We start from the raw sequence: 61,458 nt of genomic DNA on the forward strand, positions 1-61,458 counted from the left end.
TTCTTTCGTCTTCTCTTTGAAGTGTCTTTCCTTGCACCTTCACTCTTTCACTCAAAACTCCCTTTGGCCTTTCGTTCGTGGGTGCTTCACCTTGGCTACTGGAATTCTTCCCTTTGGTGACTTTACAAAGAAGGTTAGTTCTTCTTATCTTGCTTTCCTTCGTTGTTTTCACCGTATTTTCTTTTATTCCCATTTGTTGTACCGTATGTCAGGAGAGGAGTTTTGAGGCATATCTTTGATGCATGCTTGCTGTTGTAGTGAGAAACTTTGGGATTTCTATGTTCTTCTCTTAGAGGAGTTATTTTCTTTCACTGCTTGCTGGCTGTTTTCTTTATCTGCTAAAGAACTGTCTTATTGTTAGAACCCTATTTTTTTATGGTTTCTTTTTCTTTGTGTCATGTAGGTATATTTCCTTATATTTTATTTTTCTGAGAAAAATGTCTTCTTATATCCCTGAAACCCTTTTAAGATGGGTAGATTCCTCCGTGCTTTCTGAACACCCTCTAGTGGATACTGTTTTCTAAACCGAGCTCCGCAAACACCATAGGATCTGTATCATTGATGCTGACGAACCAAAATACGAACTAGTAGCCCCAGATCCTGACAATCGGGTTCGCTGTGGGAGGATCAATGATTCTGAGCCTCACTTCTTTTTCATGTATGACTGCCTTTTTACCCGCTTGGGGGTTTCCTTTCCTTTTTTCAACTTTGATATGGGGGTTTTATCTCATTGTTGAATTGCCCCTACCCAGCTTCATCCCAATTATTGGGATTTTATAAAGATTTACCAACTTGTCAGCCAAGAGCTTGATTTTCCGATTTCTTAAAAAATCTTTTTCTATCTGTTCCACCTGACCAAGACTTTTAGTGCTTCTAATAAATAAAACAAACAGTAGTGGGTGTCTTTTTGGGCTATTCAAGGTCAGAAAGTTTTTTCCATCTTTGATGAATCATTCCATGACATAAAAAAACTTTTTCTTTAAGATCCATGCTGTAGAAGGCCATCATCCTTTTTTCTTGAATGAGAGCAACAAACCCCAGTTTCCTCTATACTGGTTGGAGGCCTCCCCCGTTGATAAATATAGCCTAGATGACTTGGATGAGGTAGAGGAGGCCATTGTTGGATTTTTTCAAGAGGCCTGGGGGCGAGCTCCAAACTTGGATACTAAGAAATTTCTTCTTGGCCCTCCGAGTTTCGTCCAAACTGAGCTAGGTAGTTTTTGTTTCTTTGTGGCTGCTTTTGATGAATTCCAACTTGCAAACTGTTCATTTCCGGTTTGTAGGCTAATCAACTTTTGTTCTTTCTTTCAGAAATGGTAAAAGTCAGGTAAAAGGTAGCATACAATAAAGTTTAAGAGGTGAAGAGGAATGCTCGCACCCGTCTTGATGGTGCGAAGGTCGGAGCTTTTGGCACTCCTCCTCTCCGAGATTCTGGTTCGGGGACCTCCTCTTCCCGTCCCATTCTGGTAAACCCTATTCATACTTCTTCCCTTCCTCCTCCTGCCCCTGCCCCACCTATTCAGCCCTCCACCGAGCCTGAAAAGAAGAAGCGAAAGACCTTGGAGACTGGTTCCTCCACTGTTGGGGAGACCGGTTTTGATGGTCCGAAGTTCGCAAGGTAGCACATCCTTCCTTTTAGCCAAATTTCCATGGATGATGCTTCCTTACAAAACTGCTGGGGGGAATTCGGATTGCTGGGGTCTGTACTCCTCTTCTTGATATACTCAACAAAACTCCCTTGCGTTCTTCTAAAAAATCCATAGAGGATCTTCAGGGGAGGATTGCTCTATATTTGGAAGAGGAGAAGAGGCTGCAAGATGAGAATACCCGGCTGAGAGATAAGCTTGCTCAGTTCAAGGAGAGGGAGAAAAATTTAATGGGCCAATGTGCTTTGCCTGAGGGAATGAAGAGTAAGGCTGAGGAGAGTTATGTGAGGGCCTTTTTCAAAATTATTGATCTGAAGAAGCAGCTGAATCGAAATCGGGAGGCCTATCAGGACTTGGAGGATTCCATCATTGAAAGTTCTGAGGAGGCGTTTAGGGTGTTCAAGGAAAAAGTCGGAGTCATCACTCTCGACTAGGACCTTTTACCCCTCCATCCCGACAAAGTGGTCGTCAATGGGGAGATTGTCTCTCCTCCTCGTCCTGAGACTGATTCTGAATTGAAGACTTGTGGGTAGCGTATTATTGAATCCCCTCCTCGTGAGGTGGAGCAAAAGGAAGGATTCCTGCCGAGCTCTTCTTCTCAACCAGCCAAAACTCTGATATCTGCCGCCGAAGAGATCCCTCCGACCCTTCCGACTCCTGTAGTAGACCCGAGTTCCACTCCTATTGATGACTCCAATCCTCTTTTTCAATGATTTTTAACTACTAGGGCCCGGCTTGTGGGTCCTTTTTGAACAATTTTCTTATATATGTTTGTTTTATGTGGTGGCTTCTGACACTTGATCCTTAACAGGGTCATTAACAACAATTATTTGTTTTGCTGGTCCTTTTTAGATAAGGGCCTTTTAACAAAATATTTTTATTATGTACGTTTGCGGGCATTTTTGATGCTTTGAAAAAATTTTGTTGATTGATCTTTTAACTTTATAAGGCTTTTTGTGAAAAACCTTTTTTTGATCTTTTTGGTCTACAAAAAAAAGCTTTTCGTCATATGGACTGTTTTATCTACATTAGACAATTTTGCTATCGTCCAAAACTTTTCAATAACTTTTTGCCGAGTAATTTTGAGAAAAACCTTTGCTTCTATCCTTGAGGGATTTTCGTATCTCTTTTGTTTCTATTATTTCGACTTTATATATTCAATTTTTTTATTGAATTGTTCTCATAGTTTAGGTTATTTTTGCGATGCATTTTATTTTTTCTCGGGCTTTCCGACTTGTGTCGTTAGAGATATTATTTCCGAGTTATCATGATTGTCTTTTGTAACCTCTTTACACCGACTTGTACCTCGTCATTTTATCTCGCCAACCATTTAGGTCAGTCAAGAGATTTTCACGCTTTTTCGAGCTTAAATCGGTACGTTTCGTAGAATAATAATAACAATAACGGAATTATGAAGAGATAAAATAAATGCTTGTCCTTTGATGGAGATAATTTTTACAAAGTTGTTTTAGCTACTAAGGGATTTACAACTTTTAACCCTTAGTCCCCGCTTTGATGCCTCGTTAAAACTCCCTTCAGGGAAACCCTTTCCGGGAAAAAACCGTGAAGTCAAGAAAAAGAGTATATCAGGGAGCGGAGTTCGCTTATAGCTATAATATCACTTCATGTTGTAGGCATGCCACAACCTAGGGAGATCGGCGCCGTTCAAGTCGGATATTTTCTAATACCCTTTTCAGAGGACTTCACTTATCTTATATGGCCCTTTCCAGTTGGCGGTGAGCTTTCCTTCGCCTGACTTGTTTACGCCGATGTCATTCTTAATCAAGACCAAGTCATCTGAGGTGAAGCTTCTACGAATGACTGTTTTGTTGTACCTGTTCGTCATCATTTTCTTTAGTGCTGCTTCCCTTATCAGGGCCTGTTCCGAGACTTCAAGGAGTAGCTCGAATTCCTCTTTATGTGCCTGAATATTGCCAACCTCATCATAGAACCTCACTCTTGGACTTTGCTCGTTGACTTCAACTGTTATCATGGATTCTATGCCATAAGCGAGTCGGAGGGGTGTTTCTCCAGTAGCTGATTGAGGTGTGGTTCGTAGGCCCATAACACTTGAGGGAGCTCCTCGGCCCAAGCCCCCTTTGCATCTTGAAACATTTTCTTCAATCCGGCCAGTATGACTTTATTGGCTGCTTCTGCTTGTCCATTTGCTTGTGGGTGCTCAACCGAGGTGAACTGATGCTTGATTTTCATACTGGCTACCAAGTTTATGAATGTAGAGTCGGTGAACTGGCTACCATTATCCTTGGTGATGGAATGGGAAATTTTGTACCTAGTAATGATATTCTTGTAGAGGAACTTCCGACTTCTCTGAGCTGTGATGGTGGCTAAGGGCTCTGCTTCGAAACACTTCGTGAAGTAGTCTACCCCCACTATGAGGTATTTTACTTGTCCAGGCGCTTGGGGAAAAAGTCCGAGTAGGTCCAATCCCCATTTTGTGAAAGGCCATGGAGAAGTTATGCTGATAAGTTCTTCGGAGGGAGCAACATGAAAGTTAGCATACATTTGGCATGGCTGACATTTTTTCACGAAGTTGGTAGCATCCTTCTACAAGGTCAGCTAGTAAAATCTAGCTCGGATAACTTTTCTAGCTAAAGACCTTACTCCGAGATGATTTCCGCAAATGCCGTTGTGCACCTCTTTTAAAACTTCTGTTGTCTTTGAGGTCGGGAGGCACTTCAGCAGTAGTATGGATATTCCTCTTCTATAGAGGATATTTTTCACCAAGGTATAACTTTGTGCCTCCCTTCGGATTTTCTTGGCTTCTTTTTCCTTCTTGAGTAGGATGTCGAATTTTATGTATTCGATTAATGGGGTCATCCACCCAAGGTCTAAGCCGGATACCTTTAAGACATCTTGTTTAGCCCCCGTCTTCGTAACAAAGGGCTCTTGGAGGGTTTCTTGGATCAGACTTCTGTTATTTCTTTCTGGCTTGGTACTTGTTAACTTGGAGAGGGTGTCTGCTCTGCTGTTATGCTCCCGAGTTATGTGTCTGACCTCGGTCTTTAAGAATCGCCTAAGATACTCTAACATTTTGTCTAAGTACCTTTTCATGTTTGGGTCTTTAGTCTGATACTCTCCGTTGATTTGAGAAGTCACCACTTGAGAGTTACTAAAGACCACTATTTTGGTTACACCGACTTCTTCTGCTAACTTCAACCCGGCAATCAAGGCTTCATATTCGGCCTGATTGTTGGAGGCCAGGAATTCAAATTTGAGGTAGACTTCTATTTAGGTCTCCTCTTGGTTGACCAGTATCAAGCCTGCACCGCCTCTGACTTTATTGGAAGAGCCGTCCACGTACAACTCCCAAATTGTGGAAACCTCCTCCTGATCTCCCACGTATTCTGCCATGAAGTTGGTCAGGCATTGGGCTTTAATTGCTGTCCAAGTTTCATACTTCAGGTCGAACTCGGATAGTTCCATAGCCCATTGAACCATTCTACCCGCAATATTTGTTTTTAGAAGAATTTGCTTCATGGGCTAGTTCGTTCGAACTTTTATTGTATGAGCTTGAAAATAAGGTCGTAGCATTCGAGACGCCACTATTAAGGCATACGCAAACTTCTCGAGTTTTTGGTACCTTAACTCGGGGCCTTGCAGAACTTTACTGGTGAAGTATACAACATGCTGCCCGACCTCATCTTCCGTATCAGTGCTGACGCCACGACCTTTTCGACTACAGACAAATACAGGACGAGTTCTTTCCCGATTTTAGGTCGAGTCAGAACGGGAGGTTGGCTTAAAAACCTTTTGAACTCTTGGAAAGCTTCTTCACATCCGGGAGTCCATTCGAGCTGGCATCCTTTTCTTAGTAGAGAAAAAAATGGTAGGGATCTTAATGCTAATCCTGCTAAAAACCTGGAGAGAGCTGCAAATCGGCCATTCAACTGCTGGACTTCCCTTAAACAGGTCGGGCTCTTCATTTCCAGGACTGCTCTACACTTATCCAGGTTAACTTCAATCATGTTAGCATAAATCCTAGAAACTTTTCGGCCTCTACTGCAAATGTACACTTTGTGGGATTCAATCTCATCCCTTGCGCCCTTATGGTGCTGAAGACTTGTGAGAGGTTGGTCAGGAGGTTGGCCTCATCCTTGGTTTTTATTAACATGTCGTCCACCTATACTTCCATTAAACCCCCAAGGTGAGGTGCAAACACCTTGTTCATCAACCTTTGGTATGTAGCTGATGATCGGATTTTTGACGGTTTAGAATTTCACAATTGAAGTCTCGTTGCAAGTATAGTTTCTAAACCAACAAAGAATCCTTTCATACAAAAATTTATTTGTCACAAGTAACAAACCCCTAAAATCTATAAACTGAAATATTGGAACCTCGGGTCATCTCTCAAAGGAATTGCAGGGTAGTGTTCTTGTTATTGGTTATGGACATATATATTTTGGGGTTTTGGAGTAAGAAATAAGAAAAGTAAATGACAACGGAATTCAAATGATAAGACGGTCTTGGCAAGGATTGATGATTAAGGATCTCTATCCTTATTACTAACCACAACATGATAATTGCAAGGATCAATCCCACTAAGTCATCCTCTAACTAATGGTAGAGGAAGGTCAAGTGAGCTATATCAATCCAAGTCCATAAGTCCTAGCTTTCCACTAATTGACTTAGTGAGAACTAGCGTTAATGGCTATCAATCATCAATCACTTGGACATTAGTAACTCAAGAATTTCTAAGTTACCTTCCCAAGTCAAGAATATAAAATTCTACTCTAAAATTCTTCCAAGCATATCATAAAACACTTGGAATGCACAAAAAGAAAGCATAGTAAAATCACAACAAGAATAGAATCTATCGACAATCAAATGCAAAGAATTAACAACAACAATCAAGAAAATCATAATTATCATGAATTACCTCAAATTACATTAAAAGAGAAACAAAAGAACAAAAGTAGATCCACAACAAAGTATGAGAATTATAAGAATTGAAGCACAAAACTAGATAGATGAAGAGTAGAGGAGCAAGAATTGATAGAGGAAAAGTGAATCAAAGCAAGAATTAAATCTAGATCTAAGGAAGAATTAAACCTAATCCTAATCCTAATTCTAGAGAGAAGTGAGAGCTTCTCTCTCTAGAAAACTAAACTAAAACTAGATCTAAAGTATATGAATGAATAAAAGATGATGAATTATGCCTTTCCCTTCAATCCCTGGTTCCTTTTATCTTTTCCCGCCAAAAACTCAGCTCCAAATGGGGTTGGAAACCCTCCAAAATCGCCAGGCACGAGTTTGACTAAAAAGGTCACGTGCGGCTTTCGGTGTGGGCGCGCACAGTGCGCGTGCGGGCCCCTGGAGCATTACGCAATCCGCGCGTCCGCAGCTAGTGCGCGTGCGCGTCCATGGCTTTGTCTCAAATCTTTGGCTTTTCATGATTTCTCCACTATGCATGCTTTATCTTCACTCCTTTGATCCATTCCTAGCCTTTTCTAACCTAAAATCACTAACAAACACATCAAGGCATCTAATGGAATCAAAGGGAGATTAAAATCATCAAGTTAAAGGTCCAAAAAGCATGTTTTCACATCTAAGCACACATAAGGAAACAACCACAAAACTATGCTAATTTATGGAATAAATGTGAGGAAAGGTTAATAAAATGCTATAAATTCAACACAAGATAAACCTTAAAAATGAGGTTTATCAGTGGCTCCTGCATTTTTTAACCCGAAGGGCATGACCACATAGCAGTAATTTGCTCTAGGCGTGATGAAAGATGTATTCTCCTGATCCAGCCTATACATCGGGATTTGGTTATATCCCGAGTATGTATCCATGAAGGACAAGTATTGATATCTCGAGCTGGAATCTACTAGGGCATCAGTATTTGGAAGAGGATATGGGTCTTTTGGACCCACCTTGTTCAAGTCGGTCTAGTCAATACACATCCTCCACTTGCTATTCTGCTTCTTAACTAACACCATATTTGCCAGCCAAGCCGGATAATTGACTTCTCTGATAAAGCCGACCTCTAGGAGGGCTTGTATTTGTTCTTTGACCACTTGAGCCCGTTCAGGACCGAGCTTCTGTCTTCTCTGTTGAATAGGTCAGGATCCTGGGAATCCTGACAATTTATGCGTCATGAGCTCGGGATCTATCCCGGGCATGTCGGAAGCTTTCCAGGCGAAGAGGTCAGAGTTTTTTTGTAGGAGCCTTAACAGCTTCTGCTTCAAATCTCCTTTTAAATTGGCTCCTATATTGGTATTTTTTTCGTCCTTTTGTCCGATCTGTACCTCTTCAGTCTCTCCTCCGGGCTGTGGTAACAGTTCTTCTTTAACGCAGATGCCTCTGAGCTCAATGGTGTTCACTTCCTTGCCTTTACCCCTCAGGTTTAGGCTCTCGTTGTAACACTTTCTTACCATCTTCTGATCTCCCCTGATGGTTGCAATTTCCTCTAGTGTTGGGGATTTCATGCAAAGATGAGGGGTAGATACCACTGCTCCAAGCAGATTTAGGGTCGTTCTACCTATCAAGGCATTATAGGCCGAACCCACATCGACGACAATAAAGTTGATGCTCGGAGTCTTGGATTTCATCCCCTTTCCAAAAGTTGTATGTAGGGGTATGAATCCCAGTGGTTTTATTGGTGTGTCCCCCAATCCGTAGAGGGTGTCAAGGTATGCCCTTAACTCCTTTTTGTCCAATCCCAACTTATCAAACGCTGGCTCGAACAGGATATCAGTCGAGCTTCCTTGATCCGCCAGGGTTCTGTGTAGATGAGCATTGGCGAGGATCATGGTAATTACCACCGGATCGTCATATCCGGGAACAATACCCTGCTCGTCTTCTTTGGTGAAAGAGATGGTTGGGAGGTCGGGTAGTTCACTCCCGACTTGGTAAACTTCCTTCAGATGTCTTTTACGAGATGATTTGGTGAGTCCTCCCCCAGAAAAACCTCCCGAGATCATATATATGTCGTTCCGGAGTCCGTGGTAGCGGATCTCTCCGATCTTACTCATCTCGTTTCCTCTTTCCATGATTGTCCGACCTTTCCATGAGATATCTATCAAGCCGACCTTCCATGGCCAATTTTTCTATTACATTTTTTAACTCGTAATAATCATTGGTAGAGTGCCTGGTGCACGAAATTGTGATACATAATGGCGCCAACAACTTGTACGCACAATTGTAATCTCACTCGTAACCAGCAAGTGCACTGGGTCGTCCAAGTAATAATCCTTACGTGAGTAAGGGTCGATCCCACGGAGATTGTCGGCTTGAAGCAAGCTATGGTCACCTTGTAAATCTCAGTCAGGCGGATTCAAATGGGTGATAGAGTTTTCATAATTAAAAGATAAATAAACATAAAATAAAGATAGAGATACTTATGTAATTCATTGGTGGGAATTTCAGATAAGCATATGGAAATGCTTCATCCCTCTTGAATCTCTGCTTTCCTGCTGCCTTCATCAAATCCTTCATACTCCTTTCTATGGCAAGTTGTATGTTCGGGTTTCACCGGCGTCAATGGCTACCTCCCTTCCTCTCAGTAAAAATGGTCCAAATGCGCTGTCACCGCACGGCTAATTATCTATCGGTTCTCAATCATGTTGGAATAGGATTTACTATCCTTTTGCGTCTGTCACTACGCCCAACACTCGCGAGTTTGAATATCGTCACAGTCATCCCTTTCCAGATCCTACTCGGAATATCACATACAAGGTTTAGACCTTCCGGATCTTAGGAATGGCCGCCAATAATTCTAGCTTATATCACGAAGACTCTGATCTTTCAGAATGGAGGCTAAGAGATACACGCTCAATCTTAAGTAGAACGGAAGTGGTTGTCAGTCACGCGTTCATAGGTGAGAATGATGATGAGTGTCACGGATCATCACATTCATCAAGTTGAAGTGCAAGCAGATATCTTAGAATAAGAATAAGCATGAATTGAATAGAAAACAGTAGTAATTGCATTAATACTCGAGGAACAGCAGAGCTCCACACCTTAATATATGGTGTGTAGAAACTCCACCGTTGAAAATACATAAGTGAAAATAGGGTAGGCATGACCGAGTGGCCAGCCTCCCAAAACGTGAACAATGGTTCAAAGATTCCAAGATGAAAATACAATAGTAAAAGGTCCTATTTATAATGAAGCTAGCTACTAGGGTTTACAGAAATGGGTAAATGATGCAGAAATCCACTTTCGGGCCCACTTGGTGTATGCTTGGGCTGAGCAATGAGCTTTATACATGTAGAGACCTCTCTTGGAGTTAAATGCCAGCTTTGGTGCCAGTTTGGGCATTTAACTCCAACTTTTATGCCAGTTCTGGCGTTTTGATTTCAGAATAAGGCAGAGAAGGGGCGTCTAAACGCCAGTTTGCATCATCAAAACTTGAGCAAAGTATAAACTATTATATATTGCTGGAAAGCTCTGGATGTCTACTTTCCAAATCAATTGATAGCGCGCCATTTGAAGTTCTGTAGCTCCAGAAAACCCACTTCGAATGCAGGGAGGTCAGAATCCAACAGCATCTGCAGTCCTTTGTCAGCCTCTGAATCAGATTTTTGCTCAGGTCCCTCAATTTCAGCCAGAAAATACCTGAAATCACAGAAAAATACACAAACTCGTAGTAAAGTCCAGAAATATGAATTTTGCATAAAAACTAATAAAAACATCCCAAAAAGTAGCTAGATCCTACTAAAAACTACCTAAAATAATGTCAGCGTATAAATTATCCGCTCATCAGTGCCCATATAACTTGTGATATTCACAGTATTCGCTACGACTCCCCCCTTTCTTGTTCTTGATAGGTTGAGGGGAGGTAACTTTTCAATGTGACAAATTTCCCTGTAAATATCGACTAGGGAAGCTCGTAGGAGAGTGTAAGAATGATATCTTCTGGGCCTTTCAGACCCAACTTCTTCTTTCTTCTTGGGCTCCCTCTCCTTTTCCCTTGATGGGTGAGGGTGTCCGGATCGCCAGCTCGGCTCCCACAGTATGAAATTTTTCTCCATGTTGATGTACTTTTCGGCTCTTTCTTGTACATCACTCAAAGAAGTCGGATGTCTTTTCGAGATGGACTGACAGAAGGGTTCTTCTCGAAGTCCATTTACTAGGCCCATGATCACTGCTTCCGTGGGCAGATCTTGAATTTTCAAGCATGCTTTGTTGAACCTCTCCATGTAATCTCTCAGGGGTTCTCCGACCTCCTGTTTTACTCCTAGTAGGCTAGGTGCATGCTTGACTTTATCTTTTTGAATTGAAAAATACGTAAGGAATTTACATGAAAGATCGTTGAAACTGGTAACCGACCTGGAGGGTAATCCATCAAACCACTTCATGGCCGCCTTTGTTAAAGTCTTCAAAAATGCCTTGCAGCGCGTTGCATCCAACGTGTCCACCAAGTACATCCGACTTTTAAATTTACTTAGGTGATGCTTTGGGTCGGTAGTTCCGTCGTACAGATCCATGTCAGGGCTTTTAAAGTTCCTTGGAACTTTTGCCCTCATGATGTCTTCACTGAACGAATCTTCACCCCTCCCCAATGGGGTGTTTTCTCGGTCAGCGCGAGAACTCCTATCTCGGAGGATGGATTCTAGTCTTAAGAGCTTTCCTTCAAGCTCTTTTCGTCGCTCAACTTCTCTTCTTAGGTTTCTCTCCGCTTCTCACTATCGTTCTTGTTCCAGCTATTCTAGCCATCCTTGGTGGCCGTGTAGCAGCCCCATGAGATCGGCGACATGAGGTTGTCCCTCCTTCTCTGGCTCGTGAACCTCAGAGGAGATTCTTCTTGAATCTTGAACACTTGAGGGGCCTTCTCTATGTTGTCTATTTGTGTTACGGCCCAGCCCAAGGTCCACACGGGTCAACCTGACCCAAGCTCTACCCGACCCGGACGCCTGCATTCCAACCGACCCGGACACGCGTCCTGTACGACCCCCACACGGCTGCAGGGCAGCGCCCTTGGGATCATGGGCCTAACCTCACACGGGGCCCACCACTGACATGTATATAAGGGGAAGAATGGCTCTTCCCCCGAAGTACGTCACATCTTCCGTCCACCCGATCCGTTCGGAACCCGACGAACGAACATTGGCGCCGTCTGTGGGGACTTTCTTTGCCTGAATGGAAGTCGCGCCAGGTCCCGGCGACCGAGCTCGAGCAGCCGGAGCGGAAGGGGCAGCCTCCGTCGCCTCGCAAAGGGGAGGCCGGAGATCCCCCCAACGACACACGACAACCCGACCATTCGGAGGAACGGGCGGCGATAGCGCCATAATAATGCAGGAGCTACGCCACAGAGTCCAGAACCTAGAACGACAGCTAGCCGACCGGGAGAGGGATGGATGGTTTACCGATCCAAGCTACACCCCGTCCCCCGGGGGCGAGGAAGAAGAGAGCTCTCACCGAAGCCGCCCACGGCGCATATCTGCATCCCGGACTGAAGCAGAGGGCACGCAAGAGGAATCACCCATTCCGAGAAGACGAAATGACACAGTCATCTACTCTCGTGGCAGACAATCTTGACGAACGGCAAGAGGACGTGAGGACGGAGAAGGGAAATCCGAGAGAACACGACAACCTGTGATAATGGGTGTCACGCCGTTCCACCGATCTATCCTCGAGGTCCGGTTGCCGAAACACTTCGACAAACCAACGGACATGAGGTATGACGGAACCCAAGATCCTCTAGAACATCTCACGGCCTTCGAGGCTAGGATGAACCTGGAGGGAGTAGGCGACGAGGTAAGGTGCCGCGCCTTCCCGGTAACCTTAGCAGGACCAGCGATCAGATGGTTTAATGGCCTCCCTCAAGGTTCCATCTATAGCTTCTCAGACATCAGCCGCGCGTTTCTGGCTCAATTTACAACGCGAATAGCAAAGGCCAAGCATCCTATCAACCTCCTCGGGGTAACCCAGAGACAAGGAGAGCCGACCAGGAGGTACTTAGATCGGTTCAACGACGAATGCTTGGAAATCGACGGCTTGACCGACTCGGTGGCCAGTCTCTGCCTGACGAACGGCCTCCTCAACGAGAACTTCCGGAAACACCTTACCACGAAGCCGGTTTGGACGATGCATGAAATCCAAACGGTGGCCAAAGAGTACATAAACGACGAGGAAGTCAGCCGAGTCGTGGCAGCCAATAAGCGGCAGTCCGGTTACGGTCAGACTCGGCAGTCCGGTGGCGACGGGGAGAGAGCAAAAGAAAAGGTTAGGGAGGAGGCATCGAACAAAGCTCCTAGGTCGTTCCTCGAGTCGGGAAGTTCACTAACTACACTCCACTCACCCTCCCCATTGTAGAAGTCTATCAACAAATAGCTGAGAAGGGAATTCTTCCGAAGCCCCGACCACTCAAGGACCGCACAGGTGGAAACAAGAACCTTTATTGTGACTGCCATAAGGGATATGGCCATCAAACACAGGACTGCTTCGACCTAAAGGATGCATTGGAACAGGCGATAAGGGAAGGAAAGCTAGCAGCGTTCTCCCATCTCATCAGGGAGCCGAGAAGGCGTTATCGCGATCAGGATGAGGAAGGCAAGACACGCTCGACCAAACGGCGACAGGAGCCCGAAGACAGAGACCACGGCCTCACTGTGATAAACGTGGTAACGGCAAAAAACACTGCACCGAAGTCCCGGTCGGCACACAAGAAAGACGCCAAGGTTCTGGCGATCTCATCCACACCAGTGCACAGCACCAAAAAACCCCCATCCATTTCTTTCGGCCCAGAAGACCAATGGTTCGGCGACGCCCCGGAAAACCCTCCCATGGTCATAACGGCCAGAGTGGGAACCGGCCTCGTCAAACGGATCCTTGTCGACACAGGAGCTGATTCAAACATCATGTTTCGCAATGTGTTCGACGCACTGGGGCTAAAGGATGCCGACTTGACGACCCACCAGCACGGGGTCATCGGGTTAGGCGACCACTTCATCAAACCAGACGGAGTTATTTCCCTACCGATCTCGGTAGGACAAATGCAAGGCCGAAGATCGGCGATGGCCGAATTCGTAATCCTTCGAGACTCCACAGCCTACAACATCATCTTGGGAAGAAAAACAATCAACGATTTTGAAGCCATAATCAACACCAGGTTGTTAGTTATGAAGTTTGTCACCGATGATGGATCCATAGGGACCATAAGGGGAGACCTCGAGACGGCGGTCGCTTGTGACAACGCCAGCCTTTCCCTCAGAAAGAAGTCTAAGGAAGCATCTGGCGTATTTCTAGCCGACCTTGATGCCAGAGTAGAGGACAAGCCGAGGCCGGAACCAGAAGGGGACTTGGAGAAATTTAGCATCGGGGACGAAGGGGAAAAGTTCACATTCGTTAACAAGAACCTCCCACATGAGCTGAAGGAGCCTTTAATTGAAATGATAAGGGCAAACAGAGACCTGTTCGCATGGACGCCAGCTGACATGCCGGGCATAGATCCACAAATCATCTCACATCACCTAGCCGTCAAGCCGGAAGCACGCCCAGTGGCTCAACGAAGGAGAAAGATGTCGGCAGAAAGAGCAGAGGAGGTAGCCAAGCAAACGGCCGGCCTCCTAGAAGCAGGCTTCATACGGGAAGTGGACTACTCGACGTGGCTCTCAAATGTGGTATTGGTGAAAAAACACAATGGCAGGTGGAGAATGTGCGTGGACTACTCTGACCTTAACAAAGCATGCCCCAAAGATTGCTTCCCCCTCCCCAACATAGATGCACTCGTCGACGCTGCGGCGGGGTACCGGTATCTGAGTTTCATGGATGCCTACTCTGGTTACAATCAGATACCGATGCACCGACCAGACGAGGACAAAACGGCGTTCATAACGCCAGGAGGAACATTCTGCTATAAGGTAATGCCATTTGGCTTGAAAAATGCAGGGGCAACGTATCAAAGGCTGATGAACAGGATATTCCACAACCTCATAGGGAAAACGGTCGAAGTTTACGTGGACGACATCCTGGCAAAGACAACACGACCTGACGACCTCCTAAACGACCTGGCAAGCGTATTTGCATCCCTCCGTCAACATGGCATGAGGCTGAACCCCCTCAAGTGCGCCTTCGCCATGGAAGCCGGCAAGTTCCTGGGATTCATGATAACTCAAAGAGGGGTAGAAGCTAACCCGGAGAAGTGCCAGGCAATACTTCAGATGAAGAGCCCGGGATGTATCAAGGACGTCCAGAGGTTGGCAGGAAGGTTGACATCACTTTCTCGGTTTCTCGGAGCCTCGGCGGCAAAGGCCCTGCCGTTTTTTAACCTCATGAAGAAAGGGATGGCGTTCGAATGGACACCAGCGTGCGAAGAAGCCTTTCGACACTTCAAGGAAATCTTGGCGGCACCCCCCGTTCTCGGGAAGCCAAGGGACGGGGAACCACTATACCTGTATCTCGCCATAACAAGCGAAGCCCTGGCCGCAGTGCTAGTACGGGAGGACGGGAAAACCCAACAGCCAGTCTACTTCATAAGCAGGGCTCTGCAAGGAGCAGAATTAAGATATAGCAAGTTGGAAAAGCTAGCCCTAGCGCTCCTAACTTCCTCGAGAAGGTTGAAGCAGTACTTCCAGAGTCACCAAGTGGTCGTCAGGACAGACCAAGGGATTCGGCAAGTTCTCCAAAAACCCGACCTGGCGGGAAGAATGATGACTTGGTCCATCGAACTCTCTCAATATGACATACGATACGAGCCCCGGCAAGCCATCAAGGCGCAGGCCATGGCGGATTTTTTGGTTGAAGTAACAGGAGATCCAGGCGAAGACATAGGCACACGGTGGAAGCTCCATGTGGACGGAGCCTCCAACCAGACCTACGGAGGAGCCGGGATCATCCTAGAAAGTCCAAACGGGGTCGTATACGAACAGTCGGTCAGATTCGAGTTTCCCATCTCGAACAATCAAGCAGAATATGAAGCCCTCATTGGAGGCTTGACCCTAGCAACAGAGGTCGGCGCAAAAAGGCTGGAAGTATGCAGCGATTCCCAAGTCGTCACTTCCCAAGTAAACGGCAGCTACCAAGCCAAGGACCCCTTGTTGCAGAAGTACTTGGAAAAGGTCAAAAGCTTGAGCCAAAAGTTCGACGAGGTCACGGTCCAGCATGTACCCAGGGAAAGGAACACACGAGCAGACCTTCTATCAAAATTAGCCAGCACGAAGCCAGGGGAGGGAAACCGGTCTCTCATCCAAGGCATGACAAGGGAACCTGCAATTACACTACACATAACAACCCTAAGTTCTTCATGGCTAGACCCCATCACCAACTACCTAGAACACGGCCAAGTCCCTGGTGACGAAAAGGATGCGTTGAAATTAAGGAGAGAAGCGGCCAAATACGCTGTCATCCAAGGACAGCTGTTCAGAAAGGGGCTCAGCCAACCCCTACTGAAGTGCCTACACCCCGACCAAACGGACTACGTCCTCAAGGAAGTCCACGAGGGCTGCTGTGGGCACCACATCGGAGGAAAAGCCCTAGCAAGGAAGTTGATCCGAGTTGGGTACTACTGGCCGTCGATGATGGCAGATTCCAAAGAGTTTGTCAAAAAATGCATAAAGTGCCAACAGAACGCCAACTTTGCCAAGGCACCGGCAAACGAGTTGAGCTTGCTGACGACTTCCCGGCCGTTCGCTCAGTAGGGAATCGACCTCTTAGGGCCCTTCCCTGTCGGCCCTGGGCAGGTCAAATATCTCATAGTGGCAATTGATTACTATACCAAATGGATAGAAGCCGAACCATTGGCTAGCATATCCTCAGCCAATTGCAGAAAATTCATGTGGAGGCAGGTGATAACACGGTTCGGGATACCAGAAGCCGTCATCTCGGACAACGGCACACAATTTGCTGACAAAAAGTTCACAGAATTCCTCAACGGCCTAGGTATAAGGCAAAGGTTCTCTTCGGTAGAACACCCTCGGACGAACGGACAAGTGGAGTCCGCCAACAAAGTTATCCTTTCAGGGCTAAAGAAGAGGTTGGACAAAAAAAAGGGTGCTTGGGCCGACGAGCTGGCATCGGTCCTCTGGTCTTATCGAACAACCGAGCAATCCTCCACCAAGGAAACCCCTTTCCAACTAACATACGGGGTGGATGCAGTAATACCCGTGGAGATCGGTGAACCGAGCCCGCGATTGCTTTTGAAAGGAGTAGAGGAAACTGTAGAAAAGGACCTGATAGATGAAGCCCGGGAAATGGCCCATTTGACGGAAACAGCGCTAAAACAAAGAATAGCTCTGCGCTACAACACCAAAGTGCTCAAGAGGGACTTTGAGCCTGACGACCTCGTCCTGAGACGGAACGATATCGGCCTGCCGACCCCCGGAGAAGGCAAGCTAGCGGCAAACTGGGAAGGCCCTTACAGAGTAAAGAAGGTGATGGGAAAAGGAGCCTTTAAGTTAGAAAGGCTCGATGGCAAGGAGGTCCCGAGAACATGGAATGCGGACAACCTAAGAAGATTCTACTCCTAGGAGAAGGCCCGACTAACCGACCAGGCTAGCTAAGTGGTCATCTCGCAAATTTATCTTTTGAACTTCTCATAGCGACTTATCTGTCCTTTACACAGTTACCGAATAATATATACTTGTGCAAATTTTCTCTCCTATTTTGTCACAATTTTCCAGATAAACCACCACGTCCAACGACGGCGTACGTCCCTGGGACTGATCACCCCGGGAACCCGTCAATCACAATCATAACGACAACGCAAAAGGCCATGAGCCATTGATATAAGCGAAGACGATAAACCAAAAAACGGTTAAAAGAAACGGCAACACGAGCAAACGATAAAACGGTCGTTGATAAAAAGCCAACATAAAACGGCTAAACACCAAAAGCGTTAAATTGTTCGCAAGCCAAAAAGCGGCTGCACAAAAAGCTGTAAACACAAATTCACTTCTTAGGGACGTCGACGACCTTGCCATCAAGAATAACCTTGCGGACCCCGATTGCCGACGTGTCGAACTCAGGAGCAACAATTTTAATTTGAGCTTTGAGGGCTTCCTCAGTGCCCAAGATCGCAGCCTTGCCCTGCTTAACGACATCTTTATACTTCGCCTTCCACGTCGCCAGCTCGGCCTCCGCAGCCTGTTTCTCTTTCTCAATCTCGGCCACACGCTTTTGCGCCGCACCGACCTGCTTCTCCAAAGCCATTTCACGCTCCGCCAAACGTTCAACCGTCGCGACCGACTCTTTCTGTTTCTTCTCAGCAGCTGTTGCCTTCTGTTCGGCGGTGGTAGCTTTCTGCTCGGCAGCGGTGGCTTTCTTCTCGGCAGCATCCAGTTTTTCTGAAGATTGAGTCAATTGCTCCCGGAGAGTTTCAACTTCACTTTTTAGTTCGTTATTTGCTTTCCCAGCAGTCTCCAACCTTCGGCGGAGGGACTCCATCCCGGTTAGCTCAAACTCGGCCTTCCGGGCTATCACGGCACCGCGCAAAAGGGTACGATACATCCACCTCGCCTGCGCGGCAAGGGAAGACTCATGGAAGTACTCCTCGGTACCGGGGATCAGCTGGGAATCTATGAAGTCGCCTGCATCAAAGTTCCTCTCCATAACAGTAAGGGCTCCCTTAGGGCTAGACGACGCCGTGGAAGTTTTCTTTCTTTTTCTTGGGTTGGGGACCTCTTCCACCTCAACATCCGGGCCAAGAACAGAACCATCAGTTCCTACCACCTCGTGGACAGGGGAGGCATGGACGACCTTACCGCTCTCGACCGCGGCACCTTGAGTCGAGGTACCAATCCCATCGGTCGCAGCCTTCTGCTCGGGAACGTCTTTAGCCTCCGGAGCATCGGGTCCCTCGGTGGCCGGTTGCTCGTCACTCTCCTCATCGTCGCCACCACCAAGAAAAGTTTGGAACAAGTCGGGAAGACCCGTCACCGAAGCAGACATATCCACTGCAGGAAAACAAGGAAGGTCGGTTAGTCGTCACATAATATCAACAAGAAGGAAAAAGACAAAGGGAAAAGTAAAAAGCTTCTCACAAATATAGTTACGGCCGGACTCCCGGTCACCCATAAGGAGATGGGGATTTACCGGGTTCTTCCCAAAAACTGTGTTTAGCACCTCGGCAATTTGCTGATCTACTGCCGACATGTTTTTATAAACTACCTTAATAAAACTATTGGCTCCTGCCCCGAAACTCCAATAAGTCGGGATGAGCCGAACCCCCTCCAGAGATAACCAAAAGGGGTGACGACCTTTGGCCGGGCGGACCTTAAAATACTTGTCCTTAAACCCATGGTAAGAATCTTCGAACAAGCCGAAAATCTTCCGACCCTGAGCAGCCCGGAAGGACATAAACCCTTTCCTATGTTTCCCCTCCTTGGAAGGGTTTGTGAGGGTGAAGAAAAAGAGGAAGACATCTACGGACACCGGCAGATCGAGATACTCACAAACCATCTCGAAACAGCGGATCGAAGCCCAGCTGTTCAGATGCAACTGCGACGGTGACACAGAAATTCGGTTTAAAAGCGCCATTTGAAAGGCTGAAAACGGAATGCGAACTCCGACTTGAGTGAACATGGCCTTGTAGAACCAAATCCAGTCGGCGACCTGGCTGGGTCGGAAGTTGATTTCATACAAACGCTCGTGAGGAGCCGGGACGAAAACGTCGTAATTGGCCTCCTCGTCGGTCCCGCCACACAGATACCCGGCTTGTCGGAACTCGGTGAGCTCCTCTTCGCCCATTTGATTGGGTGACTCCCTTATATCAGAGACGACCCAAGCATATTGGTCATACGCCGCGGGGTTAACGGATGCCCGGGAGACCGTGCGAGCCATACCTACATGGGGGTACCATCCAGTTAGTCTAAGAGATCGGTTGCTCAAGCCGAACACACACACCACCCTCACGACTTCCCGACTAAGGCCAAACAAGACTAAATGGCTAAAAAAGCGAGAGAAAGCCTACCCTGGAATGGTACTTTTCCCCCTAACACATCTACTCGTGACTAAAAAGCTACACAGTAACATCAAAAACAACCAAATAACAAGCATACAGAAATAATGCATAAAGGGAGATTGATTTGATAATTACCTAAATTGATGGAAAGGAGATGGAGTTGCAAGTCTGGAAAAGTGCAGGATAGATGAACGAAGGTACCACAACAATGCTCTGAAATATTGCAACAGGGAAGAAGAAGAAGAATGGAAAGGGTGAAAAGAGAAAGAAGCACAAAACCGACTGTTTAAAAACTGCCCCCCCAAAGCGCGAAAACACTTGGGGGCAGAATAGTCTTTTCAGACGGAGTTTTTTCCACCCCATTATGAGCCTTCAATGCTCGGCATGAGAAACGGAGCGACGAAACGGTTGCCTATGCAGACCAAGGGACACGCGCGTTGGGGACGCATCCTCCCCGCGAGCGGCCGACCAGACGACATGAGAGACTGCACGCCATTTGTAGCTTCCACGACTACCATTGGCGCGTGGGGGCACTGTTACGACCCAGCCCAAGGTCCACACGGGTCAACCCGACCCAAGCTCTACCCGACCCGGACGCCTGCATTCCAACCAACCCGGACACGCGTCCTGTACGACCCCCACACGGCTGCAGGGCAGCGCCCTTGGGATCATGGGCCTAACCTCACACGGGGCCCACCACTGACATGTATATAAGGGGAAGAATGGCTCTTCCCCCGAGGTACGTCACATCTTCCGTCCACCCGATCCGTTCGGAACCCGACGAACGAACAATTTGCTAGTTGCAGAGATATTATTGCTCTGTCATTGTTGACTGCATCTTGATGTTCTTGCTCAAACTCCGATGCAATATGTCCATCCTCGTTCTGGTCATCTGCCATTATGAGTTGATTTTCCAGCTCCCCGGCAACGACGCCAATGTTACATGGGTAACCTGAAATAGATGGATTGGGCTTGAATGAGATGCCCAAATGCTGGGGGAAGGTAGTCTCTGACTTGCTTTGCGTCTGGAAGCCGCCGTCCTCGTTGTGTATGTGAGAGAATGAGGGGGTTGTACCTGCAAAGACACTCCGATACCTAAGTTAGCAAGGGGGTAAGCAGGTTTTTAGTGTATTGGAACTTAGGTTTTACCTGAGTGTGTCAGTGTATTTATAAGTGATAATTCAATAACCATCGTTGGAGTAGTTCCACTTCTGAAGATGGATAACCGTCCTTTTATCTTATGGTTGTTGAGATATTTCTTTTAGAAGTGGGTGAGAGATTTTAGGAGGCAGTTACTTATATGTATAAGTGTTATTTATCAGCTCATGTCGAATTCGACCTCTTTGAGGAGATCGAATAAGCGGCAAAGGCCATCTTTTAGATTGGGCCATTTTTGACTTACTTAGCAATGGACCATAATGTTGGATCAGGACATGAACAATTACCTAGCGAAGTTATAGAATATATAGCCAGCTGTATGTCGTTTCTTTTAACTTTATTTATAGCTTATTAACACGTGCTTTTTTTGGTTGCACAATTCAATTATTTTTCGGACCAAGCCATCAACTAAAGACAAAATTCAGAACCCCACCATGCCACTCCCCAGTTTCTATATAACAATGTGATATCTTGTGTTATTATCATCATTCCTCGAAAGTATTTACTAAGGGGAAAAAAAATCCTTCAAAACCATGGCTATCTCTTACTCAAGTCGTCCAAACCCAAAACCATTTTATGTTGTTTTAGCGATTTGCCTTCTTTTCCTTGCAAATAATAACAAGGTGAACGCAGCAAAAGTAACTTCCTTCAACTTCACCAAGTTCTCCACTAGCAACCCTAGCATAACTCTCCAAGGCAGTTCCGAGATTCTAGGAAACGGGGTTTTGGCTTTAACAAATCGTGAAAACCCCGTTTCAAACACCGGTCGTGTTTTGTATGCTACGCCGGTGACTATTTGGGACAAAGCCACTGGCAACGTTGCTAGCTTTGTAACATCTTTTTCCTTTGTCGTTGAAGATGCCGAAGGTGATTACATCTCGGCTGATGGGATCATCTTTTTTCTCGCGCCACAAGACACCGAGATTCCCAACAACTCGAGTGGTGGATTTCTCGGTGTCGTTGATAGCAGCAACGCTTTGAACCAATTTGTTGGGGTAGAGTTTGACACTTACACCAACGAATGGGATCCAGATTCTGCTCATGTTGGAATTGATGTCAACTCTTTGATTTCGTTGAAGACTGTCAAATGGAATCGCGTAAGTGGCTCGTTAGTTAGAGTGAGTATAATATATGATTCTTTGTCTAAGACCTTGAGTGTTTCCGTTACTAACAAAAACGGTAGGATTACTACCGTTTCCCAAGTGGTTGATTTGAAAGCTGTGCTGCCGGAAAAGGTAAGGGTTGGGTTATCCGCCACCACAACAACCGGTGGCGTAGAGGCGCATGATATTTACTCATGGTCTTTCACTTCCAATTTGGAGACAACTACAAGCAGCACAATGAATAATATTGCAACCTACGCATGATTTGGTCCAATTAATCCTAGTCCCAGCTAGTATGTGTTTTGAAATAATTGAAGATCATGTCATATTATGACGTGTGGGTGGTATTGGATGTGTCATATATATATGTAGCTTTATCACTATGATCAACTTATGTAAATCGATATGATGGTTGAAAACTTAAATAAGATGAGCTTATGTTGATATAGACCATAAAATATTAGGTAATTAATTTTTTTTTCTTGCATTTATTTTATATTTGTGTTATTATTAGTTAATTTTTTATTATTTCAACTATAAAAATAGTTCTAACATTATTTATATGGGAGACACTCAGATAAAAATGTCTAAAATATTTTTTAATATATTTTTTAATAATTAAAATTTAACATATATAATCGATTAAACGCTGTTATTTTTGTCAAAATTAGACCAAACAAATTAATTTGAATGAAAAATAGTAGTGAATCAAATCTTAAGCTGGTTTAAATTAATATTATTTTTTATAAAAAATGACTGCACTATCTTTATTATAGAAAATGACTAAAATACTTTTATTATATATATTAGTTGAGTTATGCTACGTGTACACCAAAATCAGCTACTAAAGTCAGCCACTATTATGAAATACATACTAAAATACAAATACACATTGAAAATAAATTAAATCACACATGTATATATTTATATACAAATACATTGGTGGCTGATTTTAGTGTACAAATAGTATTTTTTATATTAATTTTGAGAATCCTAAATTCTAGCCTTTTACTTCTCTGTCGTTGTAGGATTAGTATTTAGAGTTTTTAAAATTCTATATATATAATATGGGTACTTTAGTTATTTTTTATAAAAAAAATATTAATTTAGACCGGTTCAAAATTTAATTTATTAGTTTTTCAACTAAATTGATTTGTCTGGTCTAATTTTAATAAAAACAACACAATTTAATCGACTATATGTATTTAATTTTTAATTATTAAAAAATATTTTTAAAAAAGACATTTTTTACCTCTTTATCTAAATGACATCCTATTTATATAGTACTATACATAGTAGAAATAAGATTATAAAAATTAAATCGGTAATCAAATTGGTATTATTAGATATTCAAAATTTTAAATCTCAATCGAAGTTCAACTAAGTTAAATTGGATATAATAATATAATATATTTATATATAAAATATAATTTAAAAAATAACTTTTTTGTATTTTATTATTTTAAATGAAATAACCAATGAAAAACCAACTTGATCGATTTACTAAACAAGATTTATCTTGAATGGGAACCAATTTAATAATTAGTTAGTTCCAATTAATCCAATCAAATCAGTAAATTTATTCAATTTTTAAAATTATGGTTTTGAAAATTAAACTCGCGGTTTAATTGGATTAACTGAGAATCGATTTTTTGGTCGTTTTAGTTCAAGTGAAAAATCACCTAATAAAAAATTAGTAAAAAAATAAGTTAAATTGATAGTTAACTGATAAACTGATTAAACTGGCTTTTTTTTAATTCATTTTTTTAATTAAAAATAATAATAAAATCCCTCCTTTATATATAAGAAAAACATTGAGAATTATCGTATTTAGCGTCACACACTAGTATCAGTTCTACCAGCAGATTCACCGACAGTTTTAGTGTGGAATTTGTCATGTTAAATAATTACTGGCGAATTTCCATTTTCGACAATAAATATGTTAGCTAATAATTGGAAGGAAAATGAAGAAAGTAGATGCAAACTTTAGCAATGGATACTGTCGAAAAAATTCGACGGTATACACTTTTAGTGAAGCGCTGCATTTTAGTGAACCGCAATGGGTTACTGTCGGATTTATCCGACGATAAATCCGACGGTAATGAGCCTAAAATTCAAAGTGCGAACCCTCACCACCTTCAATTCGAAATCCACTCTCTCTCACTCTAACCTCTCTTCTCCCTTTCTCTCTTTAGCGCCTCCTCTCCCTGGCGTGCCGTTAGCCACACCGTCGCCTCCTTCTCTCCTTGCACTGACCTCGACGACGTCTTCATTGCAGTCGCCGTTTCAAACCCTAGCATCCATTGCAGCCGCCGTTCTTCTCACCAACTGACGTCTCGCCATTCTTCGCGTCGCCAACTTCGTCAACCACCGCCAGGTCCATCTTCGTCATCGTCTGCCAGGTCCAAGTTAGTTAATTTTTTCTTGCTTAATTTTTGTTCTGTTTTTAACCTATTTTTCATAAAAATATATATGATTTAATTAACTTAGTTTGTCATGTGTTCAAAATTATTTAGCTAAAAATAATTAGTTAATTTTGTGTGTATTTGTGAACTTTGATCTTTTACGATGTTATGTATGTGATGTAATTGACTAATTACATGGTTATCAATTTATGATGAGACTTGAATTTGTCAATTTGTTAAATGGAAGACTTAAATTTATTGAATAGAAAGCTTGCTAATTATTGATTTGGCTATGGTGTTGACTGCTGATTACAGTGCTATCAATTAGAGTGAGTTAATTTTCTTATTGAAAGAGGTTGTGTTTTATTCTTATTTCCACTCTTAAAAACCAACATTTCAAGCTATCTACGACTTTTATATCTAGTTTTATTCTTAGTTTTACTTGGGAGATAACTAACAAATCGAATTGTTCATTAAAAAAAAGCACATTCGATTGTTAAAGTGATTTTTATGCCCAAGAACTTGTCCTGAAAGTTACAATTAATCTCTTGCAAAATTATCATAAAGGAATAACTTAAATTAAAGCAAATAATATAGTGTATATAAGAGTCTAAGACTTCATTATAGAAAATTATATAAGGTAAATATGGCTTGTTATTTTGGTATGAATTTAGTTTTCTATGTTAGCTTTTTATGTGTGAAATCATATGTTGGTATGATAATGTCATTAACATGCTTGCTTACATGTTGATTATATTAAAAGATTGGACTTTGGAAAATAGGGATATTTTCATGTCAATAAAGATAATTTGGGAAGAGATTGGACTTTGGAAATAGATTGAATATATTTTATGATTTTATGTTGGATGTCTCTATTGTTTAAGGTGAAATATATTGTGTTGTTATCTAGAAAATAGGAATAGGTAGCTGAATTTTGGGGTTTTACTTGTCATGTCTTATTGTGCTTGATTATGAAGGCTCCTTGTTTAGTTAAGTTTAATTCTTATGACATTAATTGAGTGTTGACTGATATTGTGGATTGAAATTAGTTAGATTTGTAGGAACCGTAAATATGGATATATGTCCAATTTTAGGGGAGGTTATATTCAATTTTTTCCGGAAGGTTTGTTGCATGATTCGTGAAGTTCATATATGTTGATTAGTGTTATTAATATATTTTGTTTACAGATATGATGATAGGTAATAGAGGTAGATCGAGTGAGTCTCGTGGTCGTGGTAGAGAGAAGGCTTCGACCTAATCCCCAGGGATTGTTCAGTCATCGCCCTCTACCCCGAATCCTTAGCGGACTAGCAATTTATTATGGTCCCAAACCCAAACTATGTGCCTCCTTCTACTATGCCCCATGTAGATCCAGCAACAGATACTGTGGTGGGCGATTCCTCCAGTGCCTCCCGCAGGATGCCCTTCCACCACCGCCCGTCATCGGGTTGACGATTTGGCCCAATGGCATGTAGGCGTGAGTACATGCAATTTTTTAATCTTTAGTTTGTTAATCTTAATAAGTTTATGTGTGTGTATGTGTTTGTTAATGTTAGGTTTTTCTTCTGATAGGTTTGCACCAAATAATAATGCTTACACACTGGAGATCTCCAAGGTCATTAAGTCAATGTACGACCACCCGTGGCCAAGGTACACAACGATCCTGTCTGAGACCAGAGAGCAGTGGTTTCAGAAGTGGGCAGTAAAAACCCAATAACGTTGAATCAATTAACTGTATTTGAATTGTATTTTATCCAGACTAAATAATGTTGTTGAATCACTTTGTGTAGTTGAAATTTATATAGGATGCGGAACATAATCTCAGGATAAGGAAGATCTACGACCACCGACAGCTAAACGGATTTAGCAGATAATTAGTGACGTTCATCACGGGGCGGCCACCTAACGAGATGGATCCGTCTATCCATCAAGAAGGAACTGGAGGCCCATTTTAGAAATGATGAGGGATTCAAGCATCACCATCTGACTAATGTCTCTAACAGGGCTTCGCACAGGGTCGTCGAAGTATACGGGTGGATCGGCGACCTTCATGAAGACAAAGCGCATACTAGTAAATAATTTGGAAATGTTTAATTTTTTTATGTTGTTACTTGAATTAGTTGTTTAATTTCTTGATTTATTTTATTGGTTGATATAACTTGTAGTCTAAGTCGTTGGATCATGAGGCAATACTGGTGGAGACCTTCAAGTATACCCATACTTTGAAGGTCAACAAGGAGAGATTTGCTGACGAGTGGTCTGCAACCTATTATGTGAGTTTAAATTAATCATAAGTTTCAAATTTATTTGGTTTAAAGTTAATTAACTATTATCCTAATCACAACGTGTGTGACACAGAAGGATTACACGTAGAAGTTGGAGGCCGCGACCCAGCAGTTTCAGTCACCTAGTAGGAATGATGAAGCTAGCTCCGAGACCTCAGTGGTAAATGAGAGGGTTTGGCGTGAGATTGCCTCTAAACCCCACAAGAATTGCTACTTTGGGTTGGAGTCGTTCTTCACTAGTGGCTTCCTGTGCCTCAGCCTCTGCCACCAGTCCTACCGATCTTTAGGAAGTTATCGACTTGAGGGAAGAGGTGCAGAAGATGACATAGTAGCTTCACCAACAAGCCAAGCAGTCTGAGCAGAGGTACAACGACCTTCTTGCATGCGTTGGAGGAGTTGTTAACATCAACTTGGACCTGACAGAGAAACTGGAGTAGCTATATCGTTTGCAATAGCAAATGGATATGTACAACCAGCAGATGCACATTGGAGGTAGCGGCGCTAATGGTTCCAGCGGCAACGCCGCTAGTGGGGTACCGACTTCAGCACCTACTTCGCCGCCTCAGCAGAGGGGACCTCGATGACAACGACGACGATTACCGATATCTGTAGGGTTTAGGGATTTTTTTATGTCTACTTCATTGTATTCTACTTCTGTGATATTTTATTATATTTAGACCATTTATTTTTAATAAATAATTTGTTTATTTTTGGTAATTTTGAATTGTTGCTAGTAATTTCGTTAACAAAACTTTTAATTTGACTACTAATTGTAGTTTAATTGTTCCAAAAAAAATAAAAATAAAGGTTAAGTACGATTTTTGTCCCCAACTTTTTTTTATATACAAAATCGTCCCTAAATTTCATCGTACTTTTAAAACCGTCCTTCGGACCAAAATACCCTTCTCTTATTCTTTTTCTTCTTCTTCTTCTTCATCATAGCAAGGAGCAGCGGCAAATTGGCTTGCAATTCTTCTGATGCCATTTTCTTAAATAAACCAACACCTATATCACACTGCATTCAGCATCATCCCAGAAATCATGGAGTTCTAAGTGATCAAGTTTCTATTATTCCCTTCGGCTGCATTGAAGACATTGAAAGCAGCATGCCGACAACCACACTTGGAATACATGTCCACAAGTGCAGTAACCAATATAACTTCATCATATGAAGCAAATTTTAAAGCAAGACCATGAACCTGTCTACCAAAACAAGCATACAATAAGGTAGCACAAGCAAAACGCGCAGACACCAAAGTCACTGAATTGGGTTTAACCTCTAAAAATCCCACCATTATCATGTCCTTAAACACATCCAAAACCAAATGAGGAATCCCATTTTGCAACAACCTAGAAACAAACACATTATAACTCACCACACTCTTCAGAGGCATTTCTTTAAATACCTCACTCGCAGAAACGTCACCACAATTTGAATACACAGTGACGAGTGAAGTGGCAACATAAACATAAAATTCAACTGCCAAGCAATGCACCTAAACAACATGGATCCACACACCGCAATCAGAGAGCAAACACAAGACGGTGATGGAGCTGGGCCCCAAGTTTGAGAACCTAATTCACCGAAACACCTTCAAAGCCTTCCCTGGAAGTCCATTTTGCGAGAGCCCAGAAAGCACCGCATTGAAACACACAACATTCCGTTGCGGCATTTCTTTGAACACCTTGAGAGCATCGGGTAAGAACATCACTTTCAATGCGTAAGCAGCAGAAGGGTGGTGAAGGCATAAGGTATTATTGGAAATTGATTTTGAAAAGATGGACATGGAGGATTTGAGAGTGGGAAGGTGAAGAGAGGTTGGCACATGCTTTGAAGAGTGGTGGAAATGTGAAGAAGGAGAGTAGGGTGTGGGAAGAACAAGAGTGGAGCTTAGAGAAGAGGTTGAGAGCTTCTCTGTTCTTTTTCTTTTTTATTTTATAATTTTTTTAGGGGTAATTTAGTCCAGAATTTTAAGATTTAGGTCAAAAGGACGATTTTAGAACTACATTGAACCTTAGAGACGATTTTGTATGGAAAAAAAGGTTGTGGGCGAAAAAATTTTTGGCTTATACCTTAGGGACCAAAATCGTACTTAACCCTAAAAATAAAAATACTACTGACAAATTTACCGACGGACAAATCTGAGGGTAACTTGGCACCTAAACACGTGAAATGGCGCCAAAGTTACAATTGAATTAATCTGACAGTAATCATTAACTCATTCTCAACAAATCCATCGAAAAAACCGACGTAAAATTTGTTAGTATTTAGCGTCAGACGAAAATAATTCATTGGTAAATAGTTTTTGGTGCTGTTTTTACCGTCAACTCCAAGACGACAGTAAATCTGATGGTAAAATAATTACCGGCGAATTTATTTAATGAATCTGACGGTAAATCTCATGGTACTCAACATTTTTCTTTAATCTCTCTCTCTCTCTCTCTCTCTCTCTCTCTCTCTCTCAATTTAGTGAATTTACAAACCAAACCTAAATGAAAATCCTAGTAGAGACAAGAGCAGCCCACACCATCATCCCCATCACCAGCTGCCACTCGTCCTCTTCTCCTCACCGTGGAATCTTTGTTCGAACACATCGCCATCGCTCACGTGCCCACCTCCCTTCGCACATTGCCCACCTCTCTCTCTCTCTCTCTCTCTCTCTCTCTCTCTCTCAATTTAGTGAATTTATAAACCAAACCTAAATGGAAATCCTAGTAGAGACAAGAGCAGCCCCCACCATCATCCCCACCACCAGCTGCCACTCGCCCTCTACTCCTCACCGTGGAATCTTTGTTCGAACATATCGCCATCGCTCACGTGCCCACCTCCCTCCGCACATCGCCCACCTGACCGTCACACCTCACCTTGCACTACGAGAAAATCGCTGGATACCGTCGGATTTACTGTCGAATAAATCTGATGGTATAAATCTCGTCGGTAATTATTTACCGGTGGACTTTCTTATCCACCGCTAATTACCATCGAAAAATTTCCGCCAATAACTTTTACCATCAGATTTATCTCTCGGTAAATCCGACAATAGTATGTTATTTACTAAAAACTAAATTAATAATTATCGGTGGATAAATCTGACAGTAAATCCGTTATAAACTTAAATTTTAATTTTTTTTATAAATTCACTCATTATCATCCTCCTCCTACAACAGAAAAGAACAAAAGCATATATAACTAATACTAACTAATCAAACAAGTAAAAAAGATAAAATTAAAATACAAAAAAAGTATAATAACCAACTGCATTATAGAACAGTAACTCCCATATTCTGCAAATAGAAAGAGAAATTAAGTGTATATGCACATTATGACTAGAAACTTGTCTTAAAGTATTGTTTGCACACTTATAAAAAAATTAAAGCCAATTAAGAACATTTTATGTTCAATAAACTATATATCAAAAAGATCTTTTTATCTATCAATTATGTTTGGATATAATAATTTAAAGGTACTTTTTTATTTATATATTACATGAAAAACATCTTTTTTTTAAGGAAAAAAGATCTTCTAAAAAAAGATGTAAATTACAGCTTCTCAAAAAAGATATTTTTTTTTAGTGCTTTTACTTTTACTACTAGAAATTTGCCAAACACGGTAAAAAATAGAAAAAGATATTTTTTCATTAAAAAAGATCTTTTTTATCAAAATAATGGTGCCCAAACAAGCACTTAGTAAGCTTAATCCAAATTAAAATTTGACCCACTACTAGCCAATTACAAAGAATGTTCACCCTATCAATGTTTGGTGTCATCATACTCTTTGTATTTTTGTTTTGTATGTGACTTTAATTTTTTCTTAAAATAAGATATGAACAATTGATCATTAGCTTTATAGGTATAATCAACCGAGAAAATGAACAAAGAATAAGCACAAAACTAGAGAGAAAGTAAAAGTGGAGATAACTAATATGTGATTAAATTTTAAGTTAAAAACAAGTAATTGATTTTTACCTTCTACCACCACCCTTGCTAACCTAATTGTTTTGAAATTGTAACGACAAAAGAAGTTAAAATTTAAACAAGTTAAAAATAATTTGAAAACTAATTCATTTTTTTTAAAACAAGTACTGAACAATATTCGACATAAATAAACACTCATAACTGCAATAGATTTGCTATTTGGGTGCTCAGCTCTTTCTTGTACTGTTCTCTGAACTCAAATTTGCAAAACAAAAACATAAAAAATCTCAACCAAGAATTAAGAACAAACTAAAAATTATAATAAAAATCAGGAACAGAAAAAATTAAGAACAAATTAGAACAAAAATCATAAAGAAAATAATGAATTCATAAATAAAAAATTTTAAAATTAAAATAATAAACCCAGAATAAATCCTAAAATTGAATACTACTCCTCTGGCCTCTTATCATGCTTATCTTATATGGTTGCGATTGCATGCATGCATGGCATTCCTGTATGACAAAAAAAATTCCTTAATTGATATTGTTGACATCGTATGAGTATAACAAAATTGAGTTGGAGTATATACCTGTAAGTTGCCAAAACCTACAGGTGCATGTGTGATTACCCAAGTCCATAACCATACTAGTTTGCCAGTCTTATACCTCATAACGACGTTCTTTGTCATCACCAAAATAATGAGGAACCCAATTCCTAGATAGCTTAATCAATCCCTCAAGTCTACTTTGTTGCATCGAAGAAAGAATGCCTTGATAACCCATTAAGCTTCCGTCAGTTATTAATCATGCTCTTCATGATAATTCTTCTTATTTCTTCAGCCAATGTCAATATATGCTTGTGTCTTTTGTGCTTGATTTTTGCGTTGAACGATTCACACACATTGTTGCAAATGTTACCTAACTTGGGCACATCACTAGAATATGCCTTCGTCCAAGCTTCCTTACCTTCTGCACGTCTGAGATGAAATTTCATTTATGCTCTTTGTAGTCTCCAAGGTCAGAGTGCAGAAGTTCCAAGAACCATTTCCAGTTGTCTTTATTCTCCACATCTACTATAGCATATGCAATCATGAATATGTGATTGTTAGCATCTTGGTCACATGCAGTCAGAATCTGTCGTCCATGCAAAATCTTTAGAAAGACACTATCTAAGCCTATCAACGGTTTACATCCCACTATAAACGCTTTTTTACAGGCATCGAGGCAAGCATAAAATCTCTCAAATTGTGGAGCCCCTCAGGCATAGGAATGACACCAACCTTAACACTAGAGCCAGGGTTAGCTGTGAGCAATTCATGTGAATAATCCCAAATTCTTCCATATTGTGTTATCTCATCACCTTGCACAATTTTTCTAGTTGTTTTCAAATCCCTTGTGATGCATGTACTGTTCTGCCTAATGTTACACTTCCTAACAAACCAAGCATAAACCTCCCTATGCTTCATTATAGGATGCTTTCTAAACTTAGGATACAACTTATTCACAATCCACTCTTGGTTGGCAGCCTTGTTTTTCCTCTTTCTTTCACATGTATAGTTATCAACAAGAGTCTTAATCTACTATGATCCGTCTTGTTTGTTGAGTGCACAATATACTAACCAAGGACAGTCCTCATTCTTACAAACAGTCCTACATCTAATTTTGTCATTCTTAATGAATGTATAGTCCTATCCCATTATATTGTATAGTCTCTAATGGCAGCCATAAAGTCATGTTTGCTATTGAAAACCATACTAATCTCAAACTTCAAATTTCCAAATCTTATCTTGTCATTATATCTTGGAAACACACATGGTTCCTCGTCGTCAAAGTCCAACACCTTGTCCGATTCTTCCGAGTGCCGCGAGTTAGCATCAAATCCACCTTCATAGTTTGCTTCATATTCATCTTCATTCTCCGAACCTGACCATCAAATAAAGCATAATAAATAAACAAAATCTGACCACCTACTCATTTTAATTTATGCAAAAAATAGTGGGCTATATTATTTTGAATTATAATAGCAAGAGTTATTACTTGAATCAGTGCTCTTATCAGATTCGAGGTCTTCATAACTAGAATCATTAGTGTCAATTGCTTTATCCCGATCTTCCAACAAAGTAGATCCTTGTCTTTCTCTGAAATTACCCTTATTGGAAGCTAAAAGGGTGCCAATTTCTCCCATACTATCACTGTCACTGTCACTGTATTGGTCTTCCATAATTTTTTTAGGTTAGTATAGACTGTCCTTAGAACTCTCATATGAGTCATTAGAGTCAGCATCAGTATCTAGTATGGTTGCATTAACATATCTTCTAGATCTTGTTTTAGCACCTTCCCTGACCTTCTCTTTGTTTTTTCCAAAGGTTGGGATGTTGGAGGGCTTTGGGGCAATTAAGCAAGGCTTTGGTATGGGCTTAAAAGTAGGATTTGGTTTGGGTTGAGAGAAATTGTTTTTTGAAACCGAAGTAGACTTTGAAGGGGGCTGTTCCACTAGTTTTTTGGCCTCCAGGTTATTTTTTTGGATTTGGATCCTCTAAAGTTTGAATTTAACTTTAGAAAGTAAAGTGTGATCTCTCACCATTTATTTCATAGGTGGGACCAAGAATAAATATGAAAGAGAAACTATTCAAGGGTAAAAGATCACATTTTAATCTCTAAAGTAAAATTCAAACTTTAAAGGATTCAAATCCTATTTTTTGGGGTTGTGATCTTGTTGTGGGCTGAGAATAGATTTGGTTGGGTTGTAATAGTGAAGGTGTTAACTCACTTCTAGATACTGTGGGCTGAGAGTAAGTTTTTTTGGACTTTAGGACACTCTTTCCTTCATCATTTGCAAGCAGTATTTTAAAATAGCGGCCATGGCGGCGCTATGGCGGAATGGCGTGGTGGGATTTGGCCTCGCTGCCATACGTAGGCCATCGCGACGTGCTTATCACGGCGGGGCAAAAGGCGCCGCAATTGCGGTGGCGCCATGGCGGTCCCCATTGAAAATGGCAAAAATGGCGGGTCTTTTCGGATTTTTAAAAAAATTTGAGGGTGATTGGGTAATTTTGCAAAACCCTAAATGAAAGAGTAACCCACGTTCAGCCGCTGCAGTTCAAAAATGAGCCTTCCTCTCTGAACGTCCAAAATGGTTCTTTCTCTCTGTTCTCTTTCTCTCTTCTCTCTGCCTCCAATCACCGCCGATCTTAGCCACTGCCAGTCACCGTCCGTCGCCATCCGTCACCACCGCCTGTTGCCGTTCGTTGCCGACCGTCACCGCTGGTGGTCACCGCCGCTCATCACCATAATTCCCTCTTTTTTCTGGTTTGTAGAAGTTACCGTTACTTTTTTTTCATTCAGTTCACTCACTTCACTGTCTCCTTCTCCTTCTCTTCCCTCATAAACCTCTCTTCCTCCAATTTTTTTCCTTTCAGCTTGGTTCATCATGTCAACTTCTAGATCAGCCCGTAATTCTGATGCCCCTGCCTCTACCCCTGTCCTTGCCCCTGCCCCTGCCTCTACCTCTACTGGCCATGCTGCTGGAACTGCTGCTTGTCCTACAGCTACTGTCTGTGCCACTAGGATTGATCCAGGGTGAAAATATGTTACTGCTGTAGAAGAGGGAAATACCAATGACACCATATGTACTTTTTTGTGGAAAAATTACGAGAGGAAGAATTACACGGGCAAATGAGCACTTAATGATTAAGCCTGGGAATGTTGCTGAATGTAAAATGGTCCCAAAGGATGTTATTGCTGAATTATGGGAGTTCTACAACCAGAAAAAACAATTGAGGAAGACAAAATTCTACACCAACAAGCACTGAGGAACATAGTGTCAATGCTAGGGAGCTTGATTTAGATAGTTTGGGTTTTGGATTGTCAGAGGAAGATGCTCAAGGAATTGATGAAATTCCAAATCCAACTCCAATGGCAGTAGCTAGAGGGGGCAAGTTCTATGAGAGGTCCAATGGACTTGTTTATGAAAAGACCCGAAACTGCCATTGCAAGAAACAAAAAGGAGAAATTGAGGCAACAGAATATCAAGGAAGCGGTTCGTAGAGTTCATCGATACATAGCCCGGTGGTTCTACCAAGTTGGGATTCCATTGAATCCAGTGAGGTTGAAGAGTTTTCAAGAAATGTTGTGGGCTGTTGGAAGCTTTGGTCCTAATTTACCTACTCTCACTTATCATGCTCTAAGGGTGCCACTCCTTATTGAGGAATTAGAATACACCAAAGACTTGTTGAAGGGTCATAAGGAACAATGGGAAAAGTATGGCTACTCTATTATGTCAGATACTTGGACGGATAAGAGACAACGGAGCATTATCAATTTTCTTGTAAACTCTCCTACTGGGACAATATTTTTGAAGTCTATTGATGTCTCTGATTATGTGAAGACGGGTGAAAAAATGTTTGAGCTTCTTGATGGTATTGTTGAGAAAATTGGGGAGTAAAATGTTGTTCAAGTTATAATTGACAACGGGAGTAACTATGTTCTAGCCGGTAAGTTGCTGATGGAGAAAAGACCGAATTTATTTTGGACCCCATGTGCTGCCCATTGTTTGGATTTGATGCTTGAAGACATTGGGAAGTTACCGTTAATCCAAAAAACCATAAAAAGTGTCATTTCTTTGGTTAGCTTCACTTATAGCCATTCTAGCACTTTATCCATGTTGGGACAATTCACAAATGGCAAGGAATTGGTGAGGCATGCAGTCACCCAATTTGCCACTTCATTTCTCTCTTTGGAAAGGCTTTATGATGAGAAAAGAAATCTAAGAAGAATGTTCACTTCGGATGAGTGGGTAAGGAATAAGTTGTCAAGGGAGGCAAAGAGGAGGGAGACAACAAAGATTGTTATTAGGCCCTCTTTTTGGAATCATGTCAAGTACACCCTTAAGATCATGGGGCCTCTTGTTCGGGTGCTTCGACTTGTTGATGGGGAGAAGAAGCCGCCAATGTGTTATATATATGAAGCAATGGAGAAGGCAAATGAATGCATCATGAAAATATTTTCTAATGATGTGAGCAAATATTCTGAAGTTTTTAAAATCGTTGACAACAGATGGAATTGCCAACTTCATCGTCCGTTGCATGCAGCTGGTCATTTTCTGAATCCGGAGTTGTTTTATGATAATCCACGCATTGAATTGGATTTAGAAGTTACAAAGGGATGGTTTGAGTGTACCATTAGATTGGTGCTAAGTATAGCTGTGCAAGAGAAGATATTGGAGGAGCAAACACTATATAAGGCCGGCTATGGACTTTTTGGATCATTCTTTGCAAAATCTCAGAGAAAAAAGATTTCACCCGGTAAGATTGTTATAAATTTTACAAAACTTTATAAATTTAATTCGATTAAAGGCTTAGACAAATTTATTTTAATTTTATAGCATTTTGGTGGCGGACATATGGGCATGAAGCTCCAAACATGCGAGACCTTGCTATCAAGATCTTGAGCTTGACTTGTAGTGCTTCTGAATGTGAGCGTAATTAGAGTATATTTGAGCATATTCATACTAAGAAAAGAAATAGGCTTGATCATGAAAGGATGAAGAGCTTGGTCTTCATAAAGTATAACCAACAACTCATCGAGAGGTACAACCTTAAAGATGAAGTTGACCCTATTGCACTCAATGACATTGATGAGTGTAATGAGTGGTTAGTGGGAGAAATTGGGACTGCCACCTTTCGAGATGATGATAATATGGATGATGATGCTAATTTGGTTCATCAAGATGACAACACTTTGAGTTGGAACCTTGTTTTTGAAGCAATGGGAGGACATGAGCCTACGACATATACTAGAAGACAACAAAATAGAAAAAGAAAAGAACCTGCAACTGCAAGAGGTGGTGCAAAGGGTGGACCAAGTGGGTCTAAGGCCTCAAAAAAAGGAAAAGGAAAAGCAGTAATTGTGGAAGAGGAAGAAGAACCATAATTTGAAGATTAAGAGGATTCTGAAAATGAAGAAGAACAAGAAGAGGAGATTCAATTCAATGATACTGAATCAGAGGATGATGAGGGGGTAGAGGGACACGATAATAATCGTGTTAATTTGGATGAATTTGATGAGAGCTAGAATGTAGATGGTTTATAGTTTTTATGTTTTATGTCTTCTATTTTATAGCTTGCTTATGACTTTTGAGTTATGATTTGAACTTGATGTTATATTTATTTGCTAAATTTGCTATATTAATTAGATGTTTTATGACTAGAAAGTTGCTTATATAGATAGATTTTATAGTTTATTATATTTTCAATTTTTCTGCATATGTTTTTGCACATATATGTGTATTTTAGAGGTAATCCGCCATTTCCGCCATTTTCCGCAACGCCATCCGCTATAACTTTATGGCGGATTTTTGGCTCACCGCCATTAGCTGCCATCCGCAATAAAAAATTATGTTTGCAAGTACAGTTACATCTTTATTCACGCCCTCCACCAGTTGTGGTTCTGAAATCCCATGCTCAAAGTATATGTTAATAACATTGTTATTCCTCCTATAAGACTTGATCGTCGCAATTAAATCAGCATCAACGTCTAACCTTTTCAAGCCAAATTTCAGAGATAACCAGGGAACCTTCCAAATGCAGTTGTTCGGCTTAGCATACCCTAACTCCTTATAATACCCTTTCACAAAAAAAAAATCTATTGTATCTGCTTCAACACCCATTAACACTTTTGTGTGATCTTATTCATAAGTCAGTCTTCTCCTTCTATCGGTTTTAAACATTCCACCGTGGTGAAACACAAATGTCATTGGAAGTCATTCCATCTACAAAGGAATAAAGATAAAACTTAACCTAAACTCAAAATGACAAACAACTCTGTAATGTACATTATCTGATTACAAAAGTTTTGACAAAAAAAAGTTTAATTCAATAGTAATTGCATATAAGAAAAATTAGCATTTATATTCTCTATGAGTATTACTTAAGTAATATCATACAAGTAAACTTATTGATGAAGACATTATACATTGTTGTTTCACATGGTTATGCCAAAGATTATTTTCATGCTATTTAGAACGTGAACAATTTTTTATCTCATATGCATGATTTTATTCTTGAGAAGCAGACCAATACAGGTAATTGGAGAAAAATTGAAGTCTTTGTAAACATAATTTCAAATTCAAAAAAATTAGTATTCATATTCTTTGCACTAGCTAATTGGAAACAATACATTCCATTAACTTTGTTTTCAAAAACTTAGCCTAATGCATATTTACCTCTATCGATCACTGTTCGTAAATCCTAACTAAATTCCAAAAATAACAACGCTAAACCATAAATCATCTACAGAATCGAGCCTAAACATATTCAAAAAGAGTTTATTCACCACAACAAAACATCACTATCAACATGAAAAAAAAAAGAAATACCTGCTCCATTGCAAACCAAATCACTAGGACACAAATAACATTAGGACAAAATCGAACAACATTTCATTCAAGTAAAATACAACTAGCAGAATCTCATTCTCTTTTGCAATCAAAGATAGGATATAGGTTACCCAAAAAAAGTTTTTCATACCTTACAGTAGCGCCGCTAATGCTGCCTTCCTTCCTATTTTGTTTGCGAAATAAGAACTTATTGTCACCGGAGAACACACACGACACCCACTGTATGATCATGCCTCGGTCGTCTTATACAGAACTTTGTTGCTAGATTCAGAAAGCAACAAGAACATGGAATTTTTTTTACTGAGAGTGAATATAAGTGTGTTTGAAGTGTGAGGAGTTAAGCGTTTTGTCTTCCTACCCATTCTATACGGTACCGTTTTAATAATAGCTACTCACACACTTAAAATGGCATCATTTTATATGTTGACGTGTATATCTAACGTATCATGTCAACTTTCATTAATGACGTTAGTAAGGAAATTGACAAAAAACTAACGTGACTAACCGAAAATTTTTCGAAAATAAATTTGATTAAAAAAAAATCTTTCGGAAGCCAAATTGAAGATCGCATGATCTTTTAAGACCATTTTCACTGTTTACTCAATATTTTTATATTCTACTTGATTTGGCATGCAATTAGTTGAAAATGCCAATGAATGCGTGACATCATTTATAAGGACAAACTATTTATACAATTGGATTACATCTTTCAATATCTGTATCAGAAAAGCTCTGCATACAAGCCATTAGGGTTTGTATGCTTTACAAGTTTATTAAACAATAAATTTAAAATACGCGCTCCTCCACCTACGTTGATTACACGCGCTATATAATATGCCGCGTATATCTAACTTCCAAATTTAAAATATTTGTTTCCTTCTTCGTTTTCGTTATTTTGAGATTTGGTTGTTCTTCTTCTCGCGCGTCTTCCCTCATTCTTCTCCATCGATCTTTTCATCTTCTTTTCTCACTGGTATGTTCTTCGTTTACGTTCTCTTTTTCTCTCTCTGCAACTCGAGCTTCGTTTTCTCTTTTGATTTGTTGTTTTCTGAAATCAAAGTTCGAACTCGTTTTGAAGATGATGGATCCTTCAAGCTCAGATTCTGTGCTGAATCCAGGCGATGTGGATTATGAATTTGAATCTAATGAAGTTCCTGAGGTTTGATTTACAGTAATTTGTATAGCATTGTGTAGTTTAAAAATTGCTGAATATTGTTTAATTACCTGGAATTTATAGCAGACGCTCGGGTGTAGATCAATTCTTCTTTGGGTGTATTTTAGCTATAAGTGTGGGTGTATATACACTTTACTGGTTTTTTGTTATTTTTAATTGAGTTGTTGTTGTTCAGGTGTATTATATCAGACATGATTGGGTGTGTTTTTAGTTTTTGACATGGTGTATTCTGCAGCCTGTGTATTGACAGTTTATGGCTTTAAAGGTCATTCTGTAGTTGAATTGTTTCGGTTCGGGTGTATCATATTAGACATGATTGGGTGTATTTTTATCATATCTATGGGTGTATTCACAGTTCTGACCAGGTGTATTCTGCAGCCTCTCTCTGTTGTTGATGACGAGCTTGTTCCGAAGGTCGGAATGACCTTTACGACCCTTGAAGATGCTGGAAAATTTTACAGGAACTACGCGAAGGCTGCAGGTTTCTCTAAGAGTTCGGTGCACAAATAGGAAGGGAAACGAGATTAAGAATCAACTGATTACATGTAGCAGAGAGGGAAAATGGAAATCTAAAATATCTCCAACCGAGAAGACCAATCCGACAGCCGGTTTAAACTGTCCTGCAAGAATTTATATACACACATTGAAGGATGTCGGTGCTTGGATCATTTCAAAGGTTGTGCTGGATCATTCACACCCCTGCTGTCCAAGCAAAGCAGAGATGCTCAAACAGCACAGGGAACTAAGCATGTCCATTCGTCGTACGATAGAGAATAACGACGAGGCCGGTATCAGACCAAGCAAAACCTACCAATCATTTGTTGCGGCTGCCGGGGGTCACCGCGAGTTAAATTTCATCGAAAAGGACGTGAGGAATTACATTACCAGGGAAGTGCGGAATGTTTCCGAACAAGAAGATGCAAAGGAATTCGGGAAATATTTGTTAAGAATGAAAGAGAAGAATCCGAATTTCTTTTTTGAGCTCGAACTCGAGGAGGATCAATCGATTAAGCTGGCTTTTTGGGCCGACGCAAGAAGCAGAGCCGCCTTTGAGTATTTTGGAGACGTCATTTCATTCGACACCACCTACAATACAAACAGGTAACAAACTGTCCCTGTTTATGATGCTAAATTAATTTATTTTTACGAATCCGCAGCAGAGGTGTATATTGGCTGTTTCATTGGGTGTATTCTAAGCATTTGTTGGGGTGTACCTAATGATTTTGCATTTTGGACCATGGTAATTTGTTTCAGGTATAATTTGGTCTGTGGTTCTTTTGTCGGGGTGAATCACCATGGTCAGTCAACACTTCTCGGATGCTCTTTGATGAAGAACGAAGAAATTGATTCATTCAAATGGTTATTTCAATGCTGGCTTCGTTGCATGGGAGGAAACGCTCCGAAAGGGTTTCTCACGGATCAGTGCGCATCAATGAAAAGGGCTGTAGAGGCCTGTATGCCAACAACAGTTCACCGCTGGTGTATTTGGCACATCATGAAGAAGATTCCAAGCAAATTAAACGGGTACAAGGGACATGCCGATATCGAACAACAAATGAGCCATGTTGTTTGGAACTCTCACAGCAAAGACTCATTCGATAGGAATTGGAAAGATTTTCTGGTGAATTTTGGTCTTGCGGACAACAAGTGGCTTTCAGGTAATGTGTTTTTAAAATCTGCAGCAGAGGTGTAAATTGTACGATCTCTCGGGTGTATTTTACTGTGTGTGTTTGGGTGTATTATGCAGATCTGTACGAAGACCGTCACATATGGGTTCCTATATATCTGGACCACCACTTCTGGGCAGGGATGAGAAGCACACAAAGGAGCGAGAGCATGCATTCATTTTTTAACAAGTACATCACCCGAAACAGCTCGCTCATTCAGTTCGTCAAACAGTACGATAATTGCCTCGGAAGCAGGGAGCAAGCAGAGAGAGAATCAGATGCTGCAGATTTTCATACGGTCATACCGTGTGCAACCAAATCCTCCATCGAAGCTCAGTTTCAAGATGCATACACCCACGCAAAGTTTAGGGAAGTCCAAGCCCAATTCAGAGGAAAGGCGAATTGCATCACCAGATTAAAGAATTCCGCTCTAGGCTATTCAGTATACGAAGTCGGAGAACAAGTTTCTAGCTCAATATTCGACAAGTTCGCGGTTACCTACGACTCAGTTGCAGCCGAGGTAAAATGCCAATGCTTATTATTCGAGTCGAGAGGGATACTGTGCCGTCACGCACTAAGCGTTTTAAGCTTCGAACAAGTAAGCCAAGTGTCCCCTAGATACATACTGGAACGATGGAGCAAGAAGGTAAAGAGGCGACACACACACATCAAGAGCAGCCACGACGAGCCACTAATGGAGCCAAGAAGCAAGAGGTTCGACCAATTGGTTTTTCGTTCGCAAAATATTTGCGAATTTGCCTCCGAATCGGAGGAGCTGATTGCAATTCTACACCGTGCGTACGATAACGTCATGGCCGAGATGGAAGCACTAAAAGCCAAAAGGAAGGGGACATCTTCTTTATCCCACGAAGATGCCAACTTGGAATCCGTTAACGAGCTTCAAAGCCCGCCAAGGATTCGAACAAGAGGACGTCCAAAAAACAGGCTAGGTTCAAAGCTGGAGAAACAGATTGCAAATTCCACAAAGAAGAAGAAGACGAAAGTTTTAAGCGAGGTAAATGTAATGTTCTTTAAATTTGTGGCGATTGAGTTTATTTTTCTAGTTAATAGTTTAGCTAATGCGTGAGTGTTATATTCAGATAAACCTGTTTGATGCTGCATCAGCGGCGCATTCAAGTTGCAGCCAATATCAGGGACAAGTTATAAATTATCAGTTCAGGGTACCAGCAGCAGGGGATAACTCTTTGGGTGTATAGTTATAAAGAGTATGGGTGTAAAAGCACTGTTACTTTTGGGTGTATTTTTGTTAATTGACAATTTACATATAGACACATATGTAGATACATATAGAACAAAAGCTGTAAAAATTCACAGGTTATGGGCGTATATTTCAGTTGATTTTTTTTTTCATATTTTAGTACATGTAATTCATTCATTTTGAATACAGCACAGACAATTGGGTGTATATTTTATTCAACCTCGGGTGTATTATTAGACTTGCGTTGGGTGTAACAGTTTATAATATGCGTATGCCTTGATTTTTTGCTTTATGTTTTACCACCTGTAATACAGTTTTTGAATACATCACAGACAGTTTACCAGCACAGATAGTTTAACTATGGGAAAAAATATACATGGAATAGAAGTTGTTGATAAATGGCAAATATTTACATCATTTGTTCAATTTACAAACTACCCAGTTTCTATATCAGCAGAATTAATCTGACAAAACGGACTCAATAATACAGAGGATGGCTTCGACAGCCTTATAGCACTACTCTCTCTAATTGCCCGATCTCTTTGTGTATTTATCTCACTGAATAGTATCCGGGAAGCATATTCCACTCTATAGTGGTCCACCTCCTCCTACAATTAAAAAGTATGTTATGTTTAAACAGAAATATTAATTCAGTAAAGTAATACAGAGTTATATAGTTCTAAAGACAGTTACCTGTGTCCAATTATCCCATTCATACTTCCCCTTTTTAATGTTTTCCGGCTCTATTAACTCAAGCCACTTCATTACGTAGATAGCGCAGTCATAGCTGAAAACGAAGAAAATAAATTACAAATCTCATTTAGGAAAGTTTAATGTTCAGAGTCACAAATTTATACCTTGTTTTTTGGCCTGAAATTTTAACATATGGTGCTTTAATTTCCTTCTCCTTCTCGCCTTTCTCGAGAGGTTTCCCGCCGGCATATGTTATCAATCTTGAAAATACATATCCCTTAAATACCAAAACAAATCAGTAATACACCCGAATGAATGGACAAGATACACCCAACTTAATATGGAATATACACCCAATTGAATATGGAATATACACCCAACTCAACTTTCAAAATAGACCTATCTATTAAAGTAAAGAAGACAGAGGCAACTTACAGTGAATTTATTAATGTCCTTTCTCTCATCGCTTGGAGCTTTTTTGTGTAGCGGGTCAAGTATTTGACATTTCCGCGTTCTTGTATTTATCAGCCATAACCACCAATGTCTCGAGTGGCAAACAGGAGCAAAAATCTGAAGGATTGCCACATTTCAACAGTCTGTTATTTTATTTGGCATATAAGTAAATAAGCGTACTAACAAATTTACGAAACAAAAACTTACATATGGATGCGAACTTAATTTTTTTCTATCTATGAAGTGAATGAAACTCGGGTAGGCTTCCACCCTGAATTCTTTGTTCGTTTTCGGAGATATGAATTCCCCCCTTGGGTGATCCGAAAGTGTCATGCTCTGCAAGAATTGCAATACAAGAAATGAAAACATGAAAATACACAACTTACACCCAATCTAAGCTAAAAAATACACCCAAATCAATGCATAAAATACACCCAAAGTTCGTAGAAGTAACACTTACCACAATATCGGGGGGGAGACAGTATATTTGTGCCTGAAACCTCTTTTCCTTTTTCTGGTTTAGGATGAGGCAGATGGCAGATACAATCTAGAAATCAATTTTAAATTAATAAACATTGCAGTTGACTTTGGTGTAAAAACATTAATGTTAGTCTAAAATTACCTGAGATTCTATATCACTTTTTGCCTGGAGGGATGCAAGGTGCGTTCTCATCAAAATGTATTCTCCTTGGCCAATCAGAGTGCATATCTCCTCATACTCGTCAGTATTGCCCTTTGCATCTTCCTTCAGTCTCGTCCCCCAGATGTAGCACTTTTGTTTCATATCATCCGGAATTTGATTTATTCCCCCAGGAGTTTCAATCTTTGCAGAACTTTCTCCCCCAGTCTCCCTCTGAATTTGTGGACTTTCGTCTTTTCCCTTTGACGCACTGCTTGCTAACTTTTGGACCAAACTGTCCAATTGTTCTAGCATAGTTGCAGTTTCTGGAGATTTTTCCCTTTCTGTCTCCTGCGTCGACGCCCCCTCCTGGCTTAAATCTGTCAATCCGAGGCCGAATGATGGCATCCCCGGATCTGTTTTAGGAACATAGGCTGCTGTCCGTGCCATCATCAACAGGGCAGCAGCGTCCTCGGCGTCTGGATGACTGCATCATTATGTATAAGAATAAGAGTAAGAATAAGAATATACGGATGACAAGCAAAGATTGATTCTAGTCTAATGAACTTACATTTTTGTTGGAGCTGGGGGAAGCTTGGGTGTTGTTTCTTGAAGTTGTTTGGGGTTTCAAGAGTGCTGCACAGTTACACAAAATTAATCAGGAAGAATATACACCCAAACTCTTAGCAAATATACACCCAAACCCTAAACAAATATACACCCAATACTATTTTCTTACGTTTCTCTAGCCCCTTCAATCTGTAGCATAGGGGTTGGTTCGGAATTTGCGTCAGTGGTTGTTTGCTGGGATGGCGGCACAAAAAACTGGATCGGGACTCTAAACAAGAATAAAAATAAAAGGTTAACAACGTATTTGAAAATAATAAGCTTATAAGGTTGAAATATTCTTGGAAAACTCACATTGCAAGCGCTTCCGACGGCGTTTGTTCCCTAACAACCATCATATTCGAATCATCCGGAGTCAACCTAAAATACACCCAAAGAAGGTCAAAAAATACACCCGAACAATTCAAAAAGAAGACGGGCTTTGTTTTTTGAGAACTTACATACTTGCAGTTTTTGCTTTTTTTTGCTGCCTTTTTTTTCTTGAATAAAATAATAAAGGGCTTTTTTTCTAAAAAAAATATATACAGAATTAGAAGTAGAAGTTATTAGAAGAAAAAAAGTAACGGTTATTTGAAAGAGAAATTACATGCTCTGAGACGGCTGGTTTACACTACTCTGTTCTGTGCGTCCTTGAGAGGAAGGATCATCACTTCCCAAGTTCACAGCCGGTAGTCTAAACAGATTTCATGTTATTCAAACGAAATATACATCCAACTTAGTAAACAAGATACACCCAACTTGATCCACAAAATACACTCATATTGTTTCACAGAATACATCCAAATCATGATAACAAGATTTTATTAAATAATAAAGCTTCTTACGTTTCAGAGGACACATAGCGACCTTCTGTCGATCGCAGGTCAGCTTGGTTGTCCCTGCGAAACAAGATACAATTATTAGCAAACAAAAGACACCAAAATCTCAAATACACAACACAGCAAGACATACCCCTCTGCAGCAGATTTATGAACGTTTTCCCCTAGCAATTCATCAAGTTCGTCACTCGATATTTCATATGTCTCACTACATTCATAAAATAAGACGTTAACAAAAATAATTATGATGATAGACCGTAGTATAGCTTACGAGGTACTGTACCCATAAAAGTATTGATCTTCTTCAGGAGGTGAATCCTCCACAACTACTTTTTTCTTTTTTTGTGGTGTTCTGGGTGGAAAAAAAAACAGTACCAATCAGAAATAAAAAATTAATTTTATCACAGAATATTAATGAAAGAAGTGCTTACTCTTTTGGTGTTGTTTTTGTTTTTTTCTTTTTCTTCTCCTTCTTCCCAGGTGATGATTCTTCGCTCCTATAAGTCAATAAAAGACACCTCAGTTAATACACAAAATCTTTATAAAGAAGCCAAAAGAAAGGAGTAATAATTTCAGGACATTACTCATCACTTGGTTCAGATTCAGATTCTGAATCAGAATCTGACTCCTCTTGCCTCTGCTTTCTTTTTCTGGAGTCCATTCTGCAAGGCAAACAATTGTCATTTAGAACATACTAAAAATACACCCAAATGGATTCACGAGATACACCCAACTAAATATACAATATACACCCAAAATAGCAAACGAAACACACCCTGCTTAATAAGCTACATACACCCAACGTGGACAAACAAAATACACCCAAACCGAAAAATAAATTACACCCAAGTATGGTACTTACTTTTTCCCCTTTTTGCCGGGGTGTTTAATTCCCGAATCCTCCGAGTCTTCTTGAGCCTCAGACTCAGAGGTAGAAGTGTCACTGTCAGTAGTTTCTGTCTCCGAAGATGATGTTGAGCTCGCCTTCCTTTTTTTGTTTTTTTTATTTCTTGTTTTTTTTGTTTTTTTTTGTTTTTTTCTCATTTTTTCTTTTGTCTCTGCCAAATTCAGAATCCCCTGAAACATGAGATATTTTAGTTAGCACCATTCGGGTAAATAAAATACACCAACTTATTATGATTACTCACCAAAATTTCCTCTCTCTCTGCATTCATTCTTTCCACCAACTGCTCCTTAGTCCAGTTGGCAATCCATGGCTTTGGTGGTCTTTCAACCCTGTTCTTGCCTTTGTTTTTTGAAAGATGAAAGTAGATTATCATCAGGGCGAAGAGGCAGCCATTGATTGCCTTCTTCTTCTTCTCTTGATAGTCTGTTATGCCCTTGATCATGAAGGTCAAAACATGCCCCCCCAATTTCTCTCCTCTATGCCGTCCATCTTAAAAATTGGCACCAGGTGCACGGGCGATATTTTATTTATCGTCGTTGGCAAAAGGAACGCCATCTGTATGTAGAGGATGAATATCCTCTTGAACATCAGGCGTTCCTCTTCGTTGCCAACGCCGATTTCCATCATTTCATCGGTAAGACTTTTGAGGGTCTTACCCTGGAATCTTCTATAAATTATTTTGTCATCATCAGAAAGTTTCTTATAGTCAACTTTCTCAGGAAATAGATCTCCTACAAAAAGGAAGACAACAAAGCATCCAAGTCGGTTCAAATACACCCAAGCATCAGGTTAATATACACCCAAGCAACAACTTAATATACATCTATAATTTTGAGCTAATTACCTGTTGCATTGATACCAAGCGCATCACCTATTTTTTTTGGGGTTATATGGAAAGAACCATATCCTGTCTTCAGTTTGTTCTCCCCAAGTTTGAAGTTGTTTGCCAGCTCCCTTAAGAGTTGGTGATCCACCCTCAGTGGTGGGATGTGCATCAACCCACCGAATCCAAGATCCCTCACAATCGCCTTCTTCTCCTCAGTCATGTTTCTGAACTTATCATTCAGGAGATGTGTGGCACATTTCAGGTCTTTAGTTTGGTTTCTTGCTGCCATTTTCTCTGAAACTAAAAATACACCCAAAGATATCAGTAATATACACCCATATATATCTGACTCAGATACACCCATTGATAACAATAAGATACATCCATTGATAACAGTAAGATACACCCATATATAAGAGTCAGATACACCCAAAGATATTCGCAAGATACATCCATTGATAACAGTGAGATACACCCATAGATATTATTCAGATACACCCAAAGATGTCAAAGAAGATACACCCATTGATTACAGTGAGATACACCCATAGATATTATTCAGATACATCCATATAGATATCAGTCAGATATCACTCAACCATGCTTTAATATCAAGCCACATTACAAGGTTAAGCAGTTTACACCCCCGAATCTACGGAATAAACCCCCAAAAATCAACAAAAATAGCAGGAGAACTTAGAATAACAATGTAGAACGACGTAGAACTTAGAAGAACGACGTATAACTTAGAACAGTGTAACAAAGAAGCAAGAGTAATAGTAAACCCTAGAAGAACGACGTAGAAGAAAAGTAAAATATACAGTATTTTAATGGACTTACGTTGAGTATTCTTGGTTTGTTTTTTCTTCAGATTCTTCACAGAGAGGTTGATGGTGTTTTGATGCAGTTTTCGAACTACGATTTCTATATTTTGAAACTTGATTTTCGCTCGAAAATGAGAGGGTTTCGTTGTTTTGAAAGCGCCTTGAGAAATGGAAGAAGTGGAAGAGTCTGCCATACGTAACCGTTCGAATGTTGAGCGCGTGATTTTGACGCGCCATCTTATCTCTCTTCATGCACGTGATTTCTGTTTGGGCTGGGCCAACTTGTTTGCTTGTAGGCTTGTATGTGTAGCAGGCCCCTATCTGTATTTACTCATAATCTTTTTTATGTTGCGCTTTCTAAGAGAAAAAATAATCATGAAATGAAAATTCTCTTAAATAGCAACGAAAAAGCCAAACAAAATTAATCATATAAATGAATAGGACAATGATCTAAAACTTTTTAAATCTTAATTCTTATTACTTGAACAAAATTAATTTATGGTTTATGTAAAATTAGATCGAAATTATCAAATTAGCGAGTCACTTATTTAAATTTTAATTCTATATTCATTTTGATCCCCGAGTTTGCAACTAATTCCTGGCTGCGGCTCAAGGCTCAAGGCTCAAGTTTGGTTGGGTGTATGGTGTATCATGTATGACTCTACGTTAGGCACCGCACGACTTCCTCTACCCCTGCGTTGTTTTATTTTTATTTCTTATTAGAATGTTTTTTTTATTAAAAAATGTAACAAAGTAAAAAAATTAATTTTCAAATAAAAAATTTATACAAAAAATTAATTATATATTAACACATTAATAAGACCAAATAATTTTCAAAATCATTAAATTAAAAATTAAAAATCGATAATATCATTTCTATTTTAATAATAATACTCTTTTTTTATAAGTTAATTAAATTTACACAAATATATAATTCAAAAAAACATATAAATGTTAATAGTGATATTATCAAAAATAAAAACAATATATTATTATTTTTAAACTATTTAAATGCATAAATTTAAGAATTTAATTTTAATGCACTGTAGTGAAAAATAATTTTTTATGTACATCTAATTACATAATATTACTTCAATAAAAATAACTACTTTTTACATTTATAGCGTGAATAGTCATAAAAAAACAAATATAATTGTGTACTTTTTACCGTATAAAACATTTTATATTGTTTGTGCATCAAAATTAAATCCTAAATTTAATTTAATAATAGTATAAAATTCTTTACTTAATCACATTAAAATTAAATTTAAAAAAAAATATAGAAACCAACTATAATATAAATCAATTAAGCCACCTCTCTTTTATTTCTAATTTTAAAATTCAAATAATTAGAATAGTAGTTTTTCTTTTACTTATTTCTTGTAAATTTGTAATAGACCTGTTTTTAAACTAATTAACTTAACTCCTAATGGTTCCTAGCTGAACTGTTAAATTATAAAATTAATTTAATATTATTGCCCATTAAAATGGTAAAGTAGTAGTAGTTGCAAGTTTCGTTTCCTTTTGATGAATGTGTTCTGTTTTTCAATGACATCACGCAGCTGAACGAAGAATAACAAAACCAAATCAAGCAGCGCACAACTCTCTCTCTCTCTCTCTCTCTCTCTCTCTCTCTCTGCGATGGCTCTTTCACTGTCGCGGCTTCGTCACCCTCTCATCTCTCGCTCCCTTCGCCTCCTTTCCTCTTCCTCTTCCGTTTCCAGATCCCTCTCTCGGTAAGCTGCTTCTGCAATCATGTGTTTCTTGATCTTCCCCTTTTTTTTTATATATTTTTCTCTGAATTTTCGCTGCTTTACCTCAAATTTAATCATATGTTTTCGGCGGTTTTAACTTATAGGAAATTTGGTTACTATAGTTTCTCTTTTGAAGGTTAGTACTATTTAGAGGACGATTTTGTTATTGAAGTTCGCATTCTTCATGTGTTTTCAGTAGAAGTGAGGTTTGTGAATGTGATCCATTAGGTTAGAGGTTACTTAGGGAGCCATTGTGCATATTGATTAGGGAGCTGGTAGAGTTGTGCTGGCTCCAACTCCTCGATTAGATCATGACTTTTCGTTCTTCATAATAGGACTGCTTGATTTCTTTTAATGAATTCGTTACTAGCTTGTAATGATAATATGATATGCTCCATTTGGTAAATGCATTTCGAAGTTGCAAGTTCTCATCGACAATGTGGTGCGGATGGATGAATTAAATCACTTGAGGCCAATTAACGCAAGAGACTTTAAAATGTTGTTTAATATGATATTCGAAATGCTAGCAGTTGTTTGAATCAGTCATTTAAACTAAACTGCACTTGTTTGTTCAGAGCAGGGTAATGGATAATGATAAAAAAAAGTAGTAGTAGTAGTAATAGTAGTAGTAGTAATAATAATAATAGGAATTAAGATATTGATTACAGAATCTGTAATTGATTTGCTGAAGTATCAGAGGAAATTCTTGCGATCTCAATTCTCAATGGTATTAGGTATAGAAATAGCAGAGAAATAGAGATATCATAGAACATAGAGGGTCTTATTCCTCCTTGCCCAAACCTCAGACTCTTTCTCCATGATTTTTTATGCATTCTCTCTGCTTTTCTCACATTTATCCCCACTCCCTCATAACTGAATTTTCCCTTCACCCTACTTATGTTGCCATGTTGGTTCTGTGTACATAGATGATGTTGTATGTTCTAGACCTTGCTGACCAATGTACTTTAGTTCGTTGTATCATGTACAAATTGACCTGCTTCCATTTGAACAATTGAACACCAAAGTAAAGTGGTACTGGCAATTACTTAATTTTAGTGTAATGTTGTCTTGTTTATTTATTTGATCCATCTGTACCGATTATTACAGGAAGTATTATTTGGTAGCATCTGTTGCTTTCCAGGAATCATTCCAAATTGTTTGTAACTTTTGATATAATGCATGGTTTTCAATGTTCAAAGAATCTTTAATTTTTATTATCATGGTGCCTTTTTTTTCTTATGTATTTTATAACTCTACTTGAAGATTCTAATATATTATTTCGGATTTTGTTCTTGACAGAACTTCTAAGTCAGGGATTTTCTCTGTGGGTTGTGATGAGCATCAAAGGTGTGCATCATTAACCTGCACTTTTTTTGTATTAACTGCAAGATTAGGGGTTCTTTAATCTTATTTTGATTCTTATTTATGGGATTGATTTGAATTTCAAAGATGGAGAATTCTGGTAATGTCATCATACTATGATTATTAGTGTTGAAATTGTTTCCTTCTTTGACCACCCAGTTACCATTGTAAATGAGATGACCAACTTTTTCTGTTAACCCAACCTGCCTTGCTTGAGCCTTTGAAATAAAAATGTGAAACCATTCCAATATAAAATCATCAGCTCAAGTTTCTTGATCCAACATCAGGTTGTCCAATCTGTCAGATTTGTACTTCTCTGGTTGACCATACATTCTTCCAGCTTATCAAACTTACAAAGTAATGTGGGGATAAGCATCCTCTACGTTGGATATGTTACACAAATGTCATGTCTTTTCCTTTAACATAATGATTCATCATGTCTTCTACATGGTCTTCCTGGCATTTTTTAATTGTGATGTTTATCTTTATCAGGCTTACATCTTTGTCTAGGCTTACAGGAGTCTGTGATCATTCTTTAAAGCCAAAGGTTAGTATTTAACTGAATAATAATAATAATGATAAATCAAATTGTGGCCAGATTTTCTCTGACAACTTTCAACTTTTCCAGTGGTTTGGTATCAGATACTTCTCATCTGCAGGTACTTCATGTTTCACTTCTCATGTTCCCACTCTCTATAGTTTCTCTTGTGGCTTCACTTTGCATGCATGTGTTCTTACGATGTATCTTGCAAATGTTATGGATTTTCAGCAAATTTCTTGATTTTTTGTTATTGAATGGCATATATTAAGTCTTTTGAATTTAAATATGAATATGCTAACTTCTGATCATTTGTCCTCTTTGATAGACTCATCACACATAGTCATTGGGATGCCTGCTTTATCTCCTACAATGGTGAGATTACGAGAACTTTAATTTTTAACTTTGTTTTATCTCCCTTCATGGTATTGCATCCATGGAATATTATTGATCTTTCCTTGTGGTTCAGACCCAAGGTAACATTGCAAAATGGAGAAAGAAAGAAGGAGATAAGGTCAGCCAGTATAGAATATTGTTGTAGATCACAACACTGTTTCATTCAGTGCATCACTTTGGGACTTGACAATTTGTTAATTAATCATTCCTCCTTGCTTTTAACTAATCTAACAGATAGAAGTTGGTGATATACTATGTGAAATTGAAACCGACAAGGCTACACTTGAATTTGAAAGTCTTGAAGAAGGGTAATTTTCTTATCCTTCTTTTCATATTTCCCTTATGGGTTATGGATGACTTGTACTAATGCTTAAATTAGAGTTTGTTATCATCTCAAAAATCAATGTGTGTTCCGTTTCTTTTGGGGGCACTAGTAACAAATTAGAAGCATTATTGGCAACTGAGCTTTTACCCTAGAGCTTAGATCATGAGACATGCAAATTTGTATACATAGAAAACTTGGCAGTAATTGTATGATGCCTGCAGATTTCTTGCTAAGATATTGGTACCTGATGGTTCAAAGGATGTGCCAGTTGGACAACCAATTGCAATAACAGTGAGTAATCTTTTAAGTTCCAATTTTTGAATTACTTCTTACATGGAAATCATTGCAAATTATACATCTCTAAAATGAATTCATTATGTATTCTGGAAACGGTTGAATTTTAATTGTTTTGTTCATACCTTTTTGTCCGAATAAAAAATTCCTTTTATGTTTCATTTTAAATGATGATAATATAAGAACTTTTGAAGTTACTATTTGCCTCACATGATCTGAACCATGATTTTCTTGTATTTGAATTCCAATTTACTCCATCATTACACACACCATTAGATGTCTTAAACAGCACCTTTTTTTTCTTTTTTTCCCCTGAAGTAAGCTTGCAAATTGGGCTTGGGCATAGGTGTATTATCTTTCTGTACAACTATACTCACTTGCCATGAAGTTGCTTATTTGGTATTCAGTTACACATTAATGAACTCTGTTATTCCCACAGCTCTGTATTACAGTACATGTGCATATTCTGCTCTGATTCTCACAATCACTATCAGAAAATGCATTCAGTTTCCCTCGATCACAGTCTTTCTAAAGGTTGCTTCTTTTTATTATGTTTTCCCATCACTATCTATTCGTTTTGTCTCTAAAATCAATGGTCCAATCGAAAAATCTATAGGCTCAATATTATGGCTTTGCTAAATCGTAATCTGAAAGCAATATTTTCCTCTTCATGTAAGCACCAGTTAATTTTAAATCGTCAACTTGTGGGATTTTACTTGATAATTTATTCTGTGGGCCTTGACAAGGTTGAGGATCAAGATGATATTAAAAATGTCCCTGCTTCTGTGGGAAGTGGGACTGAGGTTAAAGAGAAGAAACCAATACATCAGGATGACTCCGCTGAGGAAAGGAAACCAGAACCAACGTCCACTGACATTAATGCATCAGAACTTCCACCTCATATCCTTCTTGAAATGCCGGCTTTGTCCCCAACAATGGTGAAAAGATTGTGATGTTTCTGTGGTTAACATTACCATCATCTCCCAAACTTTCCCACTATTGCAGCATTAATTTTCAATTATTTTTCCATACAGAACCAAGGCAACATTGCTAAATGGAGGAAAAAAGAAGGCGACAAGGTTAGTGATGTTTTAACATTAGATTTTGAGTTGGATTTCCTTATTTTAGTATAATTCCAAAGGTTATGAATGCTCGGTAATATTCATATATTCTTTTGCCTGCTGTGCATTTACATATAATTCATCTAACAGATTGAAGTGGGTGACATATTATGTGAGATAGAGACAGACAAAGCTACCCTTGAATTTGAAAGTATGGAGGAAGGGTAATAAATATTCTTTCCATATCCTGAACAGTTAACGTAAATATTCTTTTTTTTTTTTGTTATGGTTGTGTGCATTGCAAAATGCTAAATTATTTTACACAAGTTTCTTGGCCAAGATGCTTCTAAATAATTTTCTAAAATAGTAAAGATTTGAGCAGTGTAATATGATTAGCAAATCAGACATTGTACCTTTTACGGACATGCCTGGTACTAATTAGTTTTCATCAATAAGTTACAGTTCCATAAAAGTGAGTCCTGGGAATTGTCTCTAGTCTCGTTCTTTTATGCAATTTGTGGTAGATTACATTACAATCCCTTCCATTATGTATATCATTTTATTTTTATTTTTATTTATTATTATTATGTGTTTTCTGTTTACAGACCAAACTTTTAGCACAAATTTTACAAACATTATTTATTTATTTATTTATTTATTTATTTTGATCTGTCAAACATGCTTTATTTTTACTCATGCCTATCATCTGGGTTCTAGATACTTGGCTAAGATACTTGCACCAGAAGGTTCAAAAGAAGTGGCAGTTGGACAACCTATTGCAATAACAGTAAGTGTGGAAATTCTTTTTTGTAACTTAAATTCAATATAAAGTATATTTGTGTAAGAGTAGGATCTTAACATTTTGTTCCTCTTCCCATGAAAGGAAACATCTAACAATATTTTATCTACGTAGTGGTTGGTTTGTCCTTTCTCTTTTTTCATGACATGCACTGGATTATAAAAATACTTATGGTACTTGGTGTAATGCAAGGTTGAAGATGCAGGTGATATTGAAGCTGTAAAGAATTCTAATGGTGGCAGATCTGCAAGCAAAAATGAGCAGACCACCAAACATGATACTAAAACTGAGGTGAAACCACAGAAAACTAGTTCAAAAAGAATTAGCCCAGCTGCAAAGTTGCTAATTTCGGAATATGGATTGGATCCATCGACAATAAATGCCTCTGGTCCACATGGCACTTTACTGAAAGGGGATGTTCTGTCTGCAATTAAATCAGGAAAATTGACTCCAAAACCTTATTCAGCTAAAGAGAAGGCATCACCATCTCAAAGTCATCAACAATCTGCAGCATCACCAGAGTCAAAGTCTGCTTCTGCCTCAAAGCAGTCAGATGCATATGAAGATCTTCCCAATAGTCAAATTCGCAAGGTTGGTCTGATGAATTTTCTGTTAAACAAGAGGAAGGCTCCTCAAATCTTTTTAGAGGCATGTTGTATTTTAGTGAGAAGTATCCTTGCTAAATAACGATATGTAAAGAGCATTCAAAGGGTCTTTGTGAAGCCGCCGTTTGTTTGCTTTTATTTGGAGTTGAATGCTTTCATATTTAGGGAGAAATGTTTGTCATAACACCTATTTTTGAATGTTATGCAGGTTATTGCAAAGAGGTTGTTGGAATCAAAACAAAACACACCACACTTGTATTTATCATCAGGTTTTAATTCTCCTATGCCTTTCATATTAGTCCAACCTAATTCATATGTACACTAACTAGCTATTATATCTTTTCATTGCCATGAGTTAGATGTTACTTTGGATCCTCTTCTCTCCCTTAGAAAAGATCTTAAAGGTATGGACTAGTAAAATTTATTACTATTGTTCCTAGTACATTTGCAATCCGGTATATTCTTTATTTTTCCCGTTGATTGCAGAGCAGTATGATGTTAAAGTTTCGGTGAATGACATTATTATCAAAGTTGTAGCAGCTGCTCTCAGAAATGTCCCAGAAGCAAATGGTAAACAATTCTCTCTTACTGTCTTTTGATATATGTGTTATTCTTGACTTGGTTCATTCATTAGTGTCCATAGTCCTGCAATTGCTCTTTACAAACCTATTCATGGAACTGAATTATTCTCCATAGGAGTTTGTAATTTTGAAATCCTTTTTTCTGTTATGGCAGCGTACTGGGATGCTGAAAAGGGTGAAGTTGTTTTATGTGATTCTGTTGACATATCTATAGCGGTTGCCACTGAGAAGGTAATGGATAGTGTTTAAACTGTTAGTATGATTTTATAGAGAAATGCTAGGTGAACAAGTTATTTTTGTAACCAAGTCCAACCAAGTCTTTCTTCTTCTTATGCCTCTCGGCCTCTCCTCCTTTCCCTTCTTCTTCAACTAATATCAATCCTTAAGTTATTGAACCAACTTGGTTGAACTTATTACCAAAATGACTTGGTCATGTAGCATCACCGCATTTTATAAAGCACTCAAATCTCATGTCTACAGGGCTTGATGACTCCAATAATAAGAAATGCTGATCATAAGACAATATCTGCCATCTCGTCTGAGGTAATTTATAGTCATCTATATAGGTTTCTGTATAATGACTGTATCGGGACATCTTATCTTGTTTGTGTTGAAATTTAGGCAGTCACATTCATTCTAGATTAATTGAAAATTTAGAAAGCAAATACCTTTATTTACTTCTTGAAAATCTTCAATAACTTGTTGATTGTTTAGGTCAAGGAACTAGCAGCAAAGGCACGTGATGGCAAGTTGAAGCCACAAGAATTCCAAGGGGGTACTTTTAGGTGAGCTGACCTCATTGTTTGGCAGGCTTAGAAATTCCCCATTCATCCTTTTTTTTTAGGGGAAAAAGAACATACTATTGTAAAGTAATAACCCTGAGCTTTGTACAATGCAGCATTTCAAACTTAGGAATGTATCCTGTGGATAAATTCTGTGCTATTATAAACCCCCCACAGGTACTCGCTATATCTCTATCTCTACACACACACTCGCCCTGGCGAATATCCCCGTATACTGCTCACAATCTATATAAATTTTACTTAGTACAGGGGCGGAGCGGAGTAGCCTTAGTGGATGTTCAAACTTAAAAAATGATTGTTGTTTCTTACTATATGCTGCAGGCTTGCATTCTTGCTGTAGGGAGGGGCAACAAAGTTGTGGAACCAATACTTGGATCTGATGGTATGAGTTAATGGATGTTCTGTATGTCAGTTAATCTTATAATTTTCATTTGTTTTGACATTGGTTATTATTCATTAGGAATTGAGAAGCCAGCAGTCGTCAATAAGTTGAACTTAACATTATCGGCTGATCATCGTGTTTTTGATGGCAAAGTTGGAGGTATGTCTAATTAGGTGGCTATTAAATTAATGTTGGAACCAATAAGTAATAAATTAATTAGCTATTAATTTAGTAGTTAATAAATAATCTGTTGGTTGAATTAGTTTGATAATTGATTAACGCACAAACCAACAATGGAACAATTCTTCCCCATAATGCCCTAAATTGACTACATTCCATTAATAATTGGCAACTGAAGAGACCTTGGGCTTGAACCTTGAAGCAATTGTAGACTGATTAAAGGGTGCTTATGTGCTTTGATTTGATTTTGCAGGTGCATTTCTCTCTGCTTTGAAATCAAACTTCAGTGATATAAGAAGGCTTCTTTTATAAATTACACACAACAAACTTTCCTTGATTGATTGATTGGAGTTATGACCAATCGATATGGATGCAGAGCCTGGCCCGAACTTGCATAGCATCCCCATTTTTTTCTTTTGTCCTTTACAATTTTATTTCCTCATCTGAAACAGTTTTTGGTGGTTATGCCATATCATTCTCTGTTAAATAATATCTTAGCTCTAATTCCTGAGAATAATACAGGTTGAGGTTCTAACAGTGAGAGGTTTCCAACAATTGAGTTTGAGCATGTTGGTAATTTTGTTCACTAAGCCAATTTGGTGATGTTCAATTTTGTATAAACATCTATGTAAAAATGGCCATGCAATAGTAACATTTAGATGAATAAAGATTCCTTTCAGGTGCTGAATGAAAATGTTTTTGTACTACTTTAGCAGTTCTTAAATGTAATCATTTCTGAAGTTTGGCTTGCAGAAGGATTTTATCTCGAGTAGCTAGAAATTTTATATGAAATTCATGGAAGAGACCAAAAAATTATACTAGCTATGATACACGGACACTCACACGGATACGGGATACGACACAATACAGGATATGCTGACACGTGAATTTTAAAATTTTATAAGACATGTGGACACGTATATATATAAAATATAAAATATCTTTTAGATAAATCGTAATGATATTTTGATATTTTATTGATATTAAAATATAAATTAATTTTTTAATTTTTTTAATGTGTTATTTTAATTATATAAAATATTTAAAATATTTTTTGTTTTATTAAATAATAATTTATACTATTTCTAAATTTATTTTAAGAATATATGTTAAGAATAAGATTAGACATATTAATATGTGATGGTATTTTGGTGAATATATTCGAAGAAAATTTTTTTATTTTTTATTAAGACACGATTGGATATAGTAAACACGTATGTCGGACAGTGTTGGTATATATAATATCCGAAATATCCATGCTTTATAGCATACTAGCAAGTCAATCCTCACAGATAAAGCTGTCCTTAAAACTTATGGCATCAATCTAGTATTTACTAAAAGTAACTTATATACATACATGATTAGTTTTTAGATTTGGTCGAGTAATGAGTACTACACCCAGTATATCATTTTAAGATAAAATTCATTATACTTCTCTGCTAACACAATTAGTATATTATGAATTTTTTATTTAAATAATTATAAATTATAAAATTTATAAATAAATTAATAAAAAATATACTTTATATTAATTTTAAAATGTTATTTATTAAATTATTTTATAAAAAAATGTACATTTTAATCCCGTTCATCCAAGTATCCAAGATTGTATTGGAATACTTTTAGATAAATAAAGTAAATACAATATTTTATCAATTTATATAAATTTAAGATTATTTATATTTTTTTACAATTTTACAATGATAATTTGATGTACAATATAATGAAAAATACAAACACTCATAATATGTGTATGAGATTAACTATCAATTAAGTATTTAGGTAATAAAAAGGTACTTAAAGATATTATCGATAAAATAATATTTGAATGATTTGAGAAATAAGATAAAAAATTAATCAATATTTTTTTTGTAAGTAACAAAAAAAAATTCTTAATTAGTAAATGACTTATTCATTTGATCTGAATTTTTATAAAAATATTTAAATAAATATTTAAAAGATGCACAAAAAAATTTAAAACAAAATTTGACCTCTAAATTTTTTTTAGCTTTTTCAAAAAAATATGATCATTCACAATAATTTTTTCTAAATTTATTTGACATAAAATTACTGATAATAACAAATATCTTATTTTTCTTATAATAATTGCAAAAATTTGCATCAAAATAAGATCTTTAAAATTTTTTTAGAATATATTTAATATTTCGTTTTTTTAAATTACATTTTTAAATCTTTCGAGTGCTTATTTGTAATTAGTACTAATGTTAAACCTGTGCGATGTACGGGCTTATATTTAAATTTGATAAGTTAAATTAACAATAATATTTTATAACCATATATTTTTTAAATTTAGTATAACACTATCATCGTCGTTATATAATAAACGTATTAAATATGTTATTTTATCTTTATTCAAAGTAAAATATAAATAGAAGAGTTTGAAGTTTATAATATTTTTGAACTATAAGGAGGGAGACATGAAAAAATAAGAACATATATAATTGTAATAATAGCATATTAATTTTACACTAAACTTTATATCAAAAAGCTAATAAAAATTTATCGACAACCTAATATCTTACTAACTTTATTAGAAAAGCAATTGGCATAGGATGTTGTGTCTTGTTACACATTTCATTTCAAATCTGAAAAAGAGTTATAGATAAATTAATTATATTTATAGTAAATATTTGTACAAAAGTGTAAATCATAATATTATTCTTACCTAAATATTATTAAAAACCTCTTTGAACACGACATTTGTTGTTGATGACTTTGGATTGCTGTCTTCGTCTAGAATTAAAACCCTGAGGCCACTGTGACTCTTAACTCTTGACAAAGCAACATAAAGTTGTCCATGAGTGAACACTGATTTTGACAAATAAAGCCCTACATGTGATAATGATTGACCCTGACTCTTGTTAATGGTCATTGCAAAACATACTGTTAATGGAAATTGTCTCTGTTGGAACTTAAATGACAATCCTGAATCTGAAGGGATCAAGTTTATTCTTGGAATGTACACTTTATCTCCAATATTTCTACCAGTCACTACCGTCGCTCCAATTACATTGCTGCCAAGTTCGTTAACTATTAATCTTGTCCCGTTGCATAAACCTGAAGTCTGGTCTATGTTTCGCAGTAGCATTACAGCGACTCCTGGCTTCAAAGTCAACTTGTGATTGGGTAGTCTCGAACATTTGATATCATTTAGGAACTCTGGTGTGAACCACTCTTATTATACATCTTCATTCTCATCAGCTTGACATGTTGTGTCAGAGCTCAAATACTCCTTTTCCATCTATGGAAAGATTGTCAAGATAAAATCGTTTACCTTCTCGACACTTTCAAGCGTGGGTGCAAGAATTGCCCTACTCTAAAAATACCTGTAATCTGACATGTTTTGCAATAAATTTGGATATGCAAAGTCTACCAAATGAGAGAGAGGGTCATCAGTAGTTGTAATTAATAGATCATCTAAAATTTTAACTTTTGATTTATCACCAACAATAGAGCCAACATTTCTATTTCCAACATCAAGTATCCAATTAGCAAATCTCTTCATTTCACCTTCATCTTGATCTGAAGAAGACATTAGAAGCCTCATATTTGTATGCAGTTTCAGAACCTTACAAAATGACCACATATGGGATGAGTTAATAGCGGATGCCAATATATCGTGTCTACTTCCTTTCGGAATCACCGGAAGTATCTGTCTGAAATCACCTCCTAGAACAACAACCTTACCACCAAATGGTTGATGTGTCTTATGTTGATCGGTAACTGACATAAGATCCCTGAGCGTCCGATCAAGTGCTTCAAAGCACATTTTATTGAGCATTGGAACTTCATCCCAAATTGTTAAGCTACTTTGGATGAGCAGCTCAACCTTCAAACTGCCATGTTTGATGTTGCAAGTAGATTCATCAGTAATTGTAATAGGTATTGAAAATCTAGAATGAGCCGTTCTGCCACCAGGTAGGAGTAAAGATGCAATTCCACTGGATGCGACATTTAAAACAATCTTTCCTCTAGACCGAATAGCAGAAGAAAGTCCATTCCAAATAATTATCTTACCACACCCACCATGCCCATAAACGAAGTAAAAACCACCAGAGTCTGTAATAACAGCATTGAGTATCTCATCAAATACTAACCCTTGCTCATGAGTCATCTTTTGTTTCGTATATAAATTTGTATGAGCCAACTCATTTGTGTCATATGCTAACTCCTCCTCTATTAGCTTATTCTGAAAAAGGCGAACATCAGACATCTCAGGATATAGCATTGATTGATATTCTCTTAAAGATCTCGCATTGCTGTTGAGTATCTTCTCAATCTCAATAAGGTAGAGATTTTTCAATTCGTCATCAATCATGTTTAGTCCTAGCAAAAGAACATAGTGGTTTTATAAAATATTTAATAAGTAATTTTAAAATAAAACTATTAATATTATTAATAAAAATAAAGATAATAAAAGAATACAGTCTTGATATAAAAAAAAAGACATAGTAAAATACCTTGGTTTTTCAAAGCTTTTCTCCTCTCATATAGTATTCCATCAGCTAATAATATCCAAGTTGCATTCCCAATTGATGACCAAACCTCATTAATAGCTGTAATGAATTTTCTATCATCATACAGTAGTCCCAATGAATAAAAAGCATTTTGAAAGTTAGGATATGTAATCCTATTAACTGTCCTAATAGACTCATATGTTGTGCAACATTTTTGAACAGTTAACAAAAGTCTTATATAATAGATATCACCTGTACCTGGTGGAAAATAGTTTAACCTCACAATAGAATATCCTCT

The 61,458-nt window shown here is 38.9% G+C and overlaps 5 protein-coding genes and 1 long non-coding RNA gene across 7 annotated transcripts; 4 read left to right on the forward strand and 2 right to left on the reverse strand.

Moving 5' to 3' along the window:
- Positions 1 to 12,215: 12,215 nt before the first annotated feature.
- Positions 12,216 to 16,252, forward strand: LOC140175195 (uncharacterized). The gene is made up of 3 exons (XM_072202139.1): positions 12,216 to 12,839; positions 13,052 to 14,271; positions 14,533 to 16,252. Exons 1-3 carry the CDS (start codon positions 12,216 to 12,218, stop codon positions 16,250 to 16,252), a joined length of 3,564 nt encoding a protein of 1,187 aa, XP_072058240.1.
- Positions 16,253 to 21,157: 4,905 nt separating this feature from the next.
- LOC112711537 (putative bark agglutinin LECRPA3) lies at positions 21,158 to 22,231 on the forward strand. Its single transcript, XM_025764214.2, has one exon. The coding sequence runs from the start codon at positions 21,204 to 21,206 to the stop codon at positions 22,035 to 22,037; it is 834 nt and encodes a 277-aa protein (XP_025619999.1). The 5' UTR covers positions 21,158 to 21,203; the 3' UTR covers positions 22,038 to 22,231.
- A 5,282-nt stretch (positions 22,232 to 27,513) lies between these two features.
- On the reverse strand, positions 27,514 to 28,251 carry LOC140175196 (pentatricopeptide repeat-containing protein At2g02750-like). Its single transcript, XM_072202140.1, has 2 exons — positions 28,057 to 28,251; positions 27,514 to 27,960 (listed from the first exon to the last, which is right to left on the reverse strand). The coding sequence occupies exons 1-2, from the start codon at positions 28,249 to 28,251 to the stop codon at positions 27,514 to 27,516; spliced, it is 642 nt and encodes a 213-aa protein (XP_072058241.1).
- A 6,788-nt stretch (positions 28,252 to 35,039) lies between these two features.
- On the forward strand, positions 35,040 to 35,866 carry LOC112709450 (uncharacterized). Its single transcript, XM_025761335.1, has 2 exons — positions 35,040 to 35,682; positions 35,763 to 35,866. Exons 1-2 carry the CDS (start codon positions 35,040 to 35,042, stop codon positions 35,864 to 35,866), a joined length of 747 nt encoding a protein of 248 aa, XP_025617120.1.
- An 8,950-nt stretch (positions 35,867 to 44,816) lies between these two features.
- LOC140175000 (uncharacterized) lies at positions 44,817 to 45,254 on the reverse strand. Its single transcript, XR_011865169.1, has 3 exons — positions 45,179 to 45,254; positions 45,052 to 45,105; positions 44,817 to 44,900 (listed from the first exon to the last, which is right to left on the reverse strand). It is a non-coding gene; the product is annotated as an uncharacterized lncRNA (long non-coding RNA).
- Positions 45,255 to 49,086: 3,832 nt separating this feature from the next.
- On the forward strand, positions 49,087 to 57,376 carry LOC112711538 (dihydrolipoyllysine-residue acetyltransferase component 1 of pyruvate dehydrogenase complex, mitochondrial). 2 transcript variants are annotated; one of them, XM_025764215.3, is made up of 23 exons: positions 49,117 to 49,338; positions 50,656 to 50,703; positions 51,211 to 51,265; positions 51,347 to 51,377; positions 51,585 to 51,631; positions 51,726 to 51,770; positions 51,887 to 51,960; positions 52,199 to 52,268; positions 53,018 to 53,209; positions 53,306 to 53,350; positions 53,483 to 53,556; positions 54,050 to 54,119; positions 54,324 to 54,722; positions 54,945 to 55,005; positions 55,096 to 55,140; positions 55,223 to 55,306; positions 55,472 to 55,548; positions 55,798 to 55,860; positions 56,032 to 56,102; positions 56,216 to 56,276; positions 56,442 to 56,502; positions 56,581 to 56,661; positions 56,936 to 57,376. In XM_025764215.3, exons 1-23 carry the CDS (start codon positions 49,244 to 49,246, stop codon positions 56,992 to 56,994), a joined length of 1,908 nt encoding a protein of 635 aa, XP_025620000.1. In that variant the 5' UTR covers positions 49,117 to 49,243; the 3' UTR covers positions 56,995 to 57,376. The 2 variants fall into 2 exon arrangements, with proteins under 2 accessions (XP_025620001.1, XP_025620000.1); XM_025764216.3 differs by lacking the exon at positions 50,656 to 50,703 and having other exon boundaries at positions 49,087 to 49,338.
- The last annotated feature ends 4,082 nt before the right edge of the window (positions 57,377 to 61,458 follow it).

Source organism: Arachis hypogaea, chromosome 9 (genome assembly GCF_003086295.3).
Source record: "Arachis hypogaea cultivar Tifrunner chromosome 9, arahy.Tifrunner.gnm2.J5K5, whole genome shotgun sequence".
Lineage (NCBI taxonomy): Eukaryota > Viridiplantae > Streptophyta > Magnoliopsida > Fabales > Fabaceae > Arachis > Arachis hypogaea.

Coding starts and splice junctions, on each gene's coding strand:
- LOC140175195 (XM_072202139.1), top strand. CDS start 12,216: ATGGGTGTCACGCCGTTCCACCGATCTATCCTCGAGGTCCGGTTGCCG. Junction 12,840..13,051: donor GGGAGAGAGCAAAAGAAAAG/GTTAGGGAGGAG, acceptor CATCAAACACAG/GACTGCTTCGACCTAAAGGA. Junction 14,272..14,532: donor CACAATGGCAGGTGGAGAAT/GTGCGTGGACTA, acceptor GCTGATGAACAG/GATATTCCACAACCTCATAG.
- LOC112711537 (XM_025764214.2), top strand. CDS start 21,204: ATGGCTATCTCTTACTCAAGTCGTCCAAACCCAAAACCATTTTATGTT.
- LOC140175196 (XM_072202140.1), bottom strand. CDS start 28,251: ATGTCCATCTTTTCAAAATCAATTTCCAATAATACCTTATGCCTTCAC. Junction 27,961..28,056: donor TTCCAGGGAAGGCTTTGAAG/GTGTTTCGGTGA, acceptor CATGTTGTTTAG/GTGCATTGCTTGGCAGTTGA.
- LOC112709450 (XM_025761335.1), top strand. CDS start 35,040: ATGTTGGGACAATTCACAAATGGCAAGGAATTGGTGAGGCATGCAGTC. Junction 35,683..35,762: donor GAGAAAAAAGATTTCACCCG/GTAAGATTGTTA, acceptor TTAATTTTATAG/CATTTTGGTGGCGGACATAT.
- LOC112711538 (XM_025764215.3), top strand. CDS start 49,244: ATGGCTCTTTCACTGTCGCGGCTTCGTCACCCTCTCATCTCTCGCTCC. Junction 54,120..54,323: donor GACAACCTATTGCAATAACA/GTAAGTGTGGAA, acceptor GTGTAATGCAAG/GTTGAAGATGCAGGTGATAT. Junction 56,503..56,580: donor ACCAATACTTGGATCTGATG/GTATGAGTTAAT, acceptor ATTATTCATTAG/GAATTGAGAAGCCAGCAGTC.